The sequence below is a fragment of the Vitis vinifera genome, chromosome 14, assembly GCF_030704535.1.
Source record: "Vitis vinifera cultivar Pinot Noir 40024 chromosome 14, ASM3070453v1".
NCBI lineage: Eukaryota > Viridiplantae > Streptophyta > Magnoliopsida > Vitales > Vitaceae > Vitis > Vitis vinifera.
The window spans coordinates 214,022-286,110 of record NC_081818.1 but is presented as its reverse complement, the minus strand read 5'-3'; the positions used below and the strand labels follow the sequence as shown (position 1 = coordinate 286,110).

At 36.5% G+C, this 72,089-nt stretch overlaps 3 protein-coding genes, 1 non-coding gene and 1 pseudogene across 23 annotated transcripts in view; 3 read left to right on the top strand and 2 right to left on the bottom strand.

Moving 5' to 3' along the window:
* LOC100246000 (protein NRT1/ PTR FAMILY 4.5) overlaps window positions 1-8,799 on the bottom strand; it is a 20,181-nt gene extending 11,382 nt beyond the window's left edge. Inside the window, exon 1 of the mRNA XM_059742433.1 lies at window positions 8,443-8,799. Coding sequence (XP_059598416.1) covers window positions 8,443-8,799 — 357 coding nt within the window. The remainder of the gene's footprint in view (window positions 1-8,442) is intronic.
* A 26,223-nt stretch (window positions 8,800-35,022) lies between these two features.
* LOC100242559 (flap endonuclease 1) lies at window positions 35,023-42,359 on the top strand. 5 transcript variants are annotated; one of them, XM_059742356.1, is made up of 18 exons: window positions 35,023-35,094; window positions 35,371-35,533; window positions 35,627-35,743; window positions 35,826-35,884; window positions 35,978-36,037; window positions 36,152-36,205; window positions 36,314-36,362; window positions 36,432-36,479; window positions 36,801-36,866; window positions 36,958-37,008; window positions 37,392-37,511; window positions 37,584-37,668; window positions 38,779-38,860; window positions 39,286-39,400; window positions 39,490-39,546; window positions 39,660-39,706; window positions 39,802-39,856; window positions 40,854-42,013. In XM_059742356.1, exons 2-18 carry the CDS (start codon window positions 35,522-35,524, stop codon window positions 41,025-41,027), a joined length of 1,251 nt encoding a protein of 416 aa, XP_059598339.1. In that variant the 5' UTR covers window positions 35,023-35,094; window positions 35,371-35,521; the 3' UTR covers window positions 41,028-42,013. The 5 variants fall into 5 exon arrangements, with proteins under 5 accessions (XP_059598339.1, XP_059598341.1, XP_059598340.1 ...); XM_059742358.1 differs by having other exon boundaries at window positions 35,024-35,094; window positions 41,973-42,359; XM_059742357.1 differs by having other exon boundaries at window positions 35,025-35,148.
* Window positions 42,360-42,458: 99 nt separating this feature from the next.
* On the top strand, window positions 42,459-58,347 carry LOC100261393 (pentatricopeptide repeat-containing protein At3g56550). Of its 16 annotated transcripts, XM_059742349.1 has the most exons (12): window positions 42,459-44,514; window positions 45,178-45,291; window positions 45,386-45,451; window positions 46,439-46,533; window positions 47,166-47,396; window positions 47,496-47,744; window positions 47,873-48,100; window positions 48,239-50,654; window positions 50,754-50,793; window positions 56,307-56,442; window positions 56,841-57,090; window positions 57,270-58,347. In XM_059742349.1, the coding sequence occupies exon 1, from the start codon at window positions 42,623-42,625 to the stop codon at window positions 44,432-44,434; it is 1,812 nt and encodes a 603-aa protein (XP_059598332.1). In that variant the 5' UTR covers window positions 42,459-42,622; the 3' UTR covers window positions 44,435-44,514; window positions 45,178-45,291; window positions 45,386-45,451; window positions 46,439-46,533; window positions 47,166-47,396; window positions 47,496-47,744; window positions 47,873-48,100; window positions 48,239-50,654; window positions 50,754-50,793; window positions 56,307-56,442; window positions 56,841-57,090; window positions 57,270-58,347. The 16 variants fall into 16 exon arrangements, 15 of the variants coding, with proteins under 15 accessions (XP_059598332.1, XP_059598336.1, XP_059598330.1 ...); XM_059742353.1 differs by lacking the exons at window positions 45,386-45,451; window positions 46,439-46,533 and having other exon boundaries at window positions 48,239-48,424; window positions 50,573-50,654; XM_059742347.1 differs by lacking the exons at window positions 45,386-45,451; window positions 46,439-46,533 and having other exon boundaries at window positions 48,239-48,424; window positions 48,581-50,654.
* Window positions 58,348-58,357: 10 nt separating this feature from the next.
* LOC100853687 (uncharacterized) lies at window positions 58,358-62,061 on the bottom strand. The gene is made up of 4 exons (XR_002031792.2): window positions 61,816-62,061; window positions 61,607-61,723; window positions 58,816-60,175; window positions 58,358-58,658 (listed from the first exon to the last, which is right to left on the bottom strand). It is a non-coding gene; the product is annotated as an uncharacterized LOC100853687 (transcript).
* Window positions 62,062-65,938: 3,877 nt separating this feature from the next.
* On the top strand, window positions 65,939-67,725 carry LOC100252803 (rhicadhesin receptor-like; annotated as a pseudogene).
* The last annotated feature ends 4,364 nt before the right edge of the window (window positions 67,726-72,089 follow it).

The window sequence follows — 72,089 nt, the reverse complement described above, 5'->3', positions numbered from 1 at the left end:
TATGCTATAAATATTTCAAAATATGATGGTCATGATAGATGCTTTTCAAGCATGCATGATCAAAGTTGGTTGTGGCATAGGAGGTTGGGACATGCTAACATGAACCACATTTCCCAACTCAACAAATATGAACTTGTTAGAGGCCCTTCCCAAAATAAATTTTCAAAAAGACAAAGTTTGTGAAGCTTGTCAACTGGGAAAGCAAATCAAAAACTCTTTCAAAAAAAAAAAAATTCATTTCCACATCTAGGTTTCTTGAGTTGTTGCATATGGATTTATTTGGTCCCTCTAGGACACCAAGTCTTGGAGAAAAATCTTATGCATATGTTATTGTGGATGACTTCTCTAGATGTACATGGGTCTTATTTTTAAGTCAAAAGAATGAAGCCTTTTATGAGTTTTCAAAGTTTTGCAATAAGGTTCAAAATGAAAAAGGTTTTACAATTACTTGTATAAAAAGTGATCATGGGAAAGAATTTGAAAATATTGATTTTTAATAATATTGCAATGAGCATGGAATTAACCACAATTTGTCGGCTCCTAAAACTCCTTAACAAAATGGGGTAGTTGAAAGAAAAAATAGAACTCTTTAAGAAATGGCTAGAACCATGCTAAATGAAAACAATTTACCAAGATATTTTTGGGCCAAAGCGGTTAACACTTCTTGTTATGTTTTAAATAAAATATTATTGAGGTTCATTCTTAAGAAAACTCCCTATGAGGTTTGGGAAAACAAGAAACCCAACATTAGCTATTTCAAAGTCTTTGGGTGCAAATGTTTTATATTAAACACCAAAGATAATCTAGGAAAATTTGATACAAAATCAGATGTTGGAATTTTCCTTGGTTAGTCAACTTCAAGTAAAGTTTTTAGAGTTTTTAACAAAAGAACTATGGTTGCAGGGGAGTTCATCCATGTTATTTTTTATGAATCTAATAATTCTCTCAAAGAAAGAGAGAGTTTTGATGATGATTTAGGTTTGAAAACCTTCATGAAAAAATTGCAAATTGAAAATAGAAGGTAACAAGAAGAAATTAGAAAGGATCCCAAGAAAGAAGAATCATCATTGGCACTACCCTCTCCTCAACAAGTGCAAGGTGAATCAAGTTAATACCTTCCTAAAGATTGGAAGTTTGTCATCAACCACCCACAAGATCAAATTATAGGTAATCCATCTAGTGGGGTAAGAACTAGACCATTTCTTAGAAATATTTGCAATAATCATGTTTTTATCTCTCAAATTGAGCCTAAAAATATAAATGATGCTTTAGTTGATAAAAATTGGATGATTGCTATGCAAGATAAGTTAAATCAATTTGAAAGAAGTGAAGTATGAGAATTAGTACCAAGACCTTCAAATCAAAGTGTTATTGAAACTAGATGGGTCTTTAGAAATAAAATGGATGAAAATGACATAATTGTTAGAAATAAAGCAAGATTAGTAACCCAAGGTTTTAATCAAGAAGAAGGGATAGATTATGAAGAAACCTTTGCCCTCATAGCTAGGTTGGAAGCCATTAGGATGCTACTTGCCTTTGCATGTTTTAAAGACTTTGTTTTAAATCAAATGGATGTGAAAAATGCTTTTTTAAATGGCTTTATAAATGAAGAAGTATATGTTGAACAACCACCTAGTTTTCAAAGTTTTAACTTTCCTAACCATGTTTTTAAACTTAAAAAGACACTTTATGGTTTGAAACAAGCACCTAGAGCATGGTATGAAAGATTGAGTAAATTTCTTTTGAAAAAAGGTTTTTAAATGGGAAAAATTGACACAACTCTTTTCATAAAGACCAAAGAAAAGGATATGCTCTTAGTTCAAATATATGTTGATGATATCATTTTTGGTGCTACTAATGTTTCTCTTTGTGAAGAATTTTCTAAGTGCATACATAGTGAGTTTGAACTGAGCATAATGGGAGAACTCAACTTCTTCCTTGGACTTCAAATCAAGCAACTAAAGGAAAAAACTTTCATCAATCAAGTAAAGTATATAAGAGATCTTCTCAAAATGTTCAACATGGAATAAGCCAAAACAATGAAGACTCCAATGAGCTCATCCATCAAGCTTGATAAGGATGAGAAGGTAAATCCATTGACTCAACTATGTATAGGGGCATGATATGTTCTTTGCTATATTTGACCGCTAGTAGACCCGACATTATGTATAGTGTATGCTTATGTGCTAGATTTCAATCTTGTCCTAAAGAATCTCACTTAAGAGCTGTAAAACGAATTCTTAGATATTTGAAAGAGATAATGGACATAGGCTTATGGTATCCTAAGAGTGATAACCTTGAATTAATTGGATTTTCGGATGCTGATTTTACAGGTTGTAGGGTTGAAAGAAAAAGCACTAGTGGCACTTGTCATTTCCTAGGACACTCACTTGTTTCATGGCATAATAAGAAGCAAAATTCGGTAGCTTTGTCAACGACGGAAACCGAATACATAGCAATCGGTTTATGTTGTGCACAAATTCTTTGGATGAAACAAACACTTAGTGATTTTGATTTATCTTTTGATCATGTTCCTATTAAATGTGATAATACTAGTGTCATAAATATATCAAAAAATCTCGTGCAACACTCTAGGACTAAGCATATAGAGATTAGACATCTTTTTCTTAGAGACCATGAACAAAAGGGTGACATAACACTTGAATTTGTAAGCACAAAATATCAACTTGCCGATATCTTTACAAAACCTCTAAGTGAAGAACAATTTGTTGATATTAGAAGACAACTATGGGTGATTTCTTTATGATCTAATAATTGCTTAATGAATTCTTAATGAATATACCTTTTGATTGCATGAATTTTATGTCATATGCATCATATACACATATACTTAGATAAATGGTCAAATTTTGACCAAAAATCAAAATTCCCTTGGCATTGGGCATAAAAAATTGGGGATTTCAACTAAAAAATGCAAGAGAAAGATCAGAAAATGAGAAAATGCACAAAAGGTAAAAAGTCAAACCCATTGACCGTGTTGACCAGGCGGTCAACCAAACCAGGACTAGTCGACCGGTTCATCAGGATTGGGGATTTAAAGAGACTCCAATGTGTCGTTTTCTCCACTATTCTCCTTCATTTCTTTAGGGTTTTTCACATTTCGGCTTCCAGAGATCAGTTTAAGCAAGGTTTGGACTAATTGAAGGCTTTGGATTGGATTTTTTGGAGTATTAGAGACTAGGATTTCGATTTTAGACTGCATTTTCTTCCTCCTGTGCATCACAGCTAGGGTTTTTTTTCTTTCCCGCACACCTAGGGTTTTAGTTGTGAGTGTTTCTCTCTCTACCAACCTCGTCTCCTTTGTTTCTGTCTTTCTCATGGCTCATAGGAGAGAGTCGGTTGCCTCTAGGGCACAGGGCAAGCGCCCAACTGAGTCGTCTCAACCTCCTCAGCCAGAGGCTCACCGAAAGGCGAGGTTTGACACCGCCCTATTTAGCTCCATGGAGGACTACCAACGATATAAACAAAAGTTTGCTCAGAGGAAAGTAGTTCCAGGGAGAAGTATCAATTTCTCCCAACTCTAGTATTTCGGATTTGAGAAACTGTTAAGTAGGATGGGTTGGCTACCCATGGTGACGATTTCAGAGCCGTTTTTTCCGACATTGGTGCGAGCATTCTATTTGAGGGCAACATATGGCATTGGTGGCCCCATTATTTCCACTGTTAGAGGAGTCGAGATTCGGTTGGACCTAGAGAACATCTACCATATTTTCGATATTGCTCCAGTTGGACTCAAGGTGTACGAGTCCAAGATTTGGCCCATTATGCCGGGTTTCGAGCCTAGAGAGGTCATTCAGAGGATGTGCGGACTTGCAGACGTCTAGGGGATGGACAAACCATCGCCCCATAGTTTGACCCTAATTAGCAGAATACTACACCACATGATTTGCTCTATTATGCTACCACAAGGTGGACATTGAGACGAGGTCTCCTATTATGAGGCATTCCTTGTGGACTCTATTGTGACGGGGAGATGGATTCACTTGGGGCATTTGATAATGATGCACATGATCTCATGTTGTGAGAACACGATCTGTGTACTCCCCTATGGTCACTTCCTCACTAGAGTGTTCAAGGGTGTCGGGGTTGATTTAAGCAGAGAGACAAATTTTGAGGCCTCTAGCATTTATAATACATATGATGAGCAATCTTTGGGGCAGATGAATTTTGAGAAGACCCCTGGATTAGGAGAGTAGAAATACCACCAGCACAGGCCCAGGGACAAGGACAAGTGCATCCCGGAGTAGAAGAGGAAGCCGATATACGAGAAATGAAGGGTGAAGTAGACCCTTAGAAAGGATTTCAATAGAGAGAGCCCAAGCTTGACATTCCTCCACTCTAGTAAGAAGGTGTTCAGTTTGAGGCCACATTTTCTTAGCCGACTTATACAGCAGGACCATCTTCTCAGCCATCATTCACTAAGCTTCCTCACACAGAGATACCACCTCATCAAGTACCTCACGCTCCTGATCATGTGTCTTGGATGGATTTATCTGCTCAGATTAGCTCTCTCATCACTCGCATGGAGGAGCTTGCAGTAGCCAGTGATACTCAATTCTACTCCATGGAGGATTGCATGGATCAGTATCAAACTGGCTTCATCTCTCAGCTTGAGTATCTGTAGCAGAGATTGAAACGTATGGAGACTCGCATGGATCAACATTAGGTTGCGTTTGAGCATCTCCAACAGATGATTGAGTGCATTGAGGGTTGCCAGAATAGTCAGCATGAGGAGATGATGGCTTACCTATGCTCTGTGTTTCCATCTCCACCTCATTAGCCTTGATTTCATAGAGACCCCATTCGTTTCTTTTTTATGTTGCCAAAAGGGGAAGAGATATTTAGGATCTAAGAGACTTGCATGCATATCATTGTCATATCTTTTGTTTGGATCATATATATGATAGGCTTATATGTTTCGTATACATTTGACTTATATATGATATGCTATATGTTTCATGACTCACACTGTTTCCTATTGAAAATTCACATGTCTTGATTATCTAGGTTTTAACTTCATATATTTTGATTGATTGATCCATGCTTGGTTTGAGATGAAGATTTTTCTTCTCCTAGATAACCAAGTTTTGTCATCATAAAAAAATGGGAGATTGTTAGCTTAAGGGTTCTACTAATCAGGTTTTGATGATAACAAACCATGGTAAAGTTACTAATTGGTTTGAATTGTAAATAATCTCATGTATTAATTTGGAAATTCATCAAAGAACCTAATGGATACAAGATCAAGATGTTTGGAAGACTTTTAATCATAGGAAACAAATGTATGAATGCATGGGTGCACTTAGGTTTTACATATCATTTCATGCATTTTTGGAAAACTCGGTTTATTCTTTAAAGTTACAATTTCATTAAAACCTGAGTTTTATCAAATGTACCTTAGACAAAATGTTTCAAAATTGGCATATTAATTTACCTAAAGACCTTACCTAAGTGTTAGAAAAGAAAAAAATAGAAAAATATAGGTTTTCGGGGCCAAAAGGTTGAACCGGTCAAGGCACTTGGCCAATCGGCTCAACCGACCAAGGTACCAGTCGATCAATTCCCCTTGCCCAGTCGAGGTCTGGTTGAGGAGTGCTAAAAACACTCTCTCTCATCTAGTAGCCTTCCCTTCTCAGTTAAGGTATCCTCTTTCCCGGTCGACCTCCGGTCGAAGTCTAGTTGAAGCAACGATAACCTGCCAAAGCATTAAATGCTTTAAAGACTAGTGAACCGGTCAACCCCTAACTCGGCCGGTTGAGGCTGATTTTTTTTTCTTGGTTCCCAAGGTTAGAAACCTATAAATTGAGAGCTCCACTTCATTTATGATATAGAGAACACTTGCATTTAATTTTCTACCCAATTTTTCTTGCCTTAAAAGCTCTCATTTCTTTCTTAGTGCATTAAATCTTCATTTGCATATCTTTTAGTGCACCTTTGTATTTCATCCTAGCTTTGATTTGTATTTGAGCTAGGTTGAGGGATTCATTTTTGTAAAATTGAGTGTTAAAGTCTTCAAGTGAGTTGAATCTTGAAGAGATTGTGTAAGAGTCCATTGGAGTCGGAATCCAAGTGTAAAGGAGATTAGAAGCTTGGTTGAAGATTCAAGTTAGTGGAACCCTCACTCGGTTAGGAGCTTGAGGAGAGTGGATGTAGGCAAGGAAGTATCGAACCACTATAAAATCTGAGTTTGAATTCTCTAACTCTATCTCATTATATTTGCTTCTATTGTGCTTGAATTTGTTGTGTTGAAAAAGTTTTTGAAAAACCCAATTCACCCCCCTCTTGGGTGTTTTTCTCATTTAAGATTAACATTTATTTTCTCAACTTCTATTTTGATAATGAATCAATGTCGTATAACGAAGGAGACTGGATATTAGTGACATGAAGAAGACCTTGTAAGAAGCAAGAATCTCATCTATACCCAAATCTTCCTAAGAAGAAACAACATAAGCAAAATATTCATTGACATGCGAAGAAGAAAAAAGAAAAGAAACCTAAAAGAAAACAAGCGATTGTACAAGTTGATGACTTCTTGGTACAAAAGTTCATTACCCCTATCACCTTAGGAGAATACTTCCCTCCAGAGTTCTTCAATAAAGGGATGGTGACATCAACTCATATGGTCTCTTGTCATGAGATTTCGGAAGAAAATGAGTAAGGTAAAGATGAATAAAATGTTTTTGGTGCAGAACCAAGCAAAACCAAGGAAGATGATAAGATAGTAGCAAACTTATAATGCTTACCAGTCTTGCTCTTCAATATCCATGAAATGTTACAACTTCTTGAGGAAACACAAATTGCACTGATCTAGGTACTTAAGAATTCATCACTTTATGCCACAAAAATAAAGGGGGCAAAACGATCTAAGGACGAAGGCCACGATTATGCGACATGTCGTGCAAACATCACCTACACCAGCGACGATGAAAAGAGGATGACATCAAATTTTACCACAAATGTTTTCAAACCTCGACATTCTAGTGATGTGATGCTCTTTAAAGCATGAGCCTAAACTGCATATTGCTCCTATCCTACAAGTGCTTAAACTGTAATAAAAATAATAATAATAATTCTTGGCAAACTTCTTAAACCGAGAAACAAACTCTTTGTATTAAAGAAGTCAAATTGGGAGATTTCAAACTAAAATCTCTAATTTTTCTACATACAAGTGTTCTTTTCTTTCAGCATAACGCATTCTTAAAAGGGTCATGCAACCCAAAAGCTAAATCCAAAAATGAAGCTTCAAAAATCAAAATCAAACTCCAAACATTCTTCAACAAACTCGTGAAAAAAATATCAAACACAAACAAAAGTGTCATTCATCCACCTTCAAAGATAAAGAAGACAAAGTTAGGTTTTTCAAAACTCTTGAGGAAATTGTTGATAAGTTTACTTGAGATCAAGTCATCATTGACCCTCAATTAAATTTTGCTCCAAGAACACGTGTTTACCATCCTTGGATTAAAATCAAGTCCAAGCTTGACACATTCTTCAACAAGCTCGTGGAAGAATATTAAACACAATACAAAAGTGTCATTCATCCACTTTTAAGGCTGAAGAAAATCAAGACAAATTCAAAGGACTTTTTTTGTTCTCCAAAATGTTTAAGAAATGTCTTCACAAGTTTGGTTGAGAATAAGTCATCTTTGACCCTAAATTAAAATTTGTTCCAATGATGTGAATTTATCATCCTTCAATCAAACTCAAGACAAGTGATGCTCCTGGCTTGCATGAGCATAAACTGCGTACAACACACCAAAAAAAGAAAATCCGCTAAGTTAAAAACTTGAAAAGGCAATTTAGGCAAAAGTTAGGACATATGCTCGCAAGATTAAATCTTTTTTTTAGTCTTGGCAAAAGTTAGAGCGTAAAAAAAAATACATAAAATAAAAAATAAAAAAAATGAAACTACGTTTAATTTGATCTTCTCTCTTTGAAGGGTACGTAGGCAACTCGGGAAAACAACTTAAGTTCAATCACTACAAAAAAAAAATAGGTCTCATTTTCATTAATAAATAAATTTGGCTTACAAATGCTAGACTTTATTACATCTTAATAAAAATAAAAATAAAAATAATGAATGAAGTAAAAGAATGAGAGCTAAAGCTAAGTAAAAAAGTACAACGGTCACATCCACACCAAGCATGCAAGCTCGTCATGTTGAGTCCTTAAGGCTTCTTGAAGGGTCTTTAAAGTCTTGACATTGACATCAGTAAGCACGGGGGTTTGGGCAATACTGACGTGTTATTTCCTCAAACGGGAGACATCATTCCATTTATTGGCTATAATCTCATCGATTTATAAGATTGAGTTGTGAAGACGTTCTTTTTGTATACCTAGTTGTTCCAATTCTTTCTTAATTGCTTCTTGTTTAGCATCGAGAGTAGCTAAGTCAACCTTTAATGATTGACAACGGCTTGCTTGTACACCCTCAGAGTTTAGATCATCCACAATCTGAGACGCAACAATAGATAAACGTTCACTTTGTACTTCCAAAGATATCTTCATAGAATGGATACGTTGCACTGCATCGAGTTGATCTACATTTTCCATGTACTTCTCAATCTGAAACTTCAATGGTGAAGGGTCCACTCCAATCTTTATGATAGCATTGAAAAGCTCATCAATTTTTCCTCTCAATAATGAGAGACATTCATTGGAAGTTTTGATAATCATCTTCTTAATGTCTTCTCCTATCATAAGTGCTACTTGGCGTTGGGCATTAAAGATGATTTGTTTGATGTCAAATGTGTGAATGGAAGTAGAAGGAGCAACCATAGTAGGGCATGGAGATTGTTGTTCAACAAATAAACCTGCAACTGCTAAAAGTGTCAATTCATCATATGTTGTATCTCCAATTGTGGTTTTTTTACCTTGAGATTCAATCATAATATCACTTAAGATGTTAGTAATACCTTTATCACCCAAACAAGAATGAGGCAAAGGTAATGAGATGATAGAGTGATTATCTTGTTGCATAGTCAAGGTAAAGAGCGTTGACTCCCGAGTAGCAACAACATTTTCAAATCGATCCTTAGGAAATGACTCATTTTATTCATCGAAAAATTGGTTGTCACTCCCCACCTAAGGCAAATATTTATTTTTGTTAGTATCAATGCAAAAAAGAAAAATAATAAAATAAAATAAAAATAAAAATTTACCTCTTTACCATCAAGTTCCATCGGTTAAGTAGAAGTTGGGATGTCAACAAAGAAGACACCTGCATCAAGATGATGAGATTTAATTTCATCATAGTACACAGGGCTTGGTTTAATCTTTTGGCATTTGAAGTGACATTCACTTGTATTTTTAGAGTCGTTGTCTGATACATAAAGACCCTGTGCATTGTTATGTTACTTAAAAGTCTTGTGATAGTGAGTACCACCACCATTGAAAATAGTTTCCTCATGCTCTAAGTGTGTAGAGATATTAGTTTGATGTCCACCCATTGAGCACCTAGAAAAAGCTCTTGAATCATCAGGTAAATCATCAAAATCATTCTCAACATTGTTTTTAACATTCTCCTTAATAGAAACACTTGAGTCATTCTTGCACGTTCTACTCTCTAAAGATTTTGATGGTATTTGTCGAGAAGAATTAGGAGGGGGCTTCATACAAGTAGCAGTAGGAATTTCTTTATCAGGATTACACACTCTGATCCACCAATCCGCATAAGCCTTGGTGACTGAAAACTCTTCAAGACTATGATAATCTGGTATAGTAAATTTGGAGTAGGTACCAAACTTAGTGCATGATTCCCAATGTTGATACACCACCTCTAAAGTTCTAATACGAAAAATCTATGGCAAACCCCTCAGAAGGTCTTGAGGATACCCAAATTGCTTGGAAAACTAATGAGGACAATATGGTTGGATCACCCAATGGTTACTTTGTCACAAAGATAAATAGCTATAGCGAAGACTTATGAGGTAAGAAGCTTTGGTAACACTAATAGATTCATTATCAGTCCAATGCACACTGTCATAAGATGCTTTAAATGAGCCTCCCCATAGGTTTATATAGAGCCTAGGAAGCTTCTGGAGACTCTTGGAGCCATCTACATTTAGCCATTAGTGAGAAGAGTGTGGAAGGTTCTAGAGATGCGTAGAGAAGTCCATACATCTCTACACTATAGTGGAAGGCATGAGAGGAGTCCAAGGCTTTTTAGAGAATTCTAGGAATCTCTTGTATATTCTTGTACATAAGTTTGTACATAGAATTGTGTAAGAAGTTCTAGATTATTCTTGAGTTGTAAGGAACCCTCCAAGGTTCCAGAGAGTTCCATTGGTGCCTATAAATAGGTGAAGCCCTCATTTGGCTAAGGCACCACCCAAATCACTTCCAAACCAAGCAAGTGAGTTCCCAAAGCATTTGTAAAGGCTTCCTTGAGTAATAAAAGCTCACATTCTTTAAGAGTTGCCTACTACGCTTTTTAAAGCTTTCAAGTCGTAAGCATATTAGCCTAGCGAGCTAAGCATTGGGAGTCAAGATGACTTAGCAAGATCAAGTGTCTTGACTTGTCTAAGTGTTGCACGAGCTTAGGAAGAGACTAAGTTCATGACAAGTGGTATCAGAGCGCGGCTACGAAGCGGGCATAGTAAAGGAAGCATGTCAGGCTCTAACGTAGAGGAGACTAGCGAGCAAACCCATGGGAGGGAAACCGAGCATGTTGCATGGGGCATGGGCAAGAAGGATAAATCTTGTGATGTCATTGCCAACATAGAGGCAAGGTTAGCTAAGGTGGAGCTAGCCATGGCGGACACTCGGGAAGGGTTGGACTTGATTGAGCAAGGCATGGCGAAGGGCTTAGAAGATCTAATGGAGCAAATTCAAGACCTTCGTGAGGGGGTGCTAGTCTCACAGGTTCAACCGGTGTCACACGAGGAGTTCATGTCCTTCCAAGAAAAGGTCTTGAGCATGCTTGCTAGCATGAAGTCAAGGATAAAGGCCTTGGCCACTCGAATGGAGTCCTGAGACCAAGATGTTAGGTAGGAGTTGACCATATACAAGGTTGCTATGTCGGCACGGGTCATGGCCACACATGAGACATCTAGGGTGGAGGTGCCGAAGCCACAAGGGTTTAGTGGCAAGCGGAATGCCAAGGAGTTGGATAACTTCTTATGGCATGTGGAGTGATACTTTGAGGCTATCACATTGACTGATGAGACGACTAAGGTAAGAATTGCAACCCTCTACCTTACTGACACAACTACTCTATGATGGCGTCGAAGGTTCGCCGATATAGAAAAAGACATTTGCACCATAGAGACGTGGGGGGGCTTCAAGTGGGAGATTAAGAGGCAGTTCTACCCTGAGGACGTGGCTTACTTGGCTAAGAAAAACATGAGGCGTCTCAAGCACACAGGCTCGATACGTGACTATGTCAAGGAATTCTCTTTGCTCATGCTTGAAATTCCTAACACGGTTGAGGAGGAATTGCTATTCAACTTCATGGATAACCTGCAAAGGTGGGCCGAATAGGAATTAAGACACTGAGTCGTTCAAGGCTGAGCCACTACTATGGCAGTAGTAGAGTCTTTAACAGATTACAAGAAGGAAGACTCCTCCAAGGTTGAGTCTTTGGAGGATAGCCACATTACGGGTAGGGGAGACGAGGTTTCAAGGGACCATAATGCTCCTATAATAGGATCAGGCAAGATGCCTAATGTCCGGGAAGGAAGGGGTAAGACGGAAAGAAATGAGTTTATGCCTAAAATCAAATGCTTCTTGTGTGACAGTCCACATTGGGCACGTGATTGTCCAAAGAGGAAGATGCTCAATGCCATGATCGAGAAGAGGGAGTAGGAACACGAAGCACATATGGGCTCGATGCAACTGCTAGGTGCCCTCCAAGTCAACCCAAAACCTAGTACGTTTAAGACCTCTTTTTTATCAGGGGTGCAAGTAAATGAGGCAAAAGAAGAGCGAGCTGAGGTAGCCCGTACACACATGGATAAGGTCACCAAGGAAAAGGTGAACTTGATGGGCAAGAGGAAACAACACTCCAAGCATCGAAAGTGCAGGGGTCTACATCCATTCGAGGCCTCACGAGAAAATGAGGTGAAAAATATCTTGGCTGAACAGGTTACCAAGAGACAAAGGGTTCTTCCTATGATAAAGTATCTAGTTCGATGGAAAGAACTACCTAAGAGGTAGGTAAGTTGGGAACATGCAGATTCCTTGAAAAGGTTCTAGAAACACATCGAGATGTTTCAAGAAGAGGCAATGACGGGGACGTCGACGGCATAGGTGGGGGAGAGTGTCATAAGATGCTTCAAATGAGCCTACTTATGGGTTTATATAGAGCCCATGAAGCTTCTGGAGACTCCTGGAGCCATCTACACTTAGCCATTAGTGAGAAGAGTGTGGAAGGTTCTAGAAATGCCTAGAAAAGGCCACACATTTTTACACTATGGTGGAAGGCATGAGAGGAATCCAAGGCTTTCTAGAGAATTCTAGGAATCTCTTGTATACATAAGTTTGTACATAGAATTGTGTAGGAAGTTCTAGATTATTCTTGAGTTGTAAGGAACCCTCCAAGGTTTCAAAGAGTTCCATTGGTGCCTATAAATAGGTGAAACTCTCATTTGGCTAAGGCACTACCCAAATCACTTCCTAACCAAGCAAGTGAGTTCCCAAAGCACTTGTAAAGGCTTCCTTGAGTAATAAAAGCTCTCATTCTTTAAGAGTTGTCTACTACGCCTTCTAAAGCTTCAGAATCGTGAGCATCTTAGCTTAGCGAGCTAAGCATTGGGAGTCAGGCTGACTTAGCAAGATCAAGTGTCTTGACTTGTCTAAGTGTCGCACGAGCTTAGGAATAGATTAAGTCCGTGACAACACATTCCTTATAACGCAATGCCAAGTGGTCCAATTTTACGCCTTTGCAAGACATTATCAAAGCTTGAGTTTGCAAATCATCAAAACACTTAGCAGAAAACTCATCGGCGTAATAAGTTATCCGTGGGGAATGGTTCCAAGAATGAGAAATGAAATGGGTATCGAAATATTCACCTAACCAGCCGTATAAATAATGAATAGGAAAAATAGATGCATTAGTCTCAGGCTTTGAAGAACAAGCAATTTCATTTAAGTCGTTGTAAATGCTTACTAACATGAACAACAAGGCTAAATGTCTCACCTTGAGCCATTCTACTAGCTACCTTGAAGACTCTAGGACGAATCAAGTTAACACCTCCCCAAGGAAGAACGAACTCACATAACATGCCAAGAAAGCGGCTAAGTCTCTTTAACATCTGCCTCAACTACGCCAAGGTTGTCAAAAATTTCCATCTCCGACTGAGTACAAGATTTAATAGGATCAATTTCCCCGGAGGGGTTATGAGTCTCCTTAGGCCTCTATGCCTTATTCCTTGTACTTTTCTTTGGAGGTTTTGCATACTTCATGGAGCCTTTGTTCCAAAATGACACCTAAGAGGCTAACTTGACTGAAAACTTCCCTTTCGTCTCAGAGCAAATTCGATAATATGCAAGGAATAAAGTTCGACAACTTTGTGGGAGTGAGGACTTTGTTGCATCATTAGATAACTCTTCCGCGCTCGGTACCATCTCATCATAAAAAGATCCAATGATGGGTAGTCCAACAATACAATACAAGTCCCAAAGAGAGATGAAAACCTCTTCAATGGAAGTATGTAAGGTGTGAGTGGTAGGACACCAATGTTTTCAAAAGGCCCTACTCACAAAGGCATGACAATCATAGCTGAATAAGGATGCAAAAATAGCTTCATAAAGCTTACATCCTTTAAGAAATGGTCCATGTCGACCCAATACCTCATCAATTCATTCCCAATATCCTTCGGTAAAGAAGGATTCCCTAAGTACTTTGAAAGAGCTTTCCCATTTGGCTTCTCCGTCACCAACATGAGAACTCAACAATCCAAATTCATCATGAACTTCAGTAATAGTTGGGTGAGAGGAATTCAACAACAGAATATCATAAACAAGTTTCACCTTATTAAATTTTGAATTGCTGATATTTGTAAGCTTGCAAGATGCAACTCAGGACTAGGAAGAAATGTGTAATGGGTCCTTTGTCATTGACACTAACAAAGATTGAAGGTCAGTAAGTGACTTATGCACTGATAAGGTAGTCCATTCCTCAAAATCTTCACTATCATCCTCAAGAATGGTTACGGTCTTCTCCTTGAAACATTTGAAGAACGCCATCCTACAAAAAAGAAAAAAAAAAAAAGAAAAATAGATGAATAAAATATGGGTCTAAGTTTTTAGATGCCACTATGTATTTAAATCAAACCAATTTGCATGAGTGAAGACCTTAGCACTCAAATAGTATTAAGTGTTGAAAGTACAACATCGTGTAACATCAAGGTCATAACTTGTTTGCATGAATACCAAGTATTATTATGGTTTTAATTAAATGTTAAAACTTGAAACACCACTATGCATTCAAGTCAAGCCAATTTGCATAGGTGAAGACTTTAGCACATAAGTGCCGAAAATACAACACCGCGTAGCATCAAGGCTACAACTTGTTTGCATAGATACCAAGTATTATTCCGATTTTAATTAAATATTAAAACTTGAACACCACTATGCATTCAAGTCAAGTCAATTTGCATGGGTGAAGACTTTAACACATAAGTGCCGAAAATACGACACCGTTTCGCGTCAGGGCTACAATTTGATTACATGAGGGTCAAATTTTAAATATTCATATATTTTTTTATGGATATTTAATTTTATTAAAAATTCCCCTCAAATATTAAGGTAATTAAAAAACAATAATTAATTAATTAATTAATTAAATTACCCGAAATCAAATTCATCTCTGCGAATAATGAAGGTTAACACGTGTTCGAAAAAGGTAAATCTTTTCCTTCCTAAAAAAAAGGTTAGAAAAAAAAATCAAATGTTATTCATATATATATATATATATATCCATCCACTTTGGGTTTACGTGTCAACGTATAAATACATGTGGAAATCACTTATGGAAGGTTTGACTTTTTCCATGCATGTTATATATATATTAAAGAGTTTAAGACCAAAATAATTTATTTGTAAAAAAAATGATAAGAATAGTATCCATTTGAAAATATTTGTCAAAGTAGTCTTCTTTATCCGCGTAAGCATCCACATGGATTTTAAGTGTAAAAAACCACCGTTGGTGACCGTGGTTTTAAAACTTACAGAAATTTCCTTAAAACCACAGTTACAAATTGTGGTTTTACAATTTCTCTTAGAACCACAGTTACTAACTGTGGTTTTAAAACAAGTATCCTTAAAACCATAGTTACAAACTGTGGTTTTATAATTTCCCTTAAAACCATAGTTAGTAACTGTGGTTTTACAATTATTTTTAATCCGCACCTATTTTAATGGTGTCATAATTTTAATATTATTTTTAAAATATTTTTTTATCAAAACAACCATAAAACCACAGTTACTAATTGTGGTTTTACTAATGGTGTTGTAATTTTATTTTTATTTTTAAAATATTTTTATCAAAATAACCATAAAACCACAGTTAGTAACTATGGTTTTACAATTATTTTCATTCCGCATCTATTTTAATGGTGTTGTAATTTTAATATTTAATGGTGTTGTAATTTTAATATTATTTTTAAAATATTTTTTTTTATCAAAATACCCATAAAACCATAGTTACTAACTATGGTTTTAAAAGAAGTATCCTTAAAACCACATTTACAAACTGTGGTTTTACAATTTCCCTTAAAACCACAGTTAGTAACTGTGGTTTTGCAATTATTTTTAATCCGCACCTATTTTAATGGTGTTGTAATTTTAATATTATTTTTAAAATATTTTTTATCAAAACAACCATAAAACCACAATTAGTAACTGTGGTTTTACAATTATTTTTAATCCACATTTATTTTAATGGTGTAATTTTAATATTATTTTTAAAATATTTTTTATCAAAATAACCATAAAACCACAGTTAGTAACTGTGGTTTTACAATCTATTTTAATGGTGTTGTAATTTTAATATTATTTTTAAAATATTTTTTTATCAAAATACCCATAAAACCATAGTTACTAATTATGGTTTTAAAAAAAGTATCCTTAAAACCACAGTTACAAACTGTGGTTTTACAATTTCCCTTTAAACCACAGTTAGTAACTGCGGTTTTACAATTATTTTTAATCCGCACCTGTTTTAATGGTGTTGTAATTTTAATATTATTTTTAAAATATTTTTTTATCAAAACAACCATAAAACTACAGTTAGTAACTGTGGTTTTACAATTATTTTCAATCCGCATTTATTTTAATGGTGTTGTAATTTTAATATTATTTTTAAAATATTTTTTTATCAAAATTACAATTATGTTGTAATTTTCACAAATATTTTTAAGGGAAACTCATGTGTAAAAAAGTATGGGATTTTAGAACTTTGTTTTTCACAAATTTTTTCGTTACGACTGTTTTTTAAAATATATATATATATTATCTTTATTTTTTCATATTTTCCTTGAAAATTTGAGAAAATAATTTGGTCTACATGCATTCCCATAAAAATTTATATATTTATGGTAAATAAAATATTTATTTGTTTTACGAATATTTTCACATATGAACTAAAGAAAATTATTTATTCATATTATTTTTAAATTTTAAAATAACTAAAGAAATTGTTTATATTATTTTAAAATTTTATATTTTCATATGAAAATTAATGCCAATGATTATGATTTTAGGTTATTTATTATTAAGTATGATTTGAACTTATGTCTTGGTTAAAATGTATAATTTTTTAATTATATGAAAGAAAAATAGGTAATGGTTGTAATAATTTATTTAGTTAGAATTTCTTTCATTTAGACTTTGAGATGCATTTGAGTTTTAATTGTTTAAATTATCAAGGAAACATGTGAATAACATAACATCACTAATTTGAATTAACACTTTATATAACCTTAAATGTATAAACCAAAGTATAATAGGTCGACAAACATGAAAAAAGATCTCAATGTGTCCCACATGATGGAATCTTTCTCTTTTATTGTGAACATCTACGGTAGATGGCCATATTTGTTGTATCCATCTGTGCTATCTGAAAAGTCTCCATCTCTATAGACTGTGACACGTCATCTACATGAGCTGTCGAGTTAGATGGAACTGATGGAGGTAGAACTCGACATACACGTGGAGCTCGATGTCCTTTAGGTACCCGTACATGTAATCGTGCAGCATGAGCTGTCCCCTGAAGAAAAGGTAGAGGTGCAATGGACTCTATAACAAGTGGAGGTGCAATAGACTCTGTAACAGGTGGGGGTGCAATAGACTCTGCAATAGGTGGGGGTGCATCCAATGATATAGATGGCTGAACATGGGTAATGGTAGATGGTATGGTAGTCTCGGGTTGAGATGAATGGGCTGGTATGGATACATCAGGGGGAGAAAGTGGCGACTCTAATGATGCAGATGGCTGAAATAAAGGAAAGGTAGATGTGACTGGTGGATGTGAGGGTTGTACCAAAGTAGATGCCAAAGGTACATGTCGGTGACCAACTCGACGACCACCTCTCCCCCGACCTCTAATGGGTGGTACCCTAACAGGCGTAATCAATGATGGTGGTCTCATGGATGACCCTGAAGATGTGGATGGCTCATGTGTCGAGTGTATGCGATGGTCCTCTCCTATAGCACGTAAAACATCAATAGCAATTTGGTGAGTTTCCTCCAAATCATTTGAAATAGCCATCTGCGATACGACGGTGATCTGTATAAGAAAATGAAACATGAGGCATTTGCACATAATTTAAGTTTAACATTCATTAAAAAATGGTTTTGTATCTCAAATGCTCTCACCAATAACTCAGTGGCAGAAACTATATTATGGAACCTCATATGATCTCTATGCAAAACAGGTGCGATCAGGCGTCGCGTGATACGTCGATACCACTGCATATATGGATCATAAAAAGACATGGTAGTAATCGCATGTGGTGCTGTCGCAATACGCTCAGAACGAGTAGCCCAAAAAGAAATATACTGAGCATGGAATGTGACCCAATCGTACTGATGTCGTCCTCGCCTATCCACTAAATGTAGCTCCATATCTATCAAACAAGGTGGATGTATCCCTTGTTGCATACGAAACTGGCGTAAAACTCGCTCTGGTCTATGCCACTCGATAATATCAAAGCAAATTAGAGGCGACATAGTTCGCCAAATTTCTTCATCAGCCTGATAAATAGTCGGAAGATGTGCAATCAAATCTGCTGTATATGGTTCCCATAATACCTGTAATTTTTTAAAAAAAATAATTAGTCACATTGGTGGAAAATATTGCAAAGGTAATCTTACGCATCTACACTTTACCTGATCCTGTGTTTGGGCATCCAATTGATCTCGATAGAATGTCAACACATGTGGTGATGAGTTATGAGACCAAGACAAGGGTACTCTCCACCTGTGGCCCAGTGGATCGACTAGGAGTGTCTCATCTGGCAATAAATGATCATGTAAACCATCAACTACATCATTGTGTACATATGGGACTACTATAGGCACTGGAGGATGACCGAAATCAGGTCGACCCACATGAAGTCTCTCCCATGACCACAACTACAAAATCATATAACATTATCAAAATTAGACAACTTACAACAATAATGTGAGTCAATTAATTATAATAGATAGTTATGTCGAAATACCTGTAATAGTGTGATAGGTCCAGAAATCTCTGTGGCACTATCTAAACTCGCACGACATAGCTCTCTATATAGGTATGCCAACACTGCACTGCCCCAACTATAGTGAGAAATCTCAGTGAAGTCTCTCAACAGTGGAAGGTAACATAACTGTACATGTATGCCAGTCTTGTTTGCGAACAATGCTCCACCCAATAGTGCTAATATGAAAGCATGCGCATAACGCTGTAAAATAACATCATCGACCCCTGCTTGTGGATATGAGAACTGCTCACGCAACCATCGTGCTGATATAGATGACCCTCTAATCTGAGATGGAGGTGGGACGACACCTAAAAGCTCATAACATAGTAGTGACCAATCTATGTCACATGTGCCAGTGATAGGAGGCCCATGAATACATAATCCTAGAATCATGGCTACATCCTGTAAAGTAACAATCATCTCTCCAATAGGTAAATGAAATGTGTGTGTCTCGGGCCGCCATCGCTCAACAAGACTCGTGATCAATGGCTAATCTAGTGAAATGTGTCCGACACGATATACACCATAAAATCCAGATTGCATCACATATCGCTGAATACGAGGGTCCATCTCCCACTCTCGCATGAATGTCCATAAACGTTGTCGACATGTCAATACTTGATTAAGCTACAAAAGATACCATTTCGATTAAATAAGAACTGAATTAAGGTTTATGATTATGTTTTTCTATACATCTATATTTATATATACATATATACTTGACCAGAATCCACTAATTAAGACCTATGTCTGTCCTGTAGCGCTAAAATAGAGCGATCTAATGGATCTGGATTGAATCTGCCCTCTCTATGCTCCATTACTATACTGTCATAATAAAATAATGTTAATATTATAATTTAAATTATTTATTTGCAACCAATATCAATATCCAAGTACAATAATTTAAAAAAAAAACTGTCAAACACTAATGTTCACATCCAAATTTTAAAATTTTCGGCAAAGTATCCCCTATAAATAGGGCATTCTCCAAAATACAAACAATCTGATTAATCAAAATATTCATCTACAACCAATATCAATATCCAAGTACAATAATTTTAAAAAAATAATCAAACACTAAAGTTCACATCCAAATATTAAAAATTTCGGCAGAGTATCCCCTATAAATAGGGTATTCTCCAAAATACAAATAACCTGATTAATCAAAATATTCATCTACAACCAATATCAATATCCAAGTACAATAATGAAAAAAAAATGTAATAATATGATGTTCGCATCCAAATATTAAAAATTTCGACAGAGTCTCCCCTATAAATAGGGTATTCTCCAAAATACAAACAACCTGATTCATCAAAATATTCATATTACAATTTTGAAATTAACAGCAAAGTCTCTCTTATAACATAAGTATTGTCCAAAATACAAATAACATAATATCAACATCCAAAGCCCAACACCCATCATGAAGGCCCAACACCCATGTTCTTATTTGGACAAGAACGACGATTGTGACCACTTTGTTTGCACAAACCACATGTAATTGAGGTTTTACCTTCTCTAACATTCATTTCATTGTGCAAATGAGTAGATTTAGGTCGTCCACCTGACACACGTTTCATTGAATCTGCAGGCACAATAATTGGACCAACATATGGTGGCCACACGTACTCATTGTGTATGGGGTTAAACAGTGGTGCCCAAGTGCTAAAGTATGATTGTATAGTGTAATAATGTTGAACAAATAATCTAAAATCAATTGAACGAAAATGACATGCCGCTAGAATATGACTACATGGGAATCCATATATGAGTGTTTTGCCACATGTGCATCCATGCTCACGTAGGTTAACACGATGTGTTCTTCCACCAGATGATGTCTTTTTACTACCCCTACTGGCCTTCACATGAAACAGTCCTTGGAAGTGATCATACAAAACAACCTCATGAGAACCTGCCTTAACAACATTTGCATTAATCTTAGTATCAACATAAGGAGTGTATTGTTCACCTGAAGCAAGTCGACTAGCACCATGTTCTCTTCTTACAGCAAAGTAACTATTAACTCGATAGAATGTCAATTGAACAAATGCGGTGATAGGGAAACTTTGTGCCCCTTTAAGCACACTATTGAACACTTCTGACATGTTTGTAGTCATTATGCCATATCGTCGACCTCCATCATGTGATAGTGCCCATTTTATCAAAGGGAATAACCTCCAACCAGTTGAGTGCGTCTTGATTGATTCTCCCAATTGTCTCCATATGCATGTTGAATTTTTCTACCTTAGTTTCTAAGGCGGCTCTACATAAAAGTTGTTTCAAGCATTTGTCCTTAAAGTGAGTCATAAAGTTGCTAGCAAGATGGCGCATACAAATTCGATGATATGCATTTGGCTCAGACCAACCAAGATAAACATCAGCAAACGCAGCCATAATGCCCGGATGACGATCAGAGATAACACAAAGACCCCTCCTTTGAGTTACTCGATTTCTAATACATGTCAAAAACCATCCCCAATGATTACTACTCAAAAAGTGCTATTTCATAGCTTGTAATTAACTCTTTTAAACACTTTTGAGTAGTAGTTATTACCTTTTAACTCAATTGGCATGTTAAGGACCCTTGCAATCAATTATAATCAAATTGTGTTAAGTTTTGGTGTTTTGATAGCTTTTTGATCACCAAAGCAATCCAAGATTGAGGAGAGTTATTTGGAATCCATGGCAAAGCAATAGAAAGCTCAAATTCATGAAGAACCAAGCTTTGGAGCTCCATAGCCCTTTGCCAAAGTCGTTCAAAGTATGCAAGGAAAGAACAACGGAGAGAGGAAAAACAGAGTGAAGAAAATAGAGGATAGCAGCTGCAATCTTCTTTCGCACTTTTGGAGCACTTTCCGAAGTCCATTTTCTACATGCTATATTTCGTTTCGAAGCTCAGGAAGTCAACAATCCAATGCTTCAAACGGTGCACGATTCGAAGTTGAAATGAAGGAGTTACAGCCATTGCAAGCCGATCACTCCAAGCTGAAGGAAGAATTTTGCACAGCGTTGCGAAATCACCCTTTTGCTGCGAAATGATTTCGCAGCCATTTTGCACAGTGCTGTGGAATTCCCCCTAAAGTTTCCTGATAGTTGTGACACGTTGGAAGCCAAACACCGCAAGCTGAAAGCCAACTTCGCAGGATTCGTGCCCAATTGGTGTCTCAGCTGATTCGTGTCCAGTTGGTGCTCCTTGATTGAGGGAGTAATCAACAAAATTTATAACCTATTACACCATTTACTAGGGTAACAAAGACAAAGCTACTATAGCATAGTGGCTCTAGAATCGTTCACTGGGATGAGTTTTCACTTTGCAAATGATATTAATTCAAAGCTGAATTGGTGTCTTTTCATTTCAAGGTTAGCTTTAAAAGAAAACATAAAGATGTTTGAATGAAAAAGGTTCGGTTTTAAACTAACCAAAAATAGTAACTGATTTTACTTACAAAGAAAAATGTTTCTTGGAGTTCAGATCACTAGGCTCAGGTTCCTCATACAAAAAGGAGAGTTCTGGTCACTTGTTTCTTTTCCTCGCATTAGAGAATTAACATATAGTTAATTCTCTAACCGGTGTTGTACAGATGCTTCCCATTAATGGGTTCAAACACTAAATCTCTCTCACTGATGCACCTTGCAATGGTTCATACCTCTCACCTAGCACTTGCCATTCAAGGTGATCTTTAACCTTGGATTACCCGTCAAAAGCTCGCAAGAGATAACTAATGGATGTCTCCTTGGAGTCCAAAAGCTTACCAAGTGTTGGCTATTCTAGAAAATCCTACCTTCAAGTCACCTCCCAAAGGCTCGCAAGAGATAAACTAGTGAATCTCCATGGACGGAGATCACTTGCCTTACCAAGTGTTGGCCCAGGTGATTTAAAGGTGTTTTAAGTTAACTAAAAAGATAAAAACCATTAACGGGTCACACTTTCTCTTCATTAAAAACTAAAACAACAAAACTTCCAATTTATGCATGTGGAAACTTACCCGGATTTCCTCACTCCAAGAGACGAAAAACCTAGCCTCTCATCCTCTGAGGAAAAATCCTTAGAGAATGTTTGGCTAGCAAGAAAATGAAAATGAAAGATAAGGAAAAAACAGAGCAAGGCTTTGTATATTCTATATATTTATATATCTATATCTATATCCCGTTGGATTACATGATTCTATATCTATTATAGTGGATGCAAGGGAATATATATAGAGACGTTTTTCCAACCTTCCTAACTAAGAAATCTTATGGTTGGTGGATTACAAGGAGAAGAATGGAAATTTATACAAAAATATCTGAAGAAAAGATCTAAAAGAGTCGGTGCACAAATATCGGGAAGCACTAAGGACCACTTCGCAGGTGAAAACGAGGTCTGCGAGGTTTCGCAGACGCACAAAAAGGGCTGCGAAATCACTTCGCAACAAAAGGCTGATTTCGCAGTGCTGCGAAGTTGGCTTTCAGCTTGCGGTGTTTGGCTTCCAACGTGTCACAACTATCGGGAAACTTTAGGGGGAATTCCACAGCACTGTGCAAAATGGCTGCGAAATCATTTCGCAGCAAAAGGGTGATTTCGCAACGCTGTGCAAAATTCTTCCTTAAGCTTGGAGTGATCGGCTTGCAATGGCTGTAACTCCTTCATTTCAACTTCGAATCGTGCACCGTTTGAAGCATTGGATTGTTGACTTCCTGAGATTCGAAACGAAATATAGCATGTAGAAAATGGACTTTGGAAAGTGCCCCAAAAGTGCGAAAGAAGATTGCAGCTGCTATCCTCTGTTTTTCCTCTCTCCGTTGTTCTTTCCTTGCATACTTTGAACGACTTTGGCAAAGGGCTATGGAGCTCCAAAGCTTGGTTCTTCATGAATTTGAGCTTTCCATTGCTTTGCCATGGATTCCAAATAACTCTCCTCAATCTTGGATTGCTTTGGTGATCAAAAAGCTATCAAAACACCAAAACTTAACACAATTTGATTATAATTGATTGCAAGGGTCCTTAACATGCCAATTGAGTTAAAAGGTAATAATTACTACTCAAAAGTGTTTAAAAGAGTTAATTACAAGCTATGAAATAGCACTTTTTGAGTAGTAATCACTCTCCCCAACCGACATATTGCTAGTCCCTTAGCAATGAAGGAGAGAAAAATAAAAATAAAAAGTATTATAATTTACAACATCATGCTGATCAAAAAACAATTTTCAAGTGGCATGATGATCTAACTTTCACATGGAACATTAAAGAAATAAAACTCAAACTTCAACAAGAGTTATCAAATAACTTGTCTAATCACAATTCTTAAAGAGAAGACATTATGCAAATTTAAGCTTTTAAAAGAGTTTCCACTCCCAAAGGGTCAAACCTTACTCTTCCACAAAAATCTAAGTGTTATTTATTAGCTTCCGAATATAGTATGTTGAACTAATCTCTCCCCCCAACCTAGTTCTTTTTCAAAGCTTAGCAAACTGATCAACCTCCAATAGGTTAAGAACACACCTCTTTTCTCACAATTTTTTTTCATTGTAGGAGTACAAGGCTTAAAGGTATTCTTTTTTAAATTGTCCATGTAACGGGGGTCCATCGATGACTCCCAACCAATTAAGGTTTAGGGCATCAAGTTTTAAGGATCTTTCAACCACTAACTCCTCGGATTTTACCCCGGACTTTTGAGAATGAATTTTAATACCCAAGCACCTACAGTATGTTAAACTCCACCTATTCACCCTTGTAACGAGCATTGAGGTCGGTGACTCCCAACCAATTAAGGCTTAGGGCACTAGGTTTTAAAGATTTTCACCATATACCCCTCAGACCTTGCTCAGGTTTCAAGGCAAGCAAACATTTTTTTTTTTTCAAAGACTCATTGGCCTTTTACAAGGTGTCCCAACACTATTAAATGAGGTCAAAGGTACCAAGTCTAAAATTTTCCTAAGTCAAGAGGGAAATAGTTTTTCATCTTATAATCGGAACCTATTGTGCACAATGTGTGAATAGCTTAAAGTGGAAGAACTGAGCTTGAATTCAATAGAAGTTTCAACAATTTATCAACTTTAGTAAGCATAATACAAACTCTAAGTCAAGTAAAAAGACAAAAATTCAATTTCTCCCTTTTCATTTTGAAAATTTTTTCCTTAATAACCATGGAGAGTAGAATAAAAACTTTCAAAAATTTTAAAAATTAAGCAAAATGCAACTAAATTACCAAAATAACTTAGCATTATTAACAATACTTACTTCCTCAACTCTTTCCCAACCAAGCTTAACATTGTCCTCAATGTGACAAAAGCGATTGAAAAATAGGGAGGAAGTGGTACCTCCTGAGTGACTTGGAGTCTGAGTCGTATAGGAGAAACCACATGTTTCAAAGAAAACATAAGAGTTAGTGAGTAAAGGAAATAGAAAAATGTCAAGTTTAAACAAAAAATGATGTCTATATATGATGCATCATCAGTAATACATCCAATCCCAGAATATAAGACATCAAAATATGGAATTATCTATACTAATATAATATGTAAAGACAAAAGTAAAGAGATGATCAAGTAATGGTAAGGTCCTGTGGAGTTGATGCGTCTGTGGTGGCCTCTTGAGTGGGTTGGATCAGGACTTTGGCCTCTGTTATGGTAATCTCCTTAGGTGGCATAGTCTCCTTAGCTGGAGCTATGGGCTCTGATGGTTTAAGGAGGTCAGAAATGGAGTGAGAGGCTTAGTGTGTGTGATCCCAGGGTGCGCGGGGCTCTCATCTTCAGATGCATGGTCGCGGGGCTCTGTTGGCATTTTTAGCAACTTCCCCTTGGTTTTTGGAAACCTTCCTCCATTTCGCAATTTGAAAGCCATTTCTAAGCTTGGAGGTGATTTCGCAACCAAATGGGAGTTTCACAGCCCAAATGTGATGAAAAGAAGGAAAAAAAATTTTCGCAGCCGTTTCGCAGCTGTAAAACACCCTGCGAAATGGGGGTTTGGCTGCGGAATTGGGAGTTTTTCTGCTTCGCAACCATTTCGCAACTGCAAAAAACCCTGCGAAATGGGGCTTTGGCTGCGAAATTGGGAGTTTTTATGCTTCACTGCCATTTCGCAGCTGCAAAACACCCTGCGAAATGGGGCTTTGGCTGCGAAATTGGGAGTTTTTATGCTTCGCTGCCATTTCGCAGCTGCAAAACACCCTGCGAAATGGGGATTTGGCTGCGAAATTGGTAGTTTTTATGCTTCGCAGCCGTTTCGTAGCTGCAAAACACCCTGCGAAATGGGCTGCGAAATTGAGAGTTTTTACGCTTTGGCACTTCGCAGCCGTTTCGCAACTGCGAAATGAGGGTCACTATGCTGCAAAATGGCACTCGTGTGCCAAAAGTGGCTTCGCAGCTGCGAAATCCTTTGCGAAATGGAGCTTTCCCTGCGAAAATGGAATCTTTCATGCTTTGGTGGTTCGTAGTCGTTTCGCAACTGCGAAATGGGGGCTCCTATACTACGAAGTGGCACTCGTGTGCCAAAATTGGTTTCGCAGCTGCAAAAATTTTCGCAGAGAGGGGTCTGAGGCTGCGAAATGGTTTCATAGCAAAGTGTCGATTTCACAGAGGCTGCGAAATCTCGTAGACCCTTGTTTTTCCCCTGTTTTTGCCCTATTTTTGACCCGTTTTTGCTCCGAAAGACTTCCTTTCAATTCCTTTGCAATTCCTCCTGATTTTGATCAACCAAAAACCTATTTTACATCAAAACAAATTAGAATTAAGACATTGAAATCAAAATTAAAGCATTTAAATCAAAATTAAAGCATTGAAATCAAAATTAAAACAAGTAAAAAAAAACAAAACAAAAAGATATGGACTAGCTAGTCTTTAAAAAAACTAAGTCCATCAAAAAATTTACTCATGATTCACTTTGCCCAGATCCCATATGAAGTTTGCATCCTTCACTTGAGACTTGGTTTGTATGATTTTCCCATACAAAGCTTGGAGAAAAGGTGGAGGCATGTGTTTCATCATTTCTTCCTTGATGACTATCATCTGTGGTTCTCTTTGTACATTAACATCATAACCATCTTTCTCTATGCTTTTCCCCTTTTTCTTTCCTTTAATTTCCTCCCTCTTTTCTTTCTCTGTTTTACTCTCTACCTTATGCTATAGCTTGCATGTGGGCAGATCAACCTCTTGAAACTTCAGCCACATAACTCATGAAGTTCATGGCTTCCTCTGCTATCTCGTATTCAACATGGCATGCACAACTAGCAATTTGTGAATTAAAAACAGAGAAAACAAAAGAAAACAAAAGAAAAACAATTCAAAGAAAAAAAAAATTACGGTAAACTAAAAACTAAATAAAAGGTATACTAAAATATGAACAATAAAGAAATAAAAAGAGTTAGTAAAAGGAAAAGAAAATTCACCAAACTTGTGATGAAGATCACAAGTACTCTAAAAAGGTAATATCACTGTAAAGTGGCACCATCTCCGGCAACGGCGCCATTTGATTCATGCCCAATTGGTGTCTCAGTTGATTCGTGTCCAGCTGGTGCTCCTTGATTGAGGGAGTAATCAACAAAATTTATAACCTATTACACCATTTACTAGGGTAGCAAAGACAAAGCTACTATAGCATAGTGGCTCTAGGATCGTTCACTGGGATGGGTTTTCACTTTGCAAATGATATTAATTCAAAGCTGAATTGGTGTCTTTTCATTTCAAGGTTAGCTTTAAAAGAAAACATAAAGATGTTTGAATGAAAAAGGTTCGATTTTAAACAAACCAAAAATAGTAACTGATTTTACTTACAAAGAAAAATGTTTCTTGGAGTTCAGATCACTAAACTCAGGTTCCTCATACAAAAAGGAGAGTTCTGGTCACTTGTTTCTTTTCCTCGCATTAGAGAATTAACATATAGTTCCTTCTCCAACCGGTGTTGTACAGATGTTTCTCATTAATGGGTTCAAACACTAAATCCCTCTCACTGATACAACTTGCAATGGTTCATGCCTCTCACTAGCACTTACCATTCAAGGTGATCTTTAACCTTGGATTACCCGTCAAAAGCTCGCAAGAGATAACTAATGGATGTCTCCTTGGAGTCCAAAAGCTTACCAAGTATTGGCTATTCTAGAAAATCCTACCTTCAAGTCACCTCCCAAAGGCTCGCAAGAGATAAACTAGTGAATCTCCATGGACGGAGATCACTTGCCTTACCAAGTGTTGGCCCAGGTGATTTAAAGGTGTTTTAAGTTAACTAAAAAGATAAAAACCATTAACGGGTCACACTTTCTCTTCATTAAAAACTAAAACAACAAAACTTCCAATTTATGCATTCGAAAACTTACCCGGTTACCTTAGCTCCAAGAGACGAAAAGCCTAGCCTCTCATCCTCTAAGGAAAAATCCTCAGAGTTTGGTTGGCTAGAAAAAAAAAGAATGAGAAAACAAAAATATGTATATATATGAAGGAAGAACAAAGCAAGTGCTCTGTAAAATATATATCTTCCTCCCGTCGGATTACATGATTCTATATATGATGCTCTGAGAACAAGCTCCTGAGAGCTATATATAAAGAAAATTACAAAACAAAATATCTAAGGTTATTCACCCCTTTTCCAAACTTAATAACTAAGGAATCTTATGGTTGGTAGCTTACAAGGAGAAGAATGGAAATTTATACAAAAATATCTGAAGAAAAATATCCAAAAGTGTCGGTCACAACTATCGAGAAGCTTCAGGAGAACACCCGTGCACTGTGCAAAATGGCTGCGAAATTCTCTCAACAAAAGGCTGATTTCGCAGCCGTGCAAAAATCTTCCTTCAGCTTGGAGTGATCTTCTTGCAATGGCTTTAACTCCTTCGTTTCAACTCCGAATCATGCACCATTTGAAGCGTTGGATTTTTGACTTCCTGAGCTTTGAAATGGTATATATCATGTACAAAATGGACTTTGGGAAGTGCTCCAAAAGTGCACAAGAAGACTACAGCTGTTGTCCTCTGTTTTCTTCACTCTGTTTTTCCTCTCTCCATTGTTCTTTCCTTGCATACTTTGAACGACTTTGGCAAAGGGCTATGGAGCTCCAAAGATTTGTCCTTCATGAATTTGAGTTTCCAAAAGCTTTGTCATGAACTATATACAGCTCTCCCTCATTCTTGGATTGCTTTGGTGATCAAAAAGCTATCAAAACACCAAAACTTAACACAATTTGATTAGAATTTATTGCAAGGGTCCTTAACATGTTAATTGGGTTAAAAGGCAATAACTACTACTCAAAAGTGTTTAAAAGAGTTAATTACAATCTATCAAATAACACTTTTTGAGTAGTAATCACCCAACTATCAACATTTTCACCTTCAGTTAATGCAAAAGCAAGAGGAAACAATTGATTATTTCCATCACAGCCCATGGCAATCATTACAATGCCCTTATACTTCCCATACAAGTGTGTACCATCAATAGTTAACACAGGACGACAATGCTTGAAGCCCTCTATGGAAGGATGAAATGCCCAAAAGACTCGCTGAAATACCTCTTCATTTCGCATATTTCCTGGGAATGTTTTAGAAATTACAACACATCCTGGATTGGCTTGCTCTAAGGCACCAAAAAAATGTGGCAGTTTAGCATATGATTTATAGAAATCACCAAACAAATTAGTTAATGCTATACACTTGCCTTTCGAAGCCTTAGTGTATGAGATATGGTACCCGAATCTTTCTACAACACTTGCTTGAATGGCAGCCACTGAAAATGTGAATTGTGTCTTAATCATTTCCTCTATATGGGCGGCTATCAGGTTTGAGTCTAACTAATGATGATCTTGGTTCATGCAAGGATTGACACATGTGTGTGGGCCACTATATTTGTTGATCTCAAATAAAGATGTCCCTTTAACAACTGTAGCACGTAGTCTCCAAGGACATTGAGACTGTTCAGCTTTCTTGCATCTTAGGACCAACAATTTCTTTGTGGATGACAAAATGATATACTCTTGGTGCGAATTAATAGAGTACATCTTTACAGCATGTTGCAAATCTCCTTTGGAATTAAATATTTATCCAACTATGAACTCTCCAGTTGGATGTCCTATAAGAGTGTTTCCCCATGGGGTCCATTCACTTGACACAACATGACCAATGTTTTCAACATTTTCAAACTGTGGTGATGGTGCCAAATGATATTGCATTGAAGATAATTCAATTGGGTCATCTAAATCCTTTGTATCTGGATTGTTTGACAAGTTACATCATTTCCCATCCATAGCCACATATCTCATTTGTTCTCTTTCAATTGCCTCACGAACAACTAAAAAAGGCGAGCTACCTTCCCTATCTTGATTATCATCATTATGAACATCCTCGGCTCCTACACTGTCATCATCACATTGTCTTCCTTCTTCGTTTTCCTCATCCTCTTCTGATCTATGCTCAAAAGTAAATGGATTTTGAATATTACTAGTACCATCATTTTCACCAAGTAACAAAGGCAGGCAATTACCAATTGGTGAATTCATTTGAAAGTCAATAGGTACTTGTTCAACAAATAACTCAACTTCATCCATCCCAAATCTGTTATGCATTTCTAACATTCGAGCTATACTACTATCATTCTTTACTAGGCAAGGTTAAAATTTATTCCCTTTTTTCATAGGATACTTACAACTAAGTAGTAATCGAAAATGTTCTTTATTGATGTCAGTGACCGAGTATATCATTTCCAACAGTTGTTCATATGTTGTCCCAAGAGGCACATCAATAGGTTCAACCACAACTCTATCCCCAACATAATCAACATCGGTCTGTGTTCTCACCATTTTCCCATTACAAAAACAAACTATTGCCACCGATAAATTAGACATAGTTTACTTATAGAAGAAGCCAAAAAAACCAAATCAATTTCATTTTTAACCACAAAATTACACAATATAAATCATTACTAATAACATCAATTTGTAATGAAATAACAAATAACAATAATAGGGTATGTTATTAACAATAATCAAATAACAAATAACACCTTAATATCCAAATAATTCAATGTTTTTAATTAATAATATTTTCTTATTATTTATTACCATTAAAATTGAATAAAAGGTTGTTATTTTTCCATTAACAATTAAAATGTCTTTGTTTAAGCTACCCAAATTAAGTGGGAATTTTTTTTAAATTTGTTCAAGAATGGATGTAATGTGTACATATTCAACATAATTAATAGTTACGACTATAAATGTTTTAATATTTTCCATTTAAATAATTAAAAAAGAGAAAGCGGAATAGTTAATACACTTTTGCTTATGTCTGGTTAATTTTTAAATTTTTTAATTTAATTAAATTTCTACAATTTATAATTTAATAAGTTAAATTTGAAGTAAAAACTAATATTTTCTATACATTAAATTTGGTTTTAGTGTTTTTTTATTTATTTATAACTATTGAGTTCTTCAAATATTTAATAATCTTTAGGAGTCTATCTCGATCTTATAGATTTTTCCCTCTATGGCCTAAAATATTTATAAAAATATTCTAAATAACTTTCCTTATTCTATGAGGAAATATGATATCACAATAATAAATTAACTTAGAAAATACTTTATACAATATTCTTTACCAAAATGAATTTATAATAATTGAGAATTTGATACATTTTCTAATATATGATACAATTCAAAAGCTAACCAATAATTACAAGCAATTTTCATGGTTTGGAGATCCAGCCTAGGTTCTACATGTCTTTTTACAGTTTTATAAAGTTGTTAGCATTTGTATAGGTGCTATTAAATGTTCCACATGCCATTAAATGATTCGAGTTCTAGGAGCCCTAGAGTTTGGTCATGATTCGAGTTCTAGGAGCCCTATAATGGGGAAGAGATTGTTATATGAGCAATAGTATTATCTTTATAAAAATGATGATTGAAAAATGACACACTCAAATCTCCTTGATCCTAATAATTTTTTTTTAAAAATATATATATAATAAAAAGTATATATTTTTTTAGAGGAGAAAAAGAAACAAAAATAAATTTAATAATCACTTCCAATTTTATAAAGTTAATAAATTATGAAAACAAATTTAAAAATAATTTCAAAAACTTAAGCATTTGTAATGATGGTTTCTCGATAAGTCTAGTAATTATAATAAATAAGAAGATAAAATATTTTAATAATAAACAAGTAATTATAACTCATAACCCTAAGGATTTATTAGGAAGTGTAGAGACTTTCACTTTTCTTTTTCTGTAACTTTTTGAAGTTGCTTCCATATGTCTTATGTCAAGAAGATTCCCATAAATATGTATTAAACCTGGAAGAAGCAGATTCTTACAAAAAATAATGAGTCATTTTTCCCAATTTTTTACTTTAATGCATAGGTGTTTTACAAAATCCACAAAACAAAGCTTTTTGAATTTTTGGCTATAAATTTTAGTTCCAGATTCTCACTAGGCAAATATTAATATTTGTTGTTCATATGTATTGTTGTACGTGTATCATTGTATTGTGCATTATATTTGTACCATAAAATACACTTCAGATGAGATACAACCAAGCAATAAATAAGATTTACATCAGGAAAATGAATTATATCATTGTATTGTAAGTTTTCTAACAAACATGCTTACAACCACTAAGGTACTTTTAGAAATAGTTGATGGATAAGATTAAGCAAGCTAATGCCTCATAACCAGCAATAGCAGGCCCATGTTTGTGAGGAATTGAAGCTTCTATCCGGGAGCGAGTAATTGTAAGGCTGTTGAAATTTTACCAGTAGTAATGGTTGAGAAAGTTGAACATGTAAAATATGCCACAAAAAATATGAAAAATTAGCACTAATGTGAAGAGCGTGCTTTGATCAGTGTAAAGCAAAGATCAGTACATTAAGCTCTACATTAAGCAGGAGTGTATTTCCATTCCATATTGGGATTTCATAGGTTTCCCCTAAGCACCCTGCTAAAGGCCATATTTAATTTCAAACCCTTCAACTTTCAGTCAGTAAACTCTCATTTTAATAACCAAGGCATAATGACGTCTTTCACATACTTATCCAAGAAAAGTTAAAAGGAAAAAACATCATCAACAATTATCATCATCCAATTTGTGATTGGAATTGGCTAAAAAGAAAAATTTACACTTCATGTGCAGGGATAACAGAAAATAATAAACCAAATGATATTGTAGTCACAAATTCATCAGGGGTGGCCCTGTCCTGTAATACATCATCATTATTCCAGGTATAATCAAAGCCAGATAGCAATATACCATTTGTCCCAATTTTGAGGAACTCACTGAAACATATTCTTTTCTAAGATTAATAGCCACTTGATGCATTGTAACTATGTTAATTTCCAACATATTAACTCCATTTTTATAGAAAAAAGAATTTTTTTTTTCTCCATTTCAAAACCCCAATCCGAAAAAACCTTAACCTCTCCAAGTCTCTCTCTCTCCCCCACCTTCATCCAATCCGAAATCCATATTTTGGATCACGATGAAGATGAATCATGGGCAGATCAACAGTTATCAGGATTCTGAGATGAGAGGAAAATGAGGCAAAGGTTAGGGTTTTTCGGGTTCCAGGATAAGAGGAATACAAGGTGGAGGAAAGGGTTTTTCAAGTTTTTTGGATAGCTATGAAATTGAAAACAACTTGAGATTTTTAAAATTTTCAAAACAACTTGTTTTCCTCTATTTGGTTGGTGAGAAAGCTAAGGAAAATGAGTGGGAAAAAACTCATGAACCAGAAAAAAATTTACCTAGCTGCTGGTGGGAGCCACTGGTGGGAGCTACAGCTGGTGAGGAGAGAAAATGGAGCCGCAGATGGTGGAGCCGTAGAGAAGAGAATACTTTCTGGATTGTTGATTTTGGGAAAAAATTGGGTCTCCAAAGTAAAAAAACAAGTTTGACGAAGATGGCTTGTTGACGTGAATTGCTGATGTGGATTCAAAAGAGTATTTTGGCAAATAGTTTGAAAACTGGATTAGTTCGGGTTTTTTTTCCCAAAGAAATACTACTTTGGCTGTAAACTCTATATTAAAAATCTCCATTAACTTTTGAAGAGATCACGTAAATGGATATATACTAAATCTTCGTCCATACACCAATTGAAGCTCCAATATATATATAAATATATATATATAAATGTATATATATGTAGGTGCTCACGTCACCACTTCGGCATACACCCGCTCAAGCTCATATATATATATAAGAGAAGTACTTACAAGTTTGAAGAGGTGAAGATTTCTCACGGTCAATTCAAGTCGAGTTTCTCAAGTTGGGTTGAAGAACACCCAAAGATTAAAAAAGCTCTCTAAAAAAGTTCAAGTCAAGTTTCTCAACTATTGTCCCTTTTATATAATATATATATATGAATGACAAATTGGAAGAGGATTTAAAGTGTAAAACAAGAAGGAAAACGAAGTGAAGTTTGGAAAAAAGTGGAAAATAAATATTTTTGGAAAAAATAGGAAACTTTCTATTAAAATATTTCTTTGAAAAAAAAAATTTACTTCAAGACTCACCCCATCCACATGACAATGCATGTATATGATGCGTCTTGAAGTGGGGACATTTGTAGACATAAAAAAATTAGTGGATTAAATTACCACTAATTTGGTCTTCAAAATGACTAAATTAAAAAAAAAAATCCTCTTATGGATAAGTTTCCATAATCTCCAAAACGGAAGAAAATTTGCTAAAATCAAGGAACTAAATCCCTTGAATTGAAAAACTAAAATTTGGGAATTTGAATATGAAAGGAGAAATTAGAAAATTCAAAAAAAGAAAATCTTAAGGAGAAAATCCAAAGGTGACTTCGTAAGAGAAAATAGGCTTCACAACAAAAGAAAAAGTTTCATCAAATCTCCCTACAAAGAACTACTACACGCGTTCTTTGTCATTCAATAAGTTCATTCGAGAATAAGTCATTTGTGACCCTCGATTGATCTTTGAAATCAAGAAAACGTTATCGTCGTCTTCCAAAGTGTGATCAAGACAAAAGAATTAGAGAGAAAAATATTATTTTGGAAATAATATTATTTTTGAGACTGTGCCTATATTTTTTTTAATTTTAATAAATATTTTGTTCACATTATTTTTTTATTTGTTTTGCTAATTTAGCAGGACCAAAAGTTTTACAAAATTTGTGTGTACCGGAGCAATTGCCAAATGGCTTCCTGTTGTATCATAATTCATACTTTAATGCTCCCGTTTAAAACTCCGTTGGAGTCTGATCTAGAGAGGCCCCTACACCATTGGGATGGCTCGGATGTAGGCAGGCTGACTTGTGGCCCAAAACTTTTAGGTTGGGTTGGGTCGGGCTTAAGATGGGCCCAATGTACGTATATATAATTGAGGCATTGTCCTGGGGGAGCTTGCTAATAAAGTTTGGGTGTAGGCTTTTGAAAGTAGAAGAGTTAAAATTTGATATGGGTTTCACGTTAAAGGTAGTATGTATTCAAGTTAAAAAAGACAGTATTAATTAAGGGATGTGATATCATGTATGCATTTTGATCCATTTTTGCTTCATTATTATTATTTTTATTTCTTTTTGTATTTTAATTTCCTTCTTTGATTGATGATTAAGCCCATTCAACGATTTTGATTTTATTATATATATATATATATATATATATATATATATATATATATATATATGTGTTTGTGTGCAACAGTTGGAAATAAATTTAGCATTAAAGTGACTTTCAATTTTGATTTTTGAGGTTTGACAAAGTGTGGAGTGGAAGCTGAGGAAGAGGAGGCGGGAAACACAGCAGTGTTTTCTCTGAGACGGCAAACTTTCCATCCCCCCCCTCTTTGTTTTTTTTTTCCTCGATTAATCTCTGATTGGGAACCCAAACTCCTTCTGGTGTCATGGGTATTAAGGTACACTCTTGCATTCCAACATCAATGTCTGAGATTTTATTCTAGGTTTCATTAAAAGTCTTCTTCTTTTTGTTCCTCTTGTGCTACTGCTAGGGTTTAACGAAGCTTCTGGCTGACAATGCCCCAAAGGCCATGAAAGAGCAGAAATTCGAGAGCTTCTTCGGCCGCAAAATCGCCATAGATGCCAGCATGAGCATCTACCAGTTCCTCGTCTGCACATTCTTCACTCTCTCTCTATACGTCTTTTTGTATATATTTATGATTTTTAATTTAAATGCTCGTGCCTTTGCAGATTGTTGTTGGAAGAAGTGGGACTGAAATGCTCACAAATGAGGCTGGCGAAGTTACTAGGTGCTTTCGCCACTCCCTCACTTCACAATTTTCCTCTTTTTATATGATATTCATTCATAATCCATTTGGGTTTTGTTGTAATTCTTTTTTCAGTCATTTGCAAGGAATGTTTTCTCGGACAATTAGGCTTCTGGAGGCTGGATTGAAGCCTGTGTAATTTGTTTCATTACCTCACTCTTTTCTATCTATTCATTTCATTTCCATACACGCTCTTTCTTCTAGTTATTTATTTATTTACTTGTCATTTTCTTTGCCTTTTTGTATCAGTTATGTTTTTGATGGGAAGCCTCCAGATTTGAAAAAGCAAGAGCTTGCAAAACGGTATCTTTCCTATCACAGTGCCCCCATTTATTCTGCATTTTTTTTTAACATGATTATGAATCTATAAGGGCTCGTTTGACATGCTTTTGTACCACACCCTTGGTGCAGTTTCTCAAGGAGGGCAGATGCCACTGAGGATTTGACAGAAGCCTTAGAGGTCAGTGCACAGCTTAAGCTCTTTTCCTCTCTTTCTCTCTGTCTCTAACTATCTTTAGTGTTCTTGCAGACTGGCAATAAAGAAGAGATTGAAAAATTCAGTAAAAGAACAGTGAAGGTAAGTTTTTTCCTATTCTTTTTCTTCCTTTTATCAATTGATCAAGGGCCCGGGATAGATGATTGGGTGACCCAATTCTTGTTAACTACATTCTGCTGAAAGCAGAGGCATTAAAAACTACAGTGAATCTGAATGCATTTGAGAAGCAAGTTTATAACCTGTAATCATTGGTAAATTTATATACCCATTGAATCTGTTTCCTTTGAAGTAGTTTTCTTGAAACAGCATATTGTTTTTCAACTTTCTTTATACCCAGTGGAGATTGACATGAAGGTTAGAACTGTTTACTTCAGTACTTCCATTTTCTGCTCCTTGTTTCAGGTGACAAAGCAACACAACGAAGATTGCAAAAAGCTTTTAAGACTGATGGGAGTGCCTGTAATTGAGGTGACATTTTATGATTTGAAGTAACTCATTTGTAGTGTGAATTTATCTGTATATACAATAAAAGTTTTGATTTCTTTTTTCGGTTCCATAGGCTCCTTCTGAAGCAGAGGCACAGTGTGCTGCACTTTGCAAATCAGGGAAGGTATGCATCTTTCTGGTTATGATAAGTTCATTATTTTGGTCTTTATGTACATCTTATAGAAGAAATTGCTGAAACATTTTGTTTTTCACATCGCTGGATCAAACAAAATTTTCACATCAGAATTAGTTTATTCTTGTTGCAGTTAAGGATAATTTTTTAAGGATTCCATAATGTGATCTCTAATTTTTCTTCTACACATTTGCACTGATAATCCCTTTCTCTTTATTGGATTAATTCCATGAAAGGACTTGTGCCTTCAAATTCTATTGGAACCTAAATATGATATCACAATGAAATACAAACATTCTTTTTCCATGGGATGTCCAAACATGTGCTTAGTGAATGAATTTTAAGAGTTTATAGTTAATTTATGCATGTTTCAGGTCTATGCTGTGGCTTCTGAAGACATGGATTCCCTAACTTTTGGAGCTCCTAAATTTCTTCGTCACTTAATGGACCCTAGCTCAAGAAAAATCCCAGTGATGGAATTTGATATTACAAAGGTGCTTAAAAATTTTGAATATGGAATCTGATTGCTGATTTTTCACTCTTTCCAATAATGAATTATGTTTCAGATTTTGGAGGAGCTGAATCTTACCATGGATCAATTCATTGACCTGTGCATTCTTTCAGGGTGTGATTATTGTGACAGCATTCGAGGTATTAATATCAAAGATTCTTGGTCTATCAAATGCATATATGTTTTTTTCCATATGTAGATATTCAGAAAATGATAAGACTATCCATGCATCTTGTAGTAATCTTTCCTTTTTATTTTTAATTGTTCTTAAAAGAAGCAACGCTGAAAAGAAAAGAAACTGAAATGTTAGTCCCTGTAATGGGAGAAGCTTGCTTCCATTTTGTTCTTTTGATGGTGTAGTGGGCTCTTTTATTGAGTAGTATTTCTCTTTCCACAACTGCTTCTTGCACTTTTTCTTGGGTGGTATTTCTCTCTGTAAAGTGTATGTGTGTTTAAAAATCAAATATGGGGATATTGATTGGCTCATATGGATTCTGCACTTCTGCTTATTAAATCCAGAACATGTTGTTCAGCTCAACTGTTAGCTACTCTTGCTTATGTCTATACATGCATATACACTTATTAGGAATGTCTCAATTTCCTAATCTTGTCAAGTTTTCTTTTTGTAAAGACTAACTGTTAATTTCCATTGTTTCAACAATGCTTCACAGATACCTGTGGAGAAAGATATGCCAATCTTTAACCTTTACATTTGTGTGAAGTTCACGATAACTTTTTTCATTTTTTGGTTTCCATCAAATCAAAGCAACTAAACTACTAAAGCCTCACTGTATTTTTAGTTAATACACTTTTCAAACTATATCAATATAACATAACAAGCATGCAATATTAATAAACATTAATTTCAACCAAATTTTGTGTTGATAAAGCTGAAGGAAAATGTGTTCTTCAGTCAAGAAACTCGCCTTCCACCAGCTTGCATAAAACACCCAATTCCCTCTAGTCTGTCCTGCATTTGTCTGCCCGTAAGATATTTTACTTGTTTTTTCTCTCTTTGTATTCACTTTTTTTTTTCCTTTTTTTTTCACAAGTTTAAACATCTTTTTCATTTTTTTTCCTCTTTTTTAAGTTGTTATATAAATATACTATTAAATTGTATTTATCCACTTCATTTGAAATTGAGTGCTTAATTAATATCTATAATTGCTATATTTATACTGAAATTCATTTTTCTGCTTCAATTTTCAATTAAAGCTCATTTAGTATTTTGTACCATCTTAATGCATCAGGTATTGGGGGGCAGACTGCATTGAAGCTCATCCGCCAACATGGCTCCATCGAGAATATATTGGAGAACATAAACAGAGAAAGGTGCTTTTCATTTTCCATTGTGGAACTTATAATTTAAAATGGTTGAACTTGTATTTCATGCAATTATGACGTTGTGACATGATTTGAAAAGACATTATCTTGGAACAAATTTGTGGAAAGTCCTCAACATTTTTGAAAGTTTTCTTTATGATCTCATGAATAAAGTTGTCATGTGTTCTATGTGTGAACTATCAATATCATCTTTGTTAACTCATTAGATCAATTTATGTCATTCTTATTAATCAATCAACAAATTTAATTATAGTGTTGTACATATAACAATGGAAGCATTGTAGGTAATGCAGAAAGAATTTATTGTTTACTGTGATTTGTTTCATTGATGATTGACCTTGATAAGTAACCATCTTTATGCATTTATCAACCATTCCTATTTCTGTATGACTTACATCTCTTTCTGTATGCAGGTACCAGATACCTGATGATTGGCCATATCAAGAGGCTCGGCGCCTTTTTAAAGAACCCCAAGTCTTTTCTGATGATGAGCAACTTGACATCAAGTGGAGTGCTCCAGATGAAGAAGTAAATGATTTTAGTTGGAAAATTTGTATTGTCTTTTGTTTTTTTTTTGGGCATGTTACAAGTGTTTTTGTTGTCTCTCACATTTTTAGGGGTTGATAACCTTTCTGGTGAATGAAAATGGATTCAACAGTGACAGAGTAACAAAGGCATGACCTCTAAACATTAATATAGATGTCTCATATTTTCTTTCCATGAGGTCACATTACTTTAAAACAAAAGATGTGTAATTTATCTGTTGTGGTTTGTCTATTTACATCAGGCAATAGAAAAAATCAAAACAGCCAAGAATAAATCATCACAGGGCCGGTAAGTAATGCTCGAATAATTAGAAATGAGTTCACAAACACTTCTTTTCTGTGGTCTAATGTTGTCCTTTGTTTGATGTTCCTTGATTTTTACAGATTAGAATCATTCTTTAAACCAGTCGTTAGCTCATCAATACCCATCAAGCGTAAGGTAGGTATCCAGTAAGCAAGTTAAGCGTCCACAGTTGATTTTTCTCCCTTCCATGTGTACTTTTTGTTGGTTCTAAGAATGCAAGATAAAACTTTTAATGTATTTGTCATTGAAGCATACAAATAAAAAAGTTCAATGTCAGTGTTCCATTCTGCTGAAAACCTTGTGGATCCACTATTATTTATGATGTAAGAATTCCTATCAATCATTAGTATAACCAACATAGGCCTATATTATTTGTTTATCTTGCCTGCACAATCACAGAACGTCTAACTGGAGGATGCACATGTTGTGCGATACACTGCTTGAAACCTTAGCCAAGCTACATTAATCATGGATGTAATTTCCCACAAAATTCAATCTGTTTTGAATTTAAATTGTATTATTATTTTGTTCTAGTTGAAGCAGGATAAGGAATAATTATTTTCCTTTAATATGCATATTATCGCATCTCATTGAGATTTAATATGCCATGCATAATTTTGTCAGTCCTATCCTCATTCCTTTGACTTGGAATTCTTACTATATCACTATAAAATTGCATTGGCTAAAAGGTGTCAATGTAAATTAAATGTGATGATATTTAGACATCTTAACATACTGGTTTATTTGTGTTCATTTAACATTTCATATGGCTAATTTCAAGATTAAACATATGTGAAACCTTTTAGTGCTCATCCTAGGACTTTTCTTATTTGCTATATTGTCCGTTTTCCATGTCAATGGTTTTTATTTGCTTTTAGATCAATTAAGCCTTTACTAAGTGCTGCAAGCAATAAAAACAATTTCCAAAGGCTGGTCCTACTGGTTGATGATACTGAAGGATTAATTCTTCCATTATTGCTTACGTATTCATACCAGAACACCTTTCCTCCAAAATTTTGAAAGAAAGTTTGACAAAGAAGTGTACAATAACCTTCAGCCAGTGCTTGTTCATATCTGTTGGGAAGCTTGGACCTGATTGGATATCATGATTTTTTGGTGCACTGGCTGACAGGAAAGCAAATGCATGCTTGGATCTCCAAAACCAATAATCAAGCATAAAATTTTCACTCAGCAAGTTTGTATTCAGTCCCGGCGATATATCATTGGCAGCTCAAGCATGCCAACTTTAGGTCTGGGTTCCAAGCACTCCACGCCATTATTCAGAGGTGTCTGCTTTGGAGCATGAAGTTGGAAACTCTGGTGAACATTCAAAGTGCATCTGTGCTTATTCTCTACTCAATTCATGTGGCAACACATTGGTCATTATTGCAGTAACTTCATGAAAGAATTTGTAGTGTTATTCCTGTTATTGTGTCAGTGCACAATGCTGGCCATCTATGAAACAATATTCCTCTTTTGGACTCGGTATTGATTGGCTAATATAAGATATAAAACATTTTAACTAAGCATGACAAAGGTGGAGCTACTACAGCCATAACAAATCCAAATACCAAAAAGGTTGCCTAGTGAACGTTTTGTCTGTAAAACCTCTTTACCTTTCTTTTGCTTCAGGAGATTAGTTGATAGTTGATACTGGAACTTGTGTGGCCATTTTTGTTGTGGAGATTGTTAATTTACTCAGTTCTGTCAGCACTATAATTCAAAAATTATTTCAAACTATAGTTTTGGAAATTTTAATGCAGGTTTCTAAGTTGGATATACAGTTCTAAAGAGGATCTGTGTCTATGTTGGACACTTTGTCATACAAGAACCTCCTCTTCTATGTTTTGATGCATTTTTTAGACACAAATCTCTTTGTCAGATGATTATTTTTATTTTTATTTTTTTGAAATCTAATGAAGGCAAACTTGCAGTTGATTCTGGTCAAATGCAGTGGACAAGTTGGTACATGGCTCAGCTGTTCTAATATAGAGAAAGAATGAAATTATAAAGAAAAATGAGGATGGGGGAGAAGAATGAATTAATGTTTCACCCATAATTCTACATGAGATATAAATTTATAGATTTTAATGATTCATTCATTCATTTAATTGCTGATGGTTCTTTCTGTCCCATGCCTTTTTTTTCTTTTAAATAAAGATTAGTTCTCTGGGTTGGCTTGTATGTCTATCGGTGTTTCTGGATATGATTTCTTCTCCTGAATATTCTTGTCTGTGCACCTATCTGACAGGAAACAGAGGACAAGGCTGCAAAGGAAACTACTAACAAAAAGTCGAAGGCTGGTGGTGGAAGCAAGAGGAAGAAGTAGCTGTGTTGCCATTATAGCACCTGAAGTTGGATTAATGGAACCGAGCCATTTGACAAGTTTGTACTACTTGTTCCTCCGGAGGTTGTATGGAAACTGCAAATGCTGTAATTGAGCCAATCTGTTTTGTCATGTTATGAGTAGCGAGTTTCAACAAATGGTTTCATGGGATCTATGTAATCTGCAGACTCCTGCTTTTCTTCTGCAACTTTCTGCATTACCTATAAACCGGCCATGATGCTTTCTGTTTATTGAAAATCTGAGTTGGGTCATTTTATATAATGCTTTGCCTGTTAAAAGGCCTTGCCATAATATCACTCCAATTTTAGCGTGATGATGTTTTCAGTCTTGATTGTTCACGCCTTCTTCGTTGGTGGTTCAGTTTCGAACTCACCTTATCAGAAATATTGCTCCGGCCGAATTCTTGGTGGCCTTTGGGATGAATTTTGGTTATGGCAATTGGATACTTAGAAGGGAATATCTAGATTTGGGGATAAATGGTATCAGGATGTGGCATTTGTGGAAACAAAGACTTGGTCCGGTAAGTCCATCAAAATGAATATGAATCATATGATATGATGCAATCCCTTCATTCCAATTCCAATTCCAATTCCAAATTCACACCTTTGATGATGGCGAACGCCAGGGCCATTCTTTCCCTCTTACAAGGATGTAACAGCATGAGAAAACTTCACAAAATTCATGCACACATCCTCATCAATGGCTACCAGCACAACCCCTCCATTTCTGAGAAACTCCTCAACTTCTGTGCCGTTTCTGTCTCTGGTTCCTTGGCCTACGCTCAACTTGTCTTCCATCGTATTCACAACCCACAAACCCCTGCTTGGAACTCCATGATCAGGGGGTTTTCTCAGAGCCCATCTCCTCTCCAATTACAAGCCATTGTTTTCTACAACCACATGCTTTCAGCTTCCCATGCTAGGCCCGACACTTACACTTTCTCATTCCTTCTTAAGGCATGTGAAGAGGCTAAAGAAGAGGGAAAATGCAGAGAGGTTCATGGATTCATAATTCGATTTGGGTACGACCAAGACGTGGTTTTGTGCACAAACCTCATCAGATCCTATGCTGGAAATGGATTGATTGAGACTGCACATAAGGTTTTCGAGGAAATGCCTGCAAGAGATTTGGTTTCTTGGAATTCGATGATTTCATGCTACTGTCAGACAGGTTTGCACGAGGAGGCATTAAAAATGTATGATCAGATGAGAATTTCTAATGTGGGGTTTGATGGGTTCACACTTGTTAGCTTGCTTTCGTCCTGTGCCCATGTGGGGGCCCTGCATATGGGAGTCCAAATGCATAGGTTTGCTGGTGAAAGGAGACTAGTAGAAAATATTTTTGTGGGCAATGCTCTGATAGATATGTATGCCAAATGCGGCAGCTTGGCTAGTGCTCTTTCCATCTTTAATTCGATGCCTAAGCGCGATGTGTTCACTTGGAATTCGATGATTGTAGGGTATGGAGTGCATGGGCGTGGGGATGAAGCAATCACTTTCTTTGGAAGCATGTTGATGGCAGGAGTCCGGCCAAACTCCATCACATTCCTTGGTTTGTTGTGTGGTTGTAGTCACCAAGGCCTGGTTAAGGAGGGTGTTCAATATTTTCACATGATGAGCTCTGAGTTCAATCTCAAGCCTGGAATCAAGCATTATGGGTGCATGGTGGATTTATTTGGACGTGCTGGAAAGTTAAAGGAGGCGCTTGAAGTCATCAGGAGCTCTCCTTCTCAACATGATCCAGTTCTGTGGCGAACCCTGCTAGGTTCATGCAAGATTCATAGAAATGTGGAAATAGGAGAAATGGCCATGAGGAATCTGGTTCAATTGGGATCTCTAGGCGCAGGTGATTGTGTACTTCTCTCTGGAATATATGCTGAAGCCAAAGACTTGCAAGGTGTTGCAAGGATGAGAAAATTGATTCAAAGCCGAGGAATAAAGACGACCCCAGGTTGGAGCTGGATTGAAGTTGGCGATCAAGTTCATAGATTCGTAGTGGACGACAAGTCTCATCCTGATTCCAGAGAAATTTATCGCAAATTGGAGGAAGTAATCCATAGAGCCTCCTTGGTGGGTTATGCAATGGAGGAGTCATCTCTAGTGGCAGCGCCTGAGTCCAACACCCAAGAGTACTGTTGGGAGACTTCCACTTCATACCACAGCGAGAAGCTGGCAATTGCGTATGGGCTGGCAAGAACTCCAGAAGGAACGAGTCTTCTGATCGTCAAGAATCTAAGAGTTTGTAGAGATTGCCACAACTTCACAAAGTTTGTCTCTATGGCATTTGATCGAGAAATAATTGTCAGGGACCGAGTTCGGTTCCATCACTTCAAGGGTGGACATTGTTCCTGCAAAGAGTTCTGGTGATAGACAGCTTCATCCCTTTCCAATGAAAATACACAAAAATCAGAAGGCAAGCTTGAAGATGGTACTCAGAACAACAATGGGTAAAAAACAGGATTTCTACTTGATGGTTGCTGTCCAGTTGGGAAGTTCATGTCCAAAATCTAATGAAAACACATTCTCCAATCAACGTATGCAGCTTAGTACCTATTTATTAGTCCACAGTATGTGAAGAAAGCAGCAATGCAGCATAGATTTAATCAAAACACATCCATGCATGTATTAAGCCACAACAAACACTAATCAATCTGCACACTCTGAGCCCGGCGGCCCGTTGTGGGCTTAGCCCTGCAGCCCATGGGCCACAGTGGCCAGAGGTCGTCTGAAGAGTTTACCTTATTTTAGGTTAATAATGTGTCTTGTGAGAACGTGATTGGTGGATACGTAATCACAGCTTCGAAATTAAGCTACTCGCCACGCTCTTTGAACTTTGAAGATAGATAGCGCATCACTTAAGCATGTTGTGCTTATATGTATATATGTTTGCATAGTCATGGAGCACCTTATATACTACCATCCACTTATATGTGGGGTTCCTCCACCAATGATAAGATTCTCATAATGTTGCAACTTTTGTGATTCTTGATGGGTTTTAGCCTTTTTGCTTTATTCATAATCATGTTTAGTTTCTTCTTGACATCAGTTCCTGTACGGGAGGTGGGAATTGGGATTCACTGGTTATTTTTTTCTTGATTTTCTTGAAACAGGTTCTGGGCTGACCGGTTGTGCAACTCAGTCGTCTTCGCCTTTAGGCTCCACATCCACAACTACTGCAGCAGGATCTCCTTCCTTTGGCGTTGGAAGCTCTTCGTTTTCCCATGGTTGGTACATTAATTTTGTCATTATTATTTCTAATACTGTGAGCGTCTCTTTTATCATTCATGGTAATATGTTTTCTCATCTGAATTATGAGAGTTGGTTGGTTTCGTCATCCGCAAACTGCTTATAATCCACGAAGGGTAACCCTTACGATCAACAAAGGTAAAGGCTTCATGGCAACCCCTTTCTTCCGACTAGTTGGCGTAAGGCATTCCTGCTAATTTTAACGGTCACTGCGGCTCAATTTCATCCTTCCACTATCTTTGTGTCTGGGTTACTTTCTGCTATTGTTCTCCTCTTTTGGATTCAAATTTTCACAGAATGTGTGTTAGGGTTACTTGATGCTATTTTTTCCCTCTCTGGATTCATATTTTCAAAGAATCTGTACTCATAATTGAGTAAGGGCTGTTGGCCTTTTAGTTTATTTTTGTGGCTTTAGTTTGAGAACAAATTTGACGTAATGTAACAGCAGGAGCGTTCTTCTCTTTCCCTGCATTCTTCTTTGTTTGAAAGCACTCATTCACATATGCATTTAGTATTTTATTTTGTGCCTTTTTTGCTTCTTTGAAGTAACTTTTGTCCCCAACTATTGATTAGATGGACTTTTGGGGTTGATTGAGGTTAAAGTTTGACTTTATGTTCTTGAGACAAATTTCACCCCGCTTAGGTGCTTACAGTAGAGGTAATTGACTCCTAGGATGCAATGATCACTTCTTGTGATAGTAGCACTCCAAATCACCAAGTGATATTTTGTGATTTGTACTTGAAAGTAGAAAGAGTGGAGAGAATGGATACATGAGTGAGTGAATAAGAAAAGACAAGGGGAAAGGGCACACTTATTTATAAATTTTGTTGGTGACTATTAGAAGAGATGTGTCTTTAAGATACTAGACACATCCATTAAAGAGTTGTCTTAAAACACCAAACACATCATTTGAAACAAGTTGTGTCTATTAAGAAACAATGTGTCTTCCAAGAGGAAAAGGAGTCCTAATTTCCATTCACCTATATATAAATTCCAATAGTAACATGATGGGACTTTTATTTAGACATAGGATTTCATTTTGTTTTGTTTTTTGTTTTGCTTTTTGTTTTTCTTTCTGATGAAAACATTATCTTCTTCTTCAATTTTCAACAAACTGTAATCAGGCAGAAACCTGATTTTGGAGGCTCTGGGTCAACTTCCAATCAATCTGAAAGTGCATGTCAACAAACAAATTCTGATTTTGGGAGCAGTTCATTTGGTTTGTCTCCTCCCTTTTGCACATCAGGTCAACCGGCATTTAGTGCTAATAGCTTCCCAGCCTCTAGTGCTAAAACTACCTGGCATTTTATTCCACTTCTGTATCAACACTAAGTAACACAGGCACGACATTTGGCATATCCAGCATCGCAAATTTTAGTTCAGGAGGGCCATATGGGGCTTCTACTGTGTCTGCTTTTGGATTTTCAAGCATGCCTGGACTGGGATATTCAAGCATGCCTGGATTGGGATCTTCAAGCATACCTACTTTTGTGGCTTCAAGTACCCTAGCATTTAAATTTGGTTCTGCGCCATCCTTTAGCCAATCAACTTCTGCATTTGGCAGCACTGTCAGTTGGAACTAGTCTATCTTCTTCTGGGGCACAGTTCCCATTTTGGTTGCATTTTTATTGTTTATGCAGTTTGGGATATTGAGATTTCTTTTTCAGAGGCATCCAATTTCTGAATTAGCAGTTTGTGCCACACGCATTTGTCCCACACACGTTTGTCTTTGTTAAAATAAGAAGCATGGTTTCTCTCCTGAATTGTCATGCAGCACCTCACATTACATCATCAACATTTGGAATTTGTTATAGATAAGAAGAATGATTTCTCTCCTGAACTGTCATGCAGGACCTCACATTACATCATCAACATTTGGAAGCACAGTTTTTGGAAGGGCAGGTATTAGTGATGAACACAGAGGAAGTAGAATAGCACCTTATGCTACAACAGCTGAGGTAGATGGGGCCAGTTTTGAACAACCTGCTGGAAGCTGATGTCGGTATCCGCCATACCCATCTACAGAGACAAAAACCACAAAGAACTAAGATGAGAGGGAGGACTATCAATTGGGAGATAAAGGTAGGCTTTACTTGCAACTACATAACCTTCACATACATTGATTGTATGGTTCTTTTCAAACATGAATTTACTGATTTATTTTTATAATTACAAATTTAGGTGGGTCTAATCCATACAAAACACCAAACTTTGGCTCAGGAGGGCCATGTGGGGCTTCAACCGTGTCTGCTTTTGGAACTTCAAGCATGCCTGGATTTGGATCTTCAAGCAGGCCTCCTTTTGAGGCTTCTAGCACCCTAGCATTTGGCTTTTGTTCCACTCCATTATTTGGCCAACCCACTTCGACATTTGATGTCAATGCAGTTGGAGCTAATTCATTTCCCTATGGGACACAGAGTTCCCATTTTGGTGAGTATTTTCTGCATTTCTTTAATCTTTCAAGAAGCTTCAAATTTCTGAATTTAGCTGTTTTCTGCGCTTGCCTTTGTTTTTTCTACTGATATGAAGTGTTGTTTTTCATCTGTATTGTCATGCAGGACCTCAGATTACAGCATCAACATTTGGAAGCATGGGTTTTGGAAAGCTAGCTTCTAGTGATCCATCTGGAGGAAGTAGAATGGCAGCTTATGCTGCAATAGCTGAAGTAGATGGAACTAATTTTGAACAACCTGCTGGAAAGCTGAAGTCAATATCTGCTGTACCCATCTACAGAAACAAAAGCCATGAAGAATTGAGGTGGGAGGACTATCAATTGGGAGATAAAGGTATGCTTTACTTCCAACTACATAACATTCACTTATGTAGACTGTATTCTTCTTTGCAAAAATGTATTTTCTGATATATTTTTATGATTACGAATTTATGTGGGTCTAATCAATTCTGCACGCCAAACCTTGGTTCAGGAGGGCCTTATGGGGCTTCAACTGTGTCTGCTTTTGGATCTTCAGGCATGCTTGCTTTTGGGCTTTCTAGCACCCCAGCATTGAGATTTGGTTCCACCCCATCCTTTGGCCAATCAAGCAATGCATTTGTTGGCAGCTCAGTTGGAACTAATCCATCTTCTTATGGAACACAGAGTTCCCATTTTGGTGACTATTTCCTGCATTTCTTATTGTTTATGCAGTTACAGTTGTTAAATTTCTTTCAAGAAGCATCAAATTTCTGAATCTAGCAGTTTGTATCACATGCTTTTGTTTTTTCCTATAAATAAGAAGCATTTTTTTATCCCTTAAACTTTAATGCAGGACCTTAGACTACAGAGTCAACATTTGGAAGCACAGGGTTTGTAAAGCCAACTTTTATTGATCAACATGGAGGAAGTAGAATAGCACCTTATTGTCACAGACTTAGTCTTTTCCTAAGCTCGTGCGGCACTTAGACAAGCCAAGACCCTTGATCTTGCTAAGTCAGCCTTACTCTCAATGCTTAGTTTGCTAGGCTAAGACGCTCACAACTCGGAAGCTTTAGAAGGCGTAGTAGGCAACTCTTAAAGAATGGAAGCTTTATTGCTTTCAAAGGAAACTATACAATGCTTAGAAGCTCACTTGCTTGGTTAGGAAGTGATTTGGGTGGTGCCTTGGCCAAATGAAACCCTCACCTATTTATAGACACCAATGAAACTCTCTGGAACCTTAGAGGGTTCCTTACAAATCAAGAAGATTCTAGAATGCCCTATACAATTCTATGTACAACCCTATGTACAAGAGATCTCTAGAATTCTCTATAAAGCCTTGAACTCCTCTCATGCCTTCCACCATAGTGTAGAGATGTGTGGACATCTCTAGGCATCTCTAGAATCTTCCACACTCTTCCCTCCAATGGCTTAGTGTAGATGGCTCCAGGAGTCTCTAGAAGCTTCCTGGGCTCTATATAAACCCATGAGGAGGCTCATTTGAAGCATCCTGCGACATTATGCTGCAACAGCTGAAGTAGATGGACCTAGTTGTAACCAACCTGCTGGAAGGTTGCAATTAATATCCGTCGTACCCACCTATAGAGACAAAAACCATGAAGAATTGAGGTGGGTGGACTATCAGTTGGGAGATAGAGGTATGCTTTACTTGGAACTACAAAACATGCACACATATAGATTGTATGGTTCTTCTCAAAAATGAATTTGTTGATTTATTTTTATAATTGCACATTTAGGTTCAGTCTTGCTACTCAATCTGTGGGTAGGATTGGCTTTGGAGGTTCCATGACAAAGTCAAGCCCCTTGGGTCCTTCACCTACATTCAGTCTATCAGCTATAAATCCTTTCTCCTGCTCAACATCTTCCAATCCCCCTAAAGACACCTGCTTTTGCTGCTTCAGGGTTTGGACCATCATTAATTCTGCCATTCAGTTCATCACCTTTTAATGCATCATACACCACAAACCCTTTTTGGACAGTATCATCCTCATCTGCCATACCTTATGTATTTGAAGCTATATCAACCCCTACATTTGAAACCAGTACTTCTCCACCACTTATCAGGGTCACTCTCTCACTAGAAAAACAAAAGGAACTTCCTTTAGCTTCTTTGCCAGGGGAGTTCCCCTGGACCCCCTTTTGTCACAGGGCTCCTATATAAAAGTGTCTGGAACTACTTTAAGACCCGTTCCTGCCTCTTTTAAGAGTCACTCACTCTAGATTTAATCAGTATTTTGTCAGTTAAAAAAATTAGTTTAAGTTTAATCGTATAGTGACAAGAGAAATAACTTATTCGAAAAGAAGGGACCCCTTGGTTAAAGGCCGAAAGATACTATATCCTTTAGACTCTCGAGGAGCGCTACATTTATATAGCTCTTAGGCGTGGGCGCCATCATCTTCTATCTTTAGTCATGCTTCAGCTCCAGGAGCGACTCCAACATTTACCTCTGGCTTGAGTTATTCTAGCACCCAATCATCCTCATTGTTTCTGTCTGCACCATTGCTTGGGTAGACAAATGCTACCTTAGGACAAACTGCTTCCACACTTGGGCAGGGAATTGCCCCTTCCTTGGGTCAATCAAATATATTGGGCATAAGATCAACTGTATTGGGGCAGAACATGTTTTTGAGCACACCACCACTGCATCCTACAAGCAATGAAGTTGGTTTTAGTCAGAAAACCATAAGTATCAGAAAGTTCATTTATTTTTTGTATGTCAAGCGAAATAATGGAAGTATGGAAGTAATCTATATCAATTTATTATTATTATTGTTGATGTCAATATCATCATTATCATTTTCAATCTGCTATCTACACATACAGTCCTCTCTCACTACTCTTCAGCCAGTACAAGTTGCTCAAACCGATGGTACTTCTAATACCAACTTTGGTCAGACATCAGGAGGTAACTTAAAGTTGATTTTATTTTGCTTATGTTCTTTCCTGGGATGCAATTGTCATTTGAATTCCACATCTGATGTGTAAATCTGAGGCATGTTGGCAGGTGTCACAAATGTTCTTGGTCAGGGTACCTTTGGTCAACTGTAAGCTTCATCAGTTTTATGCTCTGTATTTTGGATTGTAAAGCTGTAAATTAGCTATTAGTTGTCAATCTTTGTATTTTTAGGAAAGTAATTGTTAGAAGTAATTCTTTCCCTTTAATCAGTGATTTAGTTTCCAATTTGTATATGCTGTAAACTTTATAAAAGAATAATCTCAATGAAAGAATATTATTCCCGTGAAACCCTATTCTTCAAGTTGGTATCAGAGCTAGCAATTTGCTTGCCGAAATCCTCCTTCTTCCTCTCTTTCAATCCTTGTTCTCTCTGAAACCATGTCGGATATTTCAAACGAGTCCACTACTGTTCCTCAACCTTCTCTGAACAATCCCATCATCATTGATTCTTCAAAAATCAGTCCTACCACCTCGGAATCTCACTCTGTCCAAATCACCACGATTCGCTTGAATGGTGACAACTTTCTGAGATGGTCTCAATCAGTTTGGATGTACATCAAAGGACGTGGAAAGATGGGCTACCTGACGGGTGAAAAGAAGGCTCCTACAATGGATGATCCGAACTATGCTATATGGGATGCTGAGAATTCCATGGTGATGACATGACTTGTGAATTCTATGGAAGAAGACATTAGCTCTAATTACATGTGCTATCCAACAACACAAGAGTTTTGGGAGAATGTAAATCAGATGTATTCTGATTTAGGGAATCAATCACAGATCTTTGAATTAACCCTCAAACTCGGTGAGATACGACAAGGGGAGAACAACGTCACAAAGTACTTCAACTCCTTAAAGCGGATCTGGCAAGACCTTGACCTATTCAACACCTATGAGTGGAAATTTGTCGAGGGGACGTCATCATAAGAAGACCATGGAAGATAATCGGATCTTCAAGTTCTTGGCTGACCTTAATGTCGAGTTTGATGAGGTAAGGGGGAGAATCATTGGAAGACAACCCCTGCCTTCAATTAGTGAAGTTTTTTCAGAAGTTAGAAGAGAAGAGAGTCAGAGAAATGTGATGCTGGGCAAGAAGGGACTTGGAGTTGCTATTGAAGGTTCATCCTTGGTTACCACGGGTGGAGGCTATAATAAAGCCATTGTGTTTGAGCGCAAATCAGAGGAAAGACCACGGGTTTGGTGTGATTTTTGCAACAAACCTTGCCATACCCGTGAGAACTGTTGGAAAATCCATGGGAAACTTGCAAATTGGAAAGGAAAAACAGGTGACAAACCAGGCCGAGCCATTATTCCTACTGCTAATGAGGTTGAGACCAGCCCCTTCACCACTGAGCAAATGGAGCATCTTCCCGCACTGCTGAAATCCAACTTGACATCCGGTACTTCTAGTGTTTTTGTGGCACACACAGGTAATGAATTATATGCTCTATCTTGTCGTTTTAAATCTACTCCATGGATAATCGATTCTGGAGCATCTGACCACATGACTAATTCCTCAAACATGTTTGGATCCTATTTACCGTGTCCTGGAAATAAAAAGGTTCGGATAGCTGATGGTAATTTCTCACCTATTGCAGGAAAAGGTCTAATAAAAATCTCTGAGGGAATAGATCTTAAATCTGTTCTCCATGTTCCTAAACTTACTTGTAATCTCTTGTCTATTAGCAAATTATCTAGAGATTCTAATTGTTGTGTTATCTTCTATGAATCCCATTGTATTTTTCAGGACCGGAGCTCGGGGAAGACGATTGGCAATGCTAGGATGATCAATTGTCTTTATTATTTTGAGGATAATTTACCTAGTAATAAAATTGCTCAAGGACTAAGTAGTATTAGTTCTCTTTCTGTTCGTGATTAAATAATGGTTTGGCATTGCAGATTAGGTCATCCTAGTTTCTCTTATTTAAAACATTTATTTCTAGTGTTATTTCAAAAGGTTGATCCTTTATCATTTCAATGTGAAAGTTGTTTATTGGCAAAGAGCCAACGTAAAACTTACATTCCAAAACCCTACTATGCATATCTTTTTCACAGTAATGTTTAAGGGCCTTAAAAAATAACCACAATTTTAGGAAAAAAATGGTTTGTGACCTTTATAGACAACCATACACGTCTTTGTTGGGTATATTTAATGAGGGAAAAATTTGAAGTCGAAAGGATTTTTAAAGAATTTTATAGAATGATTGAAAACCAATTTCAAACAAAAATCAGTATTTTGAGATCTGATAATGGGACTGAGTACTTTAATAAAGTTTTGGAAACCTTTTCAAATGAGAAAGGAATTTTACATCAATCCTCGTGTTCTGATACCCCTGAACAGAATGGAATAGCTGAATGTAAAAATAAACACTTGTTAGAAGTAGCATAGGCTATGATGTTTTACATGAATATTCCAAAATATTTATGGGGGGATGCCATACTAATTGCTTCATATCTAATCAACAGGATGCCTACAAAAATTTTGCAGTATACCACTCCTTTGGAGTGCTTGAAAAAGGTATTTCCAGAATCTCGAATTAATTTTGAATTATCCTTGAAAATATTTGGATGCACTGCATATGTACACATTCCAAAAAGGTCAAGATCTAAGTTAGACCCAAGAGCAGAAAAATGTATTTTTGTAGGATATACTCCTAATAAAAAGGGTTACAAATGTTTTAATCCCCTTACAAAACGTTTTTACACAACTATGAATGTTTCCTTTATGGAAAATGTCCCATATTTTACCAAAAATTTACTTCAGGGGGAGAAATTAGTGGAACCAAATTTTTGGGAAATTGTTGAACCTTTGCCTAGTGTAATTCTTGATATCTCTCTTGAAAAAGAAAATAAGGAAACTAAGCCTACTGAATCCGAATATGAAATTGGTCTGTCAGAAGAAGAAACACTACAAATGAAAAAAAAATAGAAACAATCTTGAGCCTGTGGTTTATTCAAGGAAAAAAGTCCCTGGAAGAAGTAAAGACTAGCCAATCATCCCAGCACATGGTCAACCGAAAGCCCTGGGCAATGACTCTCTAAATGCCTCAGGTAACCTTCCTTCCGTTCCTACTCCTATACATGCTTCTTCTTCTTCTGTTACTGATCTAAGTTTACCATCACACTTTGATCCAAGTCCAAAAATATTTGCACCCAAACCTGGTTTAGGATTAACCCCAGTTTTTCCTACACAGGACCTTGACCTTGATCTCCCTATTGCTCTTAGAAAGGGAACCTGAGCTTGCACTAAACATCCCATTGCCAAATATATCTCCTACAGTAACCTTTCTGACAACTATAGAGCATTCATTCAGTACAAATATTTCAAAACTTGTGGTACCTAGAAATATTCAGGAAGCACTAGATGAACCGAGTTGGAAATTGGCAGTGTTTGAGGAAATGAATGCCTTAAAAAAGAATGACACTTGTGAGGTTGTAGATCTATCAAGGGAAAAAAAAGTTGTAGGGTGCAAATGGGTGTTAACAATAAAGAGTAAAGCAGATGGAAGTGTTGAGAGATACAAAGTCAGACTTGTGGCAAAGGGTTTTACTCAAACCTATGGGATAGACTACCAAGAGACTTTCGCTCCCGTAGCTAAAATAAACTCGATTAGAGTTTTGTTCTCCCTTGTAGTAAATTCCAATTGGCCCTTACACCAATTAAATGTTAAAAATGTCTTTCTTAATGGAGACCTAGAGGAAGAAGTGTTCATGAGTCCTCTACCAGGTTTTGAAGAAAGTTTTGGAGTTGGGAAAGTGTGCAAATTGAAGAAGTCCTTATACGGACTTAAGCAGTCGCCTATAGCTTGGTTTGAGCGCTTTGGCAAAGTAATAAAACATTATGGATATACTCAAAGTCAAGTTGATCACATGATGTTCTACAAACATTCAAATGAAGGTAAAGTAGTCATCTTAATTGTGTATGCTGACGATATTGTGTTAACTGGGGATGATTGCAATGAACTAGAGAAGCTGAAGGGGAAACTTGCTGAGGAATTTGAGATTAAGGACCTGGGGGCATTAACATACTTTCTTGGGATGGAGTTTGCTAGGTCCAAAGAAGGTATCTTTGTAAATCAGCGGAAGTATGTTCTTGATCTTCTTGATGAGATAGGTATGTTAGGATCTAAGCCTGTTGAAACACCTATAGAGCCGAATGTAAAACTGTAGCCTACAAAAGCTAAGAATGTGAAGGACCGGGATCGTTATCAGAGACTTGCTAGGAGATTGATTTACCTATCCCATACACGCCCTGACATAGCATTCTCAGTGAGTATGGTTAGTCAGTTTATGCATGCGCCTGGACCAGAGCATTTTGAAGCTGTATACAGGATTCTACAGTATTTAAAGGGGACACCAGGTAGAGGTCTTCTGTTTAAGTCACGAGGACACCTACAAATTGAAACCTACACCGATGCAGACTGGGCTAGAAGCATAGTGGATCGAAGGTCTACCTCTGGGTACTGTTCATTTGTAGGTGGCAACTTGGTTATGTGGCGAAGTAAAAAACAGAACGTGGTTGCTAGAAGCAATGTTGAGACTGAGTTTAGAGCTGTAGCTCATGGTATTTGTGAGATTATGTGGATAAGAAGATTACTAGAAGAGTTAAAGATGACAGGTTCATCTCCTATGAAGTTGTATTGTGACAACAAGGCAGCAATTTCAGTAGCTCACAATCCGGTTCTCCAAGATAGCACCAAACATGTGGAAGTGGACAAGCATTTCATTAAAGAGAAGATAGACAACAGATTGGTTTGTATGACCTATATCCCTACTGAGGAACAAGTGGCTGATGTCTTCACCAAAGGACTACACAAGAGGCAATTTGATTTTCTAGTTGGCAAGCTGGCTATGGAAGATATCTTTAAGCCAGCTTGAGGGGGAGTGTTGGAAAATCGAAACTGATATGGAAAGAAATAACTTTGTAAAGCTGTAAATTAGCTATTAGTTGTCAATCTTTGTATTTTTAGGAAAGTAATTGTTAGGAGTAATTCTTTCCCTTTAATCGGTGATTTAGTTTCCAATTTGTATATGCTGTAAACTTTATAAAAGAATAATCTCAATGAAAGAATATTATTCCCGTGAAACCCTATTCTTCAAGTGATATTTTAAAAGTGTTAACATAAACTAGATTTTTAGGATCATCATCAGCTCCATCTTTTGTCCTACTAGAACTACTGTTATGTGGCTGGTTCTGCCATTGGTAGGTACAAGCACTGCTATGTTCTTTTGTTTATTTGGGTTCTGTGACTAGCATTTATGCGTGTTTTTTAATATTGCATCTATTTTTTGGGGAAACAAAAAGGTTTTATTATAATGAAGAAGTTGAACCAAAGAGCAGAAACTCATCCATGAACACATAACATACTGAAAAAAACCCACTAGAAGGGATGATACTCCCAATATGACATTGTAAACTCAAGCTCATCTTTTGCTTGGGAATCAACTTCTTAGTGTAGTATGCTGAATTTGTTTGTTTTTGTGATATTTGTTCATTGGTATCTTCTCTTTTGTTCAATATGAAACCTATCAATGTGCTAAATGCTGTGTTGACTTTTTCTACCTTATTTTCTGATTTCATGTTTATTTACATGTTTTCAGTTCTACCACCCAGGATGCTGTGGTTGTACAGTCATCACCTGTTGTGAACCCTTTTGGAACTCTAGCTGCAATGCCTCAGACATCAATTGTTCGCCATGGATCCACGGTTATCCAATATGGAATTTCTAGCATGCCTGTAAGTCTTACTTTTGTTCCTAGAAATGTGGTCTATGATTAAATTTAGTAGAATGACTCCACAAGAAAGTGTTTTTGATTATTTATTGTAAATTGTGAACACAAAAATGTCTCATAATTTGTGAATGTGCTCTAGTATGTGCACATGTGGAATGCCATGGGGAAAAATCATAATGGTAAAAAAAAAAAGAGAAAAGAAATGTTATTCGTGGACAGAATTTTTTTTCTTAAGTGATTATACTAGCATTTCTCCATACAAATGATGCTCAGGAACACAGAGATATATGCATGGTGTCTGAGATGTTGATCATTGAACTAGGAAGCAACCTATATTAGGGGATTAGCTGACAGTTGTGAAGAAATAAGTGATGAGTTTGTTTTTGTGCTTGTCAAAAACAGGTGGCTGACAACCCTGTGCCAGCCATAGTTTCATCCTTACTGACTTCTCGGCACTTGTCAAAGAGGCAGTTCAAGTTGCAAGCCTAAAGGTGATGATCAAAAGGTGAGAATCATTAACATAACTCGGGGATTCATATAGACATGGAGAATCCAAGAGAATTGATCTTTGGCCCCACCAAACAGTGGCCTACAAGGAGTGAAGAGAGAGTGTCTCTCTTGAAGGATGCATCTACTTTTGTGCATGATAACGGTAAGTACTTTGTCTAGGAAATTAGACATGGTTATCATTTTTTGCTAGCTTGGATTAAAATATCTGAACATACTAATGAGTCTAGTACATTATATGTTGGCAAATTTGTTTCAATATAAAGTAGATCGATAATTTTTCTATGAACTAAAAATCCTTGAATTAATGTTTTGGAAAAACAGGAAACACTCGAGTGGTGGAAACAATGCTCAAGCGTTAGAACCACTTAAGCGCTTATCCAACGCTCAAGTGCCCAAGGTGCTCAAGCGGTCGTCTTGAACCTGCCAAAATATGGCAGATTTATTTCACGAGTATTAGCTCTATATTAACCCTCCTTTAACCCATTTAGGGTTGGACACTTGCCCTATCATTCCCAATCTCTCAAGAAAGATTCAATGCTTGAATCTTGGGTTGTTAGAAGACTTGCATCCTTTCAAGTAATGTGTCCTGCTTTGATTATCCCTATTATCTCTATCCAGTTCTAAATACTAGTAACCATGTGTGCATTTGGAGCAGAAAAGGAAATGGAGGGGAGAGTTCATTAGTCATAAGATAAGGCTAATGAGGCTATGACCATGCATGATCATTCAGCTGATGTGGAGTGGCTGATGCCAAAACTCCTTCACACTGACTACTACACTGAGCCTACAATCCAGGAATTGGCAGCAAAAGAAAGGGCAGAACCAGGGTTCTGCCACCGTGTGAAGGACTTTTGGTTGGACGCCGTGGCTATGGATGCATCTAGTTTTCTGGAGAGACATTCAGGGGCTTGATCTTGAATCCCTTGTCCAGTTTAACAATCGAGAGGTGCTGAGCGTGTCCTATGATCCAGTCAGAGGGGAGTGGAAATTTTGAGTTCCAGCACTCGAGTAAATACTGCTTTTGGGTTTGTGATATTTGAGAAAGAAGCTATGGGATGGTTTTAGCAAATTGGTATTTTTCAGTTGTAGCCCTTTTGGGCATGTGTCTGACTCTGACCCCCCATCTTTTATTTCCTACAGTTCCCTTTGTGTATGGTTTTTATTTTCTAGGAAACAGGTCTCTCATTGTTTGTTTTGCCTATGGTTTTTGTTCTCTAGCAAGTATATTCAGAGGCGTCTATCATTTGGAGGTCCAGTCAGATCACCGATGTGATGATGTCTCTCTCATTTGGTCCATGCAATTCGCCCAAATGATTACATGTATTACGAAGACATGATCTTTCTTTCACACAAAACATAAATTGACCTGTTTATATTTAATAAAATAACCGATTATTCATGGAAGTGGGAAACTGATGGTAACCATAGCAGAGGACTGAGGAACACCCACTTAAAGAATGGAGCAGAAAATGTTCTCATTCGAAATGAAGGCCGCGCCCACAGCAACTTGGCAATTATTACAACAAGCAGGGAGTGGCTTGGGTTCAGTCTTGGAGGGCTCCTTCTTTTCAGGAGGCTTGGGAGGTCCAACACTGATAATTTCTGCCATCTTTCCACTTTTCCTGATTTTCTTAGTGAGACACGCCGGGTCGACAGTCCCCACAACCGTTAATGTCCCTTTCTCAATATCCACAGCTATCTCGTCTATACCTGTTCAATCACAATTACACTCTGGTTTACAAGTAACAACCTGCCATTGCTACTATGCATAAGCTATTAATCAATTTATCTAGCTAGTTAATTGGCTGTTTGCCTGAAAATATTATTTAGCAGTTAGCACAAAATAAGCTTTGAGTTTTCTGTTTACCAGTAAACTTGGTGACAACTCTCAGCAAATCTCTCTTGCACTTCTGGCAGTTGATACATACTTTCAACACAATTTTCTGTGGTATACGTATGGCATGTGGCATGCAAACACAAAAAAATGACATTAAATGCATTCATGTTAGTATAACATAGAGGCAGCATATATAGGGCTGGGACATTACCTTCATAGCAGCTAGCGAAAAGAAACAAAAGAAAGGGGAGGAAACACAAGGCGAATTCAACTATCTTCCCTTTATGCAGCTAGTGATACAAACTAAGGAACCTATTTAATATTTATAGGACTTAAACACAAAAGAATACGGAATAAATAAAAGACTTTTGACCATATTTTAGTCTCTTCCTGACCTCTATCCAGCTTACTAGCCTAATCATGAGAGAGTTTCCCAATAGGATTCTTATAAATTATGTCACAATAATATTTAGAAACACCGGAAACTATCTCATGCAGCATACCACTCACAGTGATTTTTGGGTGGTGCAAGTCTTCCAGGATTCTTACATTATTTTAGTGAGGTAATGGACCAAGTCCTCGTAATTTTTATGATAATGGAAAATTCCATTGTCAATAATTGAAAAGAGAGGGAAAGAGAGGAGCATCTGGAACAGTGGAATATGAAAGGTGAGTATCATCTACCCTATGAAGCTAAGCAATTTAACTATCAGCATCTGGAACAATTGTCAATAAAGTATTCAACTAGGCACGATGCTTCAAGTTGACGGTGTAATATATTAATTCATGAAGCTGTTCATTTTTGGAGCTTAGGAGGTCCAACTTGACGACAGGGGTCTAATTAGGACTGGTCTCTCAAAACAATTAACCAGGGAGCAGTATGCACATACCAACTACATATATTAAGGCAAATGGGCCGGTGTCGTTTTTCACCTAACTTGTTTTGTTCTCTTTGACAAGAAGATTCTGAGTCTTGCTATGTTTCCGCACGGTCAGATGATCTTGGATGATAATGCACAATTAAACCCTTTTCCTTAATGCCAGGCATGTACTTTTTTGACTCTTGTCTTTTTTCTTTTTCTTTTTTTAAAATTTTCAGTAACTTCTCACTTTAAGCAAATCATTTTCTTTGAATCAGTTCATAGTACTGTTTTACAAGATTTGGTGATTGGGTTTGAAGTTCTTGAAAACTTTGATTTGTTTAATTATTTATATAAAAGCAAATATCAGTAATAAAACAACTAGCAAGAAAAAGAATTTTGGTTCTTTTGAGCTTCATCACCATCTATAGTTGCTTCAAAGTGGCTGGTTTGGAAATACTTGCTTGTCCTAGTGCAGAATGGTTGGCCATTGGTCATTATTTGTTATCAGCAGTTGTCACCTGGCATAGCTGTTGAAGCAATCACAATCATTTCCTCCTTTGCTGAGGGTTTTATATGAGGAAAAAAAATTATAGATATGCTGCTCCGATAAGATTAACAAAGAAGAGCTCTCTCTATATACATATTGATTCACGTACTTGAATTCAATTCAGAGAAACATTGAAGATTAAATCAATATTTTGTAATTGGGATTGTTGGCTCTGGACATGATTCTCTAGAAATACCATAGTGGTAGGGCCACCTATTACCAAACCATTGAAACATGTATTCCCATTTGTCCTATCTAGGGTTCATGATTCATCACCCAGAGCCATGGAATGTGTTACAAGTCCCCAACTATGTTCCTGTGTGTGTATGTGACTATGTGAGCTCAGGGATCAGTGTCATAGTATAGATTTTCAATGTTTGATAACCTGTGGAATAGAAAGTTGGAGAACAAACAGAGAAGTGGAAAGGGATAGAATTTCAAATGACATACATTCATGGTATTTAGGCAGGAGGAAAAATATGTAAATCAGCATGTAGTGAAAAAGGCATTCTTTGTTCATATTTCTGTCAAGCACTTCCTTTAGGGGAAGGTAAAAGTAAAAGATTAGAAGACAGAAAATGCACTGCTCAGATTTCCTTGCTGTTGTTTGGTCCATTGTCAATATCAAAGAACTGCTTAGAACAACTTTTTGTTAATTAAACATTTGTGGTACCAATCAAATCTCAAGCCTATTCTTCAAGTGATCACTTATCAAGCCTATTCATCATTGATCCATTGTGTTATTCTGCTCTATGGGTTAATCATGAGCAACATGAAAAACAGGGTAAGAAAATAATCTTCAATGCTTTCATGGATTTGGTTGATATTCATTCCCAAAGGTGAAATTGGGATTTACTAATTACACAACTGGAAAATTTTCAAAGAGATTGATGACTTTCTAAGGGAAAAATAAGCTTGGGCTGGGATTCAAGTTTGGGGCAATGAGGGTGGTGAATTTTTCTATTACCACAGGCATTGAAGCTAAGGGAAGGTGGATTTCTTGTAACTATTTGATTTAGCTGGAAAGTAAATTAATCGCTTCTCCTCTCTTCTCTATTTTCAATTCTGAAACTAATTTCCAATATCTCCAATCTTCATCCTCAATCAAACCCTCAAATCCCTAGTCTTCTATTCCTGAAGCATTTCCCTTTATTATGGATTACAATGGTCCTGGTTTCTCTCCAGAACAGGACTGTGCTACATCCCATTGGAGCATCATGTAAGAAAAATGACTAGCATTTCTTCTTTTTCATTTAAAAAAGATGTCACAATTTGCAAGAATTTTTAATAAGAGACAGAAAAATAAACCTTGGCTAAACCCAAAAGTGAACAATTATAAAGGTACAGCTGAGGAGGCAGAACTCACGCATAGGCATCTTCCAAGTAAAGGAAAAAACAAGGGTATCCGTACCTCTTTTGTCAACTCCATGCCCATCAAAGAGGTCCATCGGTTTGGGAAAAATGGTCACTTGCATTCTCGAGAAAGTGGGAGGATTGGGCCATAGGTCCTCCTTGGATTACTCTGCAACTTCAAACAAAAAGAAAGTTCCAATCCTCAATTTCTAACAGTGGCATAGATCATAGACCCCTTTGTATAATCTGGGGAAAATAGAAACACACCTCATCAAAATCAATGATCGATTTGTCCTTTGACTCCTTTCTTCTGTATATTGTAGAAGATCGCAATGTGATTTCAGTGTATATCATAATAACAAATTTAAAGAGAGGAGCTAAAACATTGCCTGTCCATATGCCGGCTATAATGAGAGATCACATTTTGCATCCATCCATGTGTAAGCTAAAAATCAAAATATCATACAAAATACGAAAGAACAACCACAAAAATCAAACAGGCTCAAAAGTAAATCAAGGTGCCAAGGTGTAAGGGAGAAATGCCAATTGTAAATTTATAAAAAAGAATAATGTATATTAAAGAATTAAAATACTATAAAAAGATGTAAGCAACATATTAGGAATTTTTAGTAAATAAATGATCTATTTTTTCTTTTATATATATTAAAGAATAAATAAATATGAAAACAGAACATTGAGAGAAATATGAAAGTAGAAGGCTTAAGAAGTAAATAAATTGTTTTTTTTTTTTTTTTTATATAAAGTTATAAAAGTATCTCAATAACAAAGAAATATGGAAAATAAAGTTTAGCAAATCTTAATCTAATAGTTCTTTTAATCGAGTTTTAATGATCACAAAATAAGATTAAAATTACTAACGGTTCAAATTAACCAATTTTTTTCAAGATTACTTATGAAAATTTAAAGAAAGTTCATGTAACCATGGAAGAAGATCAATCCCATGACAATTGGTATTCATAGGTGCAATTAAGTCAATTTTTTTTCCTTACACCTAAAACTTTTAAAATCATCTTTGAACATAAAAAAATCAAATCTCATGAAAAGTGGATGGTTTCTCGTTTTAAATCAAAATTTTGATCCAATTTTTTTTTCTAAACTAATCCTATGAAGGGTTTTAAGAAGGTGAACATAGGTTACTAGAGGTTCTAAGCCTCAAAACCAATTTGTTTAAGCACTTTATAGTGCAACTTGTCAATGTCGATTGGGCTCAACCAATTGAGGTGTGCTTTAGACATTCTCTTTCATCCAGTAACACAGATTGAGGTAGAACCTTAATTGGTCAAGGATTGATCAAACTAATTGTTCAATTTGAACCCCAATAGTCACCAATAAATGCATTATATGTATGACAACTAGCAAATAGGTTAAACCGATTGTTTGACAGATTGAGCTTCGTTTATTGCTTTTAGGGTCCCCAAGCTAGAAAACTATATCTTAAAGAGTTTAAGAGTATTTATTGATAAAAAAAAATTAATTGTGTTCAATTAGAAAACTTTCTCTCTTCTCATTTAAAGTTCTTCCAAAGTACATTCACTTATTAACTTGTAAATCCTTTTGTATACCTTCAAGTCCATCCCAATTCTTTCTTATATTGAGAGCCTAATTTGCTTCTAGGTTTGTATACCTTTAATTCTTCCCTACTCATTATGAAAGAAATTATTCAAATAGATTGATTACTAGAGGTTGTAAAAAGTCCATTGAAACTTTGGAAGCAAGTGTAGACATTGAAAATTTGTGGTTCAAGTTTTAAAAATAGTGAAACCGGTACTCAATTAAGAATTTGAGGAGAGTGAGAGTATACGAGAACAAATATAAAAGAGTTTGTAATCTTCTTTTTCCAATTTCCTCTTATTGTTTTTTATTTATTTATTATCGTTTCCATATGTTGTTTAAAAAATAAGTTTTTTAATTTTTTATAAAAATGGATAAAGAAGTATGAAAAAATCATTAAGAATTTTTAGTAAATAAATCATTTGATTTTCATAAAAAAGAATAATATGTATTAAAAAAGTAAAGAAATAAGGGAAAAAAATGCATGAAATACAATATAACTTTAGCAAATAAATTATTGATTTATTTATTTTATAAAAAGTTACTAAGGAATATTGAAGAATAAATAAATATGAAAAAAAAAATTATTAAATAAATTATGTAAAATTATTATAAAAAAGAATGATATATATTATAGAAATTCAGAAGGAAAAGACTTATTGGCATAGCTTGGTGGTAGTCTTATAGTTGATCCATTTCAATTAAGGACCCACACACACACACCCCATACGAAGTCTCAAAGTAACTGAAGCCAATGCCAAAATGTATAAGACTTAAGAACCACTATGAATATTATATTTAAGCACACGTCTAGATATCCACAGTCCACTCCATGACAAGAGTTATGGTTCAAAATGGCCCCCCAAAACAAACAAAAGTGTCCATTTGACCCAAAATTCAGAAATCTCCCTGTAGTGTCTTTGGAGTCAGTGCACCAAAAGACAAATTTAAGGAGGGTGCATGGCTCGTACCGAATGGGTGACTGCTGACTGCTCTTGTAAAGTCATCTAAGTAGAACCTTTGTATAACACCTTGTAAAGAAACCAACTAGCATTCACAGAGAGGAGAAATAAGCAAAGCAATGAACTTGGAAAGAAAAATCAGCAGGAAGGGCTATGAGCCCCACTTGGAAACCGTAGCCTTTGGTTGAAATTTTTTTCTTGAGTCACTTTGGAAACATCCTACCAAGGTCCAAACTCCATCAAACAGCGACCTCATCCCTTGCATGCAAGGCGATTTGGTAAGTGGAAACATCCTACCAAGGCCCAAACTCCACCAAACAGTGATATCATCCCTTGCATTCAAGGTGATTTGATAAGTACTCTCCATATTCAAGGTCCAAACTCCATCAAACAACGACCTCATTCCTTGCATTCAAGGCGATTTGGTAAGTGGAAACATCCTACCAAGGCCCAAACTCCACCAAACAACGACCTCATCCCTTGCATTCGAGGTGATTTGATAAGAACTCTCCATATTCAACTCCACCCATTATCTTCCAATAGAAAGACAAAAATGCAGAGCTCATCCACAAGCCATTTAGTCTACATATAAGCGAATTTAGAATTCCAGGTTTGAATTAAAGGCAAATTTATAGACATTTGAAATACTTAAGGTACCAAAATACTAACGGTTATAATTTGACATTGAAACAACCAGATGAACCTTTCTCTTCCCTCTTCCAAGAAAGATGGAAGACAAAAAAAATGCAGAGTCCTCTCTACAAATATAAAGCAATTTAATAACAAACATAAGAAGATTTGAAACTCAAAATTTTCAGTAAAAGGACATTAAAAGGGAAATTCAAAATATCATGCACCAACTTATGATAATACATGGAATTTTTATGGATGAGGATGGCATACTCCTACAGAAGTAGCAGCATCCTAAAAGAATGCACTAAAATGCTAATACAACTCAGGATTTGACTTTGAAGTAACCAGATAATCCTGTTTAATTAAATTTTAGAATGAAAAAAAAAACACCCCCAGCATAATTGAGAGCCCACTTACAGCTTAGATAACTAATAGCATGACATATTTCAGGAAACAAAGGAAGGCCATAGGCCCCAAGGCCCCCAACTCGAAATTTAACTTGGCACACGTGTAAATTACATTACTAAAACAATGAATGAACTTGTGCATTTGAATTTTAGACGAGTATTAATCGATAAAATAATAATAATAATATTATGAGCAAAGGTTAAAGCTTTCGGTGGTTGAAAGGGCAGTGCAACGCTGTTTCTTGGAGTACACACGGCCAAATGGGTCAGATCCCGTGGACGGCACGATGAGAAATGGGGAGTTAAATGGGCAGAATAAAGGCCAAGGAAGTTTCGGTGGAAGAAGGCATGTTTCGTGCTATTAGATGCGCAGTCTCCACCAAATCAACGTCACCTCTCGCCTCTCACAACACTCAAATAAATATGGGATAATATCAAAAGGGACATAATTACAAAACAATTAATATCCCACTTTTAATAGCCTTGAAAATGACCCATTTGGAAGAAAAAAAAATACCCTTACCCTCCTTTTGGTCACTTTAACTATTCTGGAAAATATGTTAAAAAACGTACACTCTTTAATAAAAGAAAATGTGCTAAAAAAAGAATAAAAAAGATAAATGGGAAAAAAGTTATAGTTGAAGGAAAAATAGGATGGGAGTATTTTTGTTCTGAATAAGCTAGCTACTTTTGAGGCTATTAATAGTGGGAGATGACTTTTTCCGTTATGAGGGAATTGTCCCTTTCAAGCCATTATCACAATAAATATCATTCCCACTCATACTTAAATCATCATTATAAATCCAATACCTCACTTTTGCTTCTCTTTTTCGTTTCATTATTATCTTTGTATTTGTTTCTCCAACCATGGTGGCTGTTGTGGCCTTGTTTGTCATCATACTCATTGTCTTCTCCAGCATCGTTGCTACAGATCCATACATGCTTTAGGACGTTTGTGTTGCCGATCTCACTTCTGGTACTCAGTTTCCTCCATTTTCCCCATTATTTTTCTTCTATATTTGGGAGAGTCAACACTCAAGTTCCATTTTTTCCAAGATGAAGTTAGAGGATGTGATATCCCACATCGGATAGGGGGGAAAGTTTCTAGTGCTATATAAGTATAAACTATTCTTAACCCTTTAAAGTTGTGAGTGTTCATTTGGGTCAAAAGCGGACAATATCTACACGGTTGGGAGTAGGTTATTACTGATGGTATCAAAATCAATCCCCGACCTCGATGTGGGGTTTGTTTGGCCCCATAAGGATGTTTGTCTATTTATGGACTCCACCCTGTAAACGCGTTTTAAAGTCATGAGTGCACCCGCTCCCAACCATGTAGATATTGTCTCCTTTAAACCCAAAGGGACACTCATGACTTTAAAACGCGTCTACAGGTTAAGAGGAGTCTATACTTATATAGTATCAGAAACTTTCCTCTTTTATCCGATGTGAGATGTCACAAACACTCCCATGCAGACGTAACATCCTTGTTGTGTCCCATGAGATTACGAGGTCAAACAAATCCCCACACCGAGGTCGAAGATTGGATTTGATACCATTTGTAACCATCTGCTCCCAAACGTATAGATATTGTCCCATTTAGACCAAAATGAGCCCTCACGACTTTAAAACGCGTTTACAGGGTTAAGACTCTATACTTATATAGCATCATGAACTTTCCCCCTATCCGATGTAGGATGTCAAAAAATCGTTACAGAAAAAGCTCAAAATGGGAGAACCTCATCATACTTTTTCTCGTAGTAACACTAATACTAATGGGGATTCTATCAGTCTTTCATTTTTATTTTAATAATAATATCTTCTTGAAGGGTTTTAGTTTTAGATTTGAGTTTCTCTCATGGAATGAATTATTGACACAAGCTTTGATTGATGGATTGATTGATCTTCGATTGCTTCAATCATGTCGCCATTAATTGGTGTTTCATTCTTAATGAAACTTAAGAATCTTCGGTGCGGAAAATGATCAGACAATTTTACTTGTTGGATGGTGGATTAGGTGTAAAGGTGAATGGGTTCAGCTGTAAGGACGCGACAAACATAACTGCAATGGATTTCTTCTTCGACGGATTCGTGAAACTAGGTTTGACCAACAATACCATGGGGTCTCTAGTGACAGTTGCTAATGTGTAGAAGATTCCTGGACTCAATACCCTTGGTGTCGCTCTCTCCCACATTGACTTCGCACCCAATGGTCTAACCCACCCCACACCCACCCTCGTGCTATAGAGATGTTGTTCGTGCTTGAAGGCGAGTTGGATGTGGGGTTCATCACCACCTCCAATACTCTCATTTCCAAGTCCATTAAAAAAGGAGAGATCTTTGTGTTCCCAAAGAGGTTGGTCCACTTCCACAAGAATAATGGCAAAGTCCCTACTGCCGTCATATCTGTTTTTAATAGCTAGTTGCCTGGAACCCAGAATATTGCAGTGAGCTTGTTTGCTACCTCACCACCAGTGCCTAACAATGTGTTGACTAAGGCTTTCCAGGTTGGTACTAAGGAGGTTGAGAAAATCAAGTCCAAGCTCGCCCCTAAGAAGTAGAATAAACTTTGATTGCTGCTCTACCGTGAATTTATGATGATATTTCTTTTGTTATCACCCCATGTCGTCTCCACGTTCACCACTATGAAGGGGTGATTTTGAAGTGGTCACACCCACGTCCTCCACCATGATCGCACTTTTTCCGTTGCATTAAAGGAGGGTGTGGCAAATCTGCAGAGACGTGGTATGATGGGAAGCCACACATATATATTTCACAGATGGTCCCGAACTCGTGATCTACCGTTTTTCTTTCTTCAGTAATACACCATCCATAGGAGATCATCAGAGTTTGGAAACCGATTACAGCAACTTGAATTAATGGTTGGAGGTAAGTAGACTATGCCTAGTTTTTTATAGATTCAGTTCATCTTGCAAGTGTTAATTTTGAATTGAATGTATCATATGAATTTCTCACATTTGGTATCAGAGCATGAATATCTTGTCTCTGCCTTGGTATCTATTTTGCTAGAGAATTGTTTTTTAATGGTTTCTCTTCTCTGTAAGATACTATCTATAAGTTGATCATGCTTTAAAAAGAGCAAATAGCTTCAGCCTTGCCACCACATATCACAGGCCTTCATGGCACTGATCATTGCCGCCATTTAGGCGCCATTTTAAGGCGTTCCGAAAGCGCATTTTCGGTGTTGTTTTGGGCTGTATTTTCAGCCACTACGGGCACCATATTTAGGCGCCATTAAAGCACTGCTGCTGGTGCTAGTTTCAAGGGTTGCAGGCGCCCATTCAAGTGCAATTTTCAACCCATTTCAAGTGCCATTCAGGCGCTATTTAAACGCCGCTGTTGGTGCTAGTTTCAACCGCTGCAGGCGCGACTTAAGGAGTTCCAAAAGCGCCATTTTTGGTGTTTTTTGAGGTTGCAGTTTCAGCAGCTGTAGGTGCCATATTGAGGCGTTGTTCACAGTGGCTGCTAGTGCTGCTTTCAAGCGCTTTAGGCGCCCATTTCGAGCACCATTTAGCAACATTCAAAGCACCATTCAGCCCCCATTCCAAGCTTGTGAATGAGGGAATCGGGCTGCACTCCGGTGGATGCAGCCCATCCCGTTGGCCGCGGCATGCATGGCGCTGTTGGGGATGAAGCAATCCACGGGTGGCTGAAAATTAGGAAGATGGGTTTTGTGTGGAGAACCTAGAGAGAGATTGGATTTCCAATGAAGCCCACTAACGAAATTGGGCTCATTAGTTAAATGAATGGGTAGTGGCCCATTTTACAAAATCAAGGGCTTTGTGTATTGGGCCATGAATTAAATAAGAAATTTGGGCCTATTTAGGTTCTAATGGGCCGGTCATGAATTACTTTTTATTGGGTTTTGAATTGATTAAGTTTTATATGGATTTAGGCACCCTTTCATAATCTGAAATCCTTTAAAATTAATTCTAAATTATATGTGATCCTTTATACATGCATATTAAATCATTAATTTTAATGTTTGTATGTGTAAAATGTAGCTTAATCTTGTGTTAGATATATTAAATGTTGTAGCTTTTAATGCATGCAATTGTTGCCTAAAATTTGGTTAAATACATTAAAATTATATCATATAGTTTTAATGTCTAGTGAATCCATATGATTTTTTAAATAATTAAGGAATAGCCACAACATCCTTCATTATATAAAAATTATATATTAATAAAGATCACATTATGGACATTAATTGTAATTAACTATATAAATATGATGATTTTACCCCACAGGGTTTTCATTATGTTTATATAATTAATTAGGATAAAATATTAAAATTAATTTTTCCTAATTTACCCACAGGAGTTAGGAATAATTAATTTAATAGGTTTATCATAAATATTATAGACAGAAAATATCAAACTATATTCATAATAAATTTCATAATTCAATAAAATAGTTTGATAAAGTCTATCATAAAGATAATTAATCTGATTGAATTAAAGATTTAGCCCATAGGCAATTTTTAATAAAAGTAGATTCAATTTTAAGCATGTTCTACATTGGTAAAGCATGAATTTATATTAAAGCCTCAAAATTTTAATAAGCTTGTAATCCTTTTATGCAGTTTTACCTAGCATATCTAATATTCGTTGTGAGGTTCCCGAACTTAGAGGAGATAACTTTAAGATATGGAATGAGAGAATTCTTCTTCAATTAGGGTGCAAGGACATAGATTATGCTATAAGGAAAGATGAACCACATAAGATCACTGATACCAGTACACCTGAACAAATTTTATTGTACGAACGCTGGGAGAAATCTAATCGCCTTAGCGTGATGTACATTAAGACAAAAATCAGTGCTGGTATACGTGGTTCAATCGAGCCACATGAGAATGTTCGTGAATTGCTAAAGGCTATTGACGAGCAATTCGTTACTTCAGATAAAGCCTTGGCAAGCACCCTAATTATGAAGTTCACATCCCTGAAGCTCACCGGTATAAGAGGTGTGCGTGAACATATCATGGAGATGAGGGACATTGTGACTCAATTGAAGAAACTTGAGGTAGAAATGTCTGAATCTTTCTTGGTACACTTTATCCTTAACACTCTTCCACCTCAGTATGGACCTTTCAAAATCTCTTACAACACACATAAGGATAAGTGGTCTATCAATGAATTGATGACTATGTGTGTTCAAGAGGAAGGAATGTTATTGATGGAACAGGGAGAAAGTGCCATGCCGGTGACACAAAGAAAAAGAAAGAAAGGAAAATATCAAGCTAGTCAGAAAGGGAAGCAACAAATTCCTCCCAAATCTGACATTAAGAAAGACGAAAAGTGTTTTTTCTGTAAAAAGAAAGGACACGTGAAGAAGAAATGTCTGAAATTTCAGAATTGGCTTGAGAAGAAAGGTAACCCTACCTCATTTGTTTGCTATGAATCTAATATGGTTAATGTAAACACCAACACATGGTGGATTGATTCTGGATCTACAATCCACATTTCAAATTCCTTGCAGGGTATGCAAAACCTAAGGAAGCCATTGACAAGTGAGCAATTCATCTTATCCGGAAACAAGATGGGCTCGCATGTGGAAGCAATAGGGATATGTTATTTAACTTTAAATAGTGGTTTTGTTTTAGAATTGCAAAAGACCTTTTATGTACCGAGTTTCTCACGAAACTTGATTTCAGTTTCTAGATTTGTACCATTTGGATATTCCTTTCATTTTTCAGAAACATCTTTCAGTTTGATTTATAAATCTGATTGTGTTGGGAATGGTATCTTGTCTGATGGTCTTTATTGTATATTCTTACAAAATGATACCACTCATAATTCATTACATGTCCAAACTGGCATTAAGAGATGTGTTGTAAAAGAGGATTCCTCTACATTGTGATACCGGAGATTAGGTCATATCTCCATAGATAGAATCAAAAGATTGGTGAATGATGGGGTACTTAGTACTCTAGATTTTACTGACTTTGAGACTTGTGTGGACTGCATTAAGGGTAAGCAGACCAATAAGTCAAAGAGAGGTGCTACTAGGAGTTCCACCATACGAGAGATCATACATACTGATATATGTAGTTTTGACATGGACTCTCATGGTCAGAAATACTTCATCTCTTTCATAGATGATTTCTCACAATACATGTATCTCTACATACTTCATAATAAACATGAAGCTTTAGATGCCTTTAAAGTCTTCAAGGCAGAAGTAGAGAAACAATATGGTAAACAAATTAAGATTGTGAGATCAGATAGAGGTGGAGAATATTATGGTAGATACTTGGAAGATGGAAAATCACCTGGGCCATTTGCGAAGTTTCTTCAAGAGCATGGGATTGTTGCCCAATACACCATGCCTGGTTCTCCAAACCAAAATGGTGTAGCAGAAAGAAGAAACCGAACTTTATTGGACATGGTGAGGAGTATGCTTAGTAGCTCAAAACTTCCTAAATTCTTGTGGACTGAAGCACTTAAGACAGCTGTGTATATATTAAACCGAGTTCCAACCAAGGCTGTCCCAAAAACTCCATTTGAGTTATTGAAAGGTTGGAAACCGAGTTTGCGACATATGCGCGTTTGGGGATGCTCGTCTGAAGTGAGAATTTATAATCCACAAGAGAAGAAACTGGACCCAAGGACTATTAGTGGGTATTTCATTGGATATGCTGAAAAGTCCAAGGGGTATAGATTTTATTGTTCATCTAACAACATTAGGATTGTGGAATCAAGAAATGCTAAATTTCTTGAATATGACTTGGTCGGTGGGAGCGATCAATTTAGAAACATAGTTTCTGATATTGATCATACAAAGTCTCAACCTTCCACTTCAAGCGATAGATTGTTTATTGTTCATAACACCCCTCAAGTACAAACGGGTGTTGAATGAACAATCGATGAAGTTCAACCAGTCATTGAAGTTCCACAAGTTGCTGACAACATTCCAATAGACCAAGTTGATCAGGAGTTGCCTA

Coding starts and splice junctions, on each gene's coding strand:
- LOC100242559 (XM_059742356.1), top strand. Junction 37,009..37,391: donor CACTTTGCAAATCAGGGAAG/GTATGCATCTTT, acceptor TGCATGTTTCAG/GTCTATGCTGTGGCTTCTGA. Junction 39,401..39,489: donor GGAGTGCTCCAGATGAAGAA/GTAAATGATTTT, acceptor TCACATTTTTAG/GGGTTGATAACCTTTCTGGT.
- LOC100261393 (XM_010661477.3), top strand. CDS start 42,623: ATGATGCAATCCCTTCATTCCAATTCCAATTCCAATTCCAAATTCACA.